Here is a 58,353-nt window from a genome sequence, read left to right as displayed (position 1 = left end):
TTTAATATACCTAATAAAGGTTGTTGTATTGTATTGAACATCTGGAGGGCCGCGAGTTTGACACCTATGTGTGTGTAGGTGTGTTAGCTGTGTGTTGGGGTGTTTAAGGAGTTTCTGCGTAGCACACGGTCAGACTGTTCTTTGATTTCTGTACATACTTTGTAAGTGCCTGCACCAAAGATAAAAAGCCTCGGTTGAAGTTAACTACTTCTGGCGTGGTCTGCTTATTTATCAAAGTATTCCGCCAGTGCAGCGGTGTGCTAAAGCTGCATTGCCTGCCAGTGTAACACAACTTCCCTTGAAAAAGGTCTACTCTGCATCAATTTGATTGGCTGAGCAGACTGAGTTTTTTCCCCAGTTCGTTTTGGCAGCAGCGGCGGCTACAGCACAAGCGCCATCCCTGTGGGGTTGGAGGTTAACAGTTTTGGGGCAGCCGTTTTGGGGGGTGTTGCCCACCACCCTGTGTCAAACTTCCAAAAGTGTCCCCAGGCTCACAACAGGCTGCAGACCCCTGTGTTAAAGGATAATGACAAAACTATCCCTGTACCCCTCGGTCCCTACATCCCCCTGGCCAGAGAGCTGTCTCCCGGAAATGATTCTGTGCTCTCTGAACCACCAAGGGAGATGGGGGGGGGGGTCTTCTGCTTCTTGCCACCCCTGAACGCCCCACCCTGCCCCACTCGCTTTCTTCCAACTGTCCATCAATAGATGCCCTAAGAACCGACCCGTCAAGGAGACGAAACGCTGCTGCCCTAAAAACCCTCATTTGGCCGTAAATCCTGTTGACATGACGAGGACTTCCAAGTAAAGCACTCTGACGTCGTGGTTACAGCTTTGGGCTACTAGGATCTGGGAGAACCGGGTTCAAATCACGACTCTGCCTTGGAAGCTCCCTGGGTGACCCCAGGCCATAGACTCCCAGCCTAGCCTCCTTTGCAGGGTTGTTGTGATGAGGATACAGAGACTCAAAGGGGCTTACAATCTCCTTGCCCTTCCCCCCTCACAACAAACACCCTGTGAGGTAGGTGGGGCTGAGAGAGCTCCGAGAAGCTGTGACTAGCCCAAGGTCACCCAGCTGGCGTGTGTGGGAGTGCCCAGGCTAATCTGAATTCCCCAGATAAGCCTCCACAGCTCCGGCGACAGAGCAGGGAATCAAACCCGGTTCCTCCAGATTAGATACACGAGCTCTTAACCTCCTACGCCACTGCTGCTCCTGGAGCTGTGGGTTTGGTCTTCAGTGAACTGCTGTCCAGTGGACAGGCCTTCCTGCATGAGACACGGAGTCCGGCCTCCTGCCCGCTCTGCCTGCTTCCTTCCTCTGCAGCCAGGCCAGTGACGGGCAGCCGTGCACCGAGGGCCACTTTGGACAGTCAGCACAATCTATTCTGCTTTCCCCATTTCTGCTCAGGAAATTCCTCCAGCCGCTGCCAGGCATTCATCTGCCCTGGTCTATTGTTCTGTGCGGAGGGAGGCCGGAGGGTGATCCTGCTGACACCGGGGCCACCCAGAGAGGCAGCTGGGTCTGGGGCGGGTGATGACAGCAGAGGAGGGGAAAGAAGGCCGGCTGCGGGGAGGGGACACGGGTGCTCTCCTCTTGCAAGTGCTGGATTGGGCCCTTGAGCTGTGTCCTGCTGCTGCTGCAGATCCTTTGTGCAGGAGAGGCTGGTGGGCCCTGGGACTTCCCACCTGCACGCCCAGAGCTCCCTTCTCCTTGGGCACGGAGCACCGACTGCATCCCACTGACGCCGTCTCTGGCACCCATGGAAGAAAGATCTCCCATTCACAAGGCAGTTGTCCATTCACAAGGCCACTTGGCACACTACCTGTATTGCTTAATAAACCCCGTTCAAAGGAGAGCCATAATGCTCGCCAGGTTTAATGTTATGCCTTCTGCCTTGTTGCATGGCAGATTTAATAAGCAAGAAAAGGCTAAAAGATTGTGCCCATGTAACGATGGCTCAGTTGAATCTCTGGCTCACCAATTACTACACTGTCTCAGATTCAAGGAAATCAAATCCAATGTGTGAATCTTACTCCTTTACATTTACCCCATCTCCCCGATTTAATTAGATTACACTACTTGTTGGACAACCCTGATCCTTCTCTCTGTATGATAGTGGCAGACTTTCTCCTGGAAATTACTAAACGCCAGTAGATTTCCTTCCACCTAACATTTATTTCCTGTATTGTATATGCTTTTTAATCCGTTTTTATTATTGTTGTACTGTTGTCTATGCCAATAAAGGCTTGCTTGCCATTCACAAGGCTGTTGCTTGCAGGGCATAATCGGGACCTGAACCATACCAAGGCTAGACAGACGGCAACCCCGAGACAGGGCCTTCTTCGTCCTGGCCCCCACGCTGTGTGTCTCTCTCCCCAGGGAGGTTTCTCTGTCTCCCTCTGTTGGTGTCTCCCATCAGTGGGTGAAGCTGTCATTTATTTGTCATCCTCCCCCAAAATAGTGACTGGCCCTCGTTCCCGGTTCTGGTTCGTTTGTGTGCTTTATGTTATTGTTTACTAATTTTAAATGTATTTATAATTGTTCAAATGTTTTAAAGTTTGTTTTTTTAAAGTTTGCCACCTTAGGAAGCCTGATGGGTTGGAAAGGTGGCATAAACGTGCCAGGAGCAGCAGTGGCGTAGGAGGTTAAGAGCTCGTGTATCTAATCTGGAGGAACCGGGTTTGATTCCCGGCTCTGCCGCCTGAGCTGTGGAGGCGTATCTGGGGAATTCAGATTAGCCTGGGCACTCCCACACACGCCAGCTGGGTGACCTTGGGCTAGTCACAGCTTCTCGGAGTTCTCTCAGCCCCACCCACCTCACAGGGTGTTTGTTGTGAGGGGGGAAGGGAGATTGTAAGCCCCTTTGAGTCTCCTGCAGGAGAGAAAGGGGGGATATAAATCCAAACTACTCCTCCTCCTCCTCCTCCTTCTTCTCCTCCTCCTCCTTCTTCTCCTCCTCCTCCTCCTCCTTCTCCTCCTCCTCCTTCTCCTCCTCCTCTTCCTCTTCCTCCTCCTCCTCCTCCTCTTCCTCCTTCTTCTCCTCCTCCTCTTCCTCCTCCTCCTCCTTCTTCTCCTCCTCCTCCTCCTCTTCCTCCTCCTCCTTCTTCTACTTCTTCTTCTTCTACTTCTTCTTCTCCTCCTCCTCTTCCTCCTCCTCCTCCTTCTTCTCCTCCTCCTCCTCCTCCTCCTCCTAAAATGAGGGTTCATCCTCCAGAATGAATGAAAAGGAGAGAGGGGGGCATGGTTCAGCAGGGGGGGCATCTGACTGGCATGCAAGAAGTCCTGACTTCAGTTCCCAGCATCCCAACTGGGCAGCAGGCAACGTGGAAGGCCTGTCCTCAGTCTAAGGTAGCAGCACCGTGTTCCCACGTGACTCCGAGCACGTGGACGGACAGCGCTGGAGGCCGGGAGTTTCTCTCTTCAGTGAAGCGTTGTTTATTTTTAACTGGTCCCCCAATTGGCACTTTGGCAGCCAGGACTTTGCCCGTCTCCTTCCAGCTCCCCGTTCGCGCCGGGTGGAAACATTCCCTTTCAAGAGCCTGCCAAGCCAAACAAGGCCAGGCCTCTGCCAAGGGGACAGCCATTCGGCTGCGCGTGGTGGGTGGGAATTTAGTGCCCAGGGAACAGTCACTGGTTCCCAAAGCAATGCCTGGAGGAGGGTGGGGGGCATCAGCTGCTGGTTTGGCAAAGATGGTAGTGGGAGGAAGCTAAGTGCCGTTTCCTCACCTCCTTTCCCTTTCCCAGGACAAATGAGAGAACAAAAGAATTTTCCAATCTGGAAAACTGTACAGAAATGCAGGGGTGTGGAAGGGGCTGAGGTATGGAGGGCTGGGGGGGGGGTTGTTCTTGAGAAGGGAGGGGGGGGGATAAGGAAGTGGCAAGGGATCAGTTAACCCCTTCGCTGAAACAAAACTTGGCAGCTGTGGGGAAAGGCAGAAGTCCTTCAAGACGGGCGCTGTAGGTGTTTCTAGCAGGTTAGAGCCGGGACTGGGGGGAGGCCAGAGCTTAACAGGGGGAATATCGGTTTTAGGGGAATTGTAGTGGGGGTGGGGGAGAAGAGACTGGAAACTTGGGCTCTCATTGTCCCGAACAGCATTCCCTGCTGTGTGTGCTAGTGGGGGTGGGGGTCTTGCAGCCCAAAGCTGTGCTTCCTACCTCCCCCCCCACCCCAAATCCATTTGCCAGTTCCTTGGGATTTTAAAGAACAGAGCAGAAAAAAGGTACATGGGGCCTGGAACTCACACAAAAGATGGCCAACAGATGAGGAACATCTGGGCAGACCTGTCAGCAGCAGCATCTCCTGGCTCAGCGACCAGCCCTGTGCCCACCCCCCCACCCCTCCACAGCTCCGACTCTCCCAGGCGCCAAACGGGAAGACCCTCAGCAGAGGCAAACGCCAGCCTGTGCCCACCCCACTGAGTCCAGGTGCCCTGTGGATCCCCCAACGCCTCCTTTATCCAAATAGAATCTGCTTGTGCGTTTCCCTGGTTGATTCTTTTCCTCTCTTTTTAACTCCCCCCCCCCCTCAAGTCCGGATACAGCCTCGAAATTTATCGGGGCACTGAGTGGGAGGGGGAGAACAGCCAGCCGGCGTAATTCAAAACAGGTTGGCTTTCTGAGAGCACTCCAACCAGCCAGAGAGACCCAGGTTGCCTGCCCAGCCAGGTCTGGAACCAATTTGTAGCTGGAGCTGCCAGGACCTGCAGTATCACTTCAGCGAAGGAGGCTGGGAGCTCAACTGGGGGTGGGGGGAGCACTGAAAACACACCCAGCCCCTCGGAGCTGGCAGGACACCTCTCCAAGGTTAGGCTGCCGGGTGGCGGGACATGGGGAGTGGCAGCGGGTGGGACTCCGTGCTGGAGCCTTGCAGGGTGAGGATCCCAGCGTGGGAGACTCATAGACTCACAGAGTTGGAAGAGACCCCCAAGGGCCATCCAGTCCAACCCCCTGCAACACACAATCAAAGGAGCAGCAGTGGCGTAGGAGGTTAAGAGCTAGTGTATCTAATCTGGAGGAACCGGGTTTGATCCCCTGCTCTGCCGCCTGAGCTGTGGAGGCTTATCTGGGGAATTCAGATTAGCCTGTGCACTCCCACACACGCCAGCTGGATGACCTTGGGCTAGTCACAGCTTCTCGGAGCTCTCTCAGCCCCGCCCACCTCACAGGGTGTTTGTTGTGAGGGGGGAAGGGCAAGGAGATTGTGAGCCCCTTTGAGTCTCCTACAGGAGAGAAAGGGGGGATATAAATCCAAACTCCTCCTCCTCCTCCTCCTCCTCCTCCTCCTCCTCCTCCTCCTCCTCTTCTTCTTCTTCTTCTTCTTCTTCTTCTTCTTCTTCTTCTTCTTCTTCTTCTTCTTCTTCTTCTTCTTCTTCTTCTTCTTCTTCTTCTTCTTCCCGACAGATGGCCATCCAGCCTCTCTTGAAAAACCACCACATTCCAAGGTGGTGCATTCCACTGTTAAACAGCCCTTAGTGTCAGGAGGTTTTTCCTGATGTTTAGGTGGAATCTCTTTTCCGGCACCTTGAACCCATTTCTCCTGGTCCTGGTCTCTGGAGCAGCAGAAAACAAGCTTGCTCCCTCACCAGCATGGCATCCCTTCAAATGCCTAAACATGGCTATCACGTCACCTCTTAACCTTCTCTTCCCCAATTGTCAATATCCTTGTCAATGGCTCATTCCACACATGCAGAATAATACACTTTCAAACTGCTTTCAGTGCTCTTTGAAGCTGTGCGGAATGGCAAAATCCACTTGCAAACAGTTGTGAAAGCGGTTTGAAAACACATTATTTTGCGTGTGCGGAAGGGGCCAATATCAGCTTGTCAATATCCTTCTTGAATTGCACACAATATTCCAGGTGAGGTCTAACTAATGCAGAATAGAGAGGTACAATTACATCCCTCGATCATGACACTCTACTCCTGTTGATAGAGCCCAGAATTGCATTGGCTTTCTTGGCTGCAGCGTCACACTGCTGACTCTTGCCAAAAGAGCCATCATGACGTGGTAGAAGGAGTGGGGGCACTAGAGCCCTGGGTGGGCTGGGCTCAAACCCCCACTTCTACCATGAAAACTCACTGGACGACCTGCGGCCCAGCACCATCTCTCAGTCTGGCCTACCTCACGGGTTGTTGTTGTGAGAGAACAGAGGAAGGCAGAACAGTGTTGTACGCTGCTTTGAGTCCCAGCAAAGGAGACAAGCTGGATGCAAATAAATTAATATGAAATGCATGCATTCGGGCCAACCTCCTTGTTCTTTCTGAGGAGAATCCGCCGAAGATGGTGGACAAGAGGCCAGTGGGAGGAGAAAGCTGGGTAGAACAGGGCAGGGGGCGGGGGAAGGCCTTCTGTGTAGGCTCAGAAGTGCTCTTGTCTTCCCTGTCCTGTCAAATAGACTAAGCTGTGCTTTGGCAACACATTCTGGGATGACTTCCTGCTTCCTTTCCCAGCCCTGCTCCATGTGCTGTGACATAACCGCTCTACGGTGTCACCTGATTAAAGCGATAAATAAGCACTTACTGAATATGTGGGGCGCTCGCCTGGCCCCAGATGTGACCTGCTGGTGCTGACTCCAGGCATCAGTGGGTCTGGTCCCCCCCCTCCCTTTGCCCCTGCCAAAGCATGTGAGCTTTGCCCCTTCTGTTTCCTGCCCCACGGCTGACCCGAAGAGGGGTGAGGTGCTTGTGATTGCAGCTGGCTGGGGAGATAACCCTAGAGGGGGAGAGGCAGGGTTAATAGCGGATGCCCCAATGGGGCAGTAGGGAGTTTTCCCAACTGGAATGGTGGTGGGGGGAAGCATCTGGGGGGGGGGGAAGAAACCAGAGATAATTATTGATCGCTGTTAAATAATGAAGCCGATGGCTTTGCTTAGCTCACAGGTGTCAAACTTACAGCCCTCCAGATTTTATGGACTACAGTTCCCATCATCCCCTGCCAGCATCATGCTGGCAGGGGATGATAAAGTGTAGATCCATGTATCTGAAGGAGCTCTGAACAACACCTATGGCTTAGCTCTTGAATCTGTGGAGTGTTGCTGAAGGCACGCATGCTTTGGAGCATGTGTAGAGTGCTGTCCAGTAATTTCCTTTTTTAAAATTAAGGATCTTTAGAGTGCAAAAGGAAAAAAAAGAAAATATGAAAGAGCACAATTAAAAAAAAAAGAACCACATCAAAGAAATTGTAATTTCGTCACATCATCTTTCTATATAAGAATAAAGAAAAATAAATATGAAATTACAATTCATTTAAGAAAAAAGTAAGAGAAAGGTACAAAGAGAAGAAAGGAGAATTTGTTGTTTTTGAATTTAGAAAGGAATCAATTTACCTATTTAATATATACTTAAATTTATCTAAATTCTTATAGTGATTTCCAGCTGTCCACAACATGAGTTCTATCTACGATATAGATGAAGAAGAAGAGTTTGGATTTATATCCCCCCTTTCTCTCCTGCAGGAGACTCAAAGGGGCTGACAATCTCCTTGCCCTTCCCCCCTCACAACAAACACCCTGGGAGGTAGGTGGGGCTGAGAGAGCTCCGAGAAGCTGTGACTAGCCCAAGGTCACCCAGCTGGCGTGTGTGGGAGTGCACAGGCTAATCTGAATTCCCCAGAGAAGCCTCCACAGCTCAGGCGGCAGAGCGGGGAATCAAACCCGGTTCCTCCAGATTAGATACACGAGCTCTTAACCTCCTACCTCCACTGCTGCTCCTTTTAAAAATATAATATACAGATTAATATACACATTAATTTACTCTAGCGATGATCAATAATAATACTTGTCTGATATTTTCTGTCTCTTAAACACAGTTACTAAAGAAACCTTTGGTTTATATATTTTCATTCTTACAATTTGCGCAAACAAAGGCTGCCCAGTCCTTTCTGAGGAGTGGCCACTCGTCATCTGTGAATAGCGGAGAAGGATTTCCAAATCAGAGGGTCCAAGCACACTGGCACACTGAAGACCCTTTCTCTTGATGCCCTGTGCTTAAAAGCTCGGCATGGAAGTTGTCGCCAGGGGGGGAAGCAAGCGCCTCGGCCTCCCCCCCCACCTTCACAGCCTGCTGGTAGCCACAGAAAAGGTGGCATCTGTGGCTGGCACTGAAAATTCCCAGGAAGCCAACTTGCTTATTTTTCCTGGGCTAGCTAGAGCTGCACAAAGAAACTCCGTCCATTCTCAGAGGCATTCCTACCTTTCCCCCTTTGGCATTTATTCAGTTAGTTCAGTCATATCTCACCTTTCTCTCCAGTGGGAACTCAATCTTCTTCACTGTATCCTCACAACAACCCTGTCAGGTAGGCTATCCTGAGAGGGTATGATTGGTCCAAGGCCACCCACTGAGTGGCTTCTAGGGCCATGGGGATTTGAACCATGTTCTCCGTGATCCTAGTGACCATCACTCTAACCACTAGGCCACGTTGGCTCTCATTTCCCATTCCCAGTGTGGCTTGTATTGGGAGCGGAGTGCCAAAATGCAGCCCTGGTGAACAAGGAGTGTATGGTATCGAACTCCAGTGCCTTTAATGCCATTCCTCGGCAGGCAGAAATCCAACAGGTGAAGCTTTTGTCATGCCCAGTGTCTCCTGGGGTGGTGAGTAGAATCTGGCATACTATAGGGTGGCACTCCAGATGTTCACGGACTACAATTCCCATCAGCCCCTGCCAGTATGGCCATGCTGGCAGGGGCTGATGGGAATTGTAGTCCATAACATCTGGAGTGCCAAAGGTTCGCCACCACTGCTATATAGGGTGGCCAACCTATGACACTCCAGATGTTCATGGACTACAATTCCCATCAGCCCCTGCCAGCATGGCCAATTGATGATGGGAATTGTAGTCCACGAACATCTGGAGTGCCACATAGGTTGGCCACCCCTAAGAGAGGTTGAAACCTGGCTGTGGGGGTCTGGAATGAGACTTCAGGAATCTGAGGCAGGGGTGTTGATGGCAGGGTGCGGTGGGGGGGGGTCCACAACTCCTGGCTTCTTGGAAAGGGGTGGGCAGGAGCCCCGGGGGCGCCAGGGGGAGGCCTAGAGGAGCCTGGATTCTGCGCCCGCTGCTCTGCCCCCAACCTCCTGTGCCCCTTGCCCGGAGGAGAGAGACGGTCTCTGCTTGCGCCCCCTCCTGCCAGCCAGGAGGGCTTTTCCGGCCTCCTCTTCTTCTTCCCCGGCCCGAAGGGGCAGCCGTGCCAGAGCGGAAAGGGCAGGGATAGTCTCATTCCGGATGGCTGGAGCCAGGCAGGAAACCCGCGGAGCTCGGCCTCTCCTGGGTCAGGGGCCGCCACCCCCCCATCTTCCTTTATGACCAGCTTTCTCAACTTGCTGGGGTGAACTGAGAACATGCAGAGGGGCTGTGAATGGTCGGTGGAGCAGCCCAGTGTGGCTCAGCTGATGGGGGGGGGGATGCCTTTGGTCAAGCGGCGTTGAGGTCTGCTGCCGCCCCCTCACTTTTTGGGGCATTTGGGACTGTGCAATCTTTTCCCGAGCTCCAAAAATGGGAGCAACACTCTCATTTGGGGAGGGGGCTAAGACTCTCTGCACTCCAACGTGCGGCTGGCTGGACTAATGGGTCTGGCTGGCCTAGCTGTAGCGCTAGACAAGTTCATGGAGGAAACTGGGCAGGTCTCTCCATGGTTGAAAGAGAGCCTCCATGTGCACAGGCAGTATACCTGCCAAACACCAGAGGCAGGTGTGGTCCCAAGGCATCCGTGTACCAACAAGTGGAATCAGGAGGAAAACAGATTCACAGAGTGGCGAGCACCCCACACATCTCCCCCCCCCCACCCGAGGCTTGCGAGCTCCTCCACGGCCAGTGAGTGGTTGGAGATGTCCAGTGCTTCGCCCCACCCCCACCCCCCGGCCACAGTTTTCAGGGGTAGCCGCCGCATCTCCTTCCCAGGCCCCGGGACGAGCGTCCACACGTGCTCGCGCCTGTCGCGCCTGCTTCGGGGGCGCTCCTGGGGCTCTGGAGGTGGCCCGCACCGGTCAGGCCCCCGAAACCTCGCGGCTGCTTTGTAGCCGGGGGTGGGGGGTGGGGATGAAGCTGGGCTCGTCGGGCCGCCAGTGGATGGGCGGGAGGAGCCCCCCCAGGTGGTTCGCAGGGCCCCCCAGTCGCCCCCGGCCTGTCCTTCTTCTGGGTCGGGGGCGACGCTCCAGGCTCTGGAAAGAGCGGGGGGGGGGGCGGCGTCTTCTGTTCGCACTCCGCGCTCTCCAGGGGGGCGATTTTGGCAACTAGTTCCTTGGGGGGGGGGGCGGTGTTTTTGCAAATGCGTCGCAGGCCTTTTTGTGGGAAGGGGGTCGCGCTTTGTTTCCCTTCCCAAAGATTTCTGTAACGCTTGTTTTTATTTGCGGGGGGGGGGGGTCACTTGTCTGCAGTTTTGTTCGTTGCAGAAGTCCGTGCAGGCTGGGGGGGGGGGGGCGGTCCTGTGGCGCGTGCAGCGCAGCCAGGAGGGGGAGTTTCGGCTGAGGTCCTTTTCCAGGCGCAGCTGGCGGGGGGGGGGGTTGGGAGCCCCCCCCCCCCCCCCTCCGGTCCCGCCCCGCGCGTGCAGCCCGGTCGGGCCGTCAGAAGCGCCACTTGGCCGCGTCGTCGCCCAACTTCCTAACCCGGATCCACTTCGCCGCCGCCCCCCCGCCCCGTGTGCTGCTCCCACCCAGCCCCGCTCGGCTCCCCCCCTCCGCCGCCCGCCCGCCCGCCCGCCCGCCCCCTCTCTTTGTCCGACGCGAGCGCCCAGCCGGCTGCCAGTCCGGACTTTCTGGTTCGCCGGGGAGCGGCGCCGTCGCTGCTGCTGCTGCTGCTTTTGTCTCCTGCCGGGCCGGGCCGGGGCGGGCCGAGGGGGGGCGGGGGGGCGCTGGCCGGGGCTCCGGAGTGGGACGGGCCGCTCCCCCCTCGCAGACGGGGCCGCCGCACTCCGCTTCGGACGGCCTTGGGCTTTGGGGCGCCCCCTCCCTCCCTCCCTCCCTCCGCCGAGCTCCTTCGACGGCAGCCGCCTCCCCCCCCCCCCGGCCCGCCGCCCGCCCAAACTTCTTCGAGTGCGGGGGGGCGGGCGCGCGGGATGGCGTCGGGGGCGCGAGCGGGCCGGCGTCGGGGGGGCTTCCCCGGGGCGTGAAGGGGCCGCCGGCGGGCCGACCCAGAAGAGGCGCCGCTCGCTCGCTCGCTCGCCCCGGGCCGGGGGCGCAACTCCGTCGGGGGGGGCGCGATGGAGCCGCGGCTTCTCTGGCTCTGCTTCTGCCTGGCCGCAGCCCTGGAAGGTGAGAGTCCCGCGCCGCGGACGGGGGGGAGGGGGGTGCAGTCAGTCCGGGCCGGGGTGGGGTGGGGTGGGGTGGGGGGCGCCCCGACGCGAGGGGGGGAGCAGAGGCGGCCTTGGCGCGCGTCACAGGTGGCCGCGGGGCGCCCCCCAGGTGTACTCCCCCCCCCAGTCTATTTTTAAAGCGCGGCTTCTGCGAGTCTTGAAAAGTCTGCATCGATCCGGGCTAAGGAGGCTCATCGATCCCTCTTCGGGCCCCCCCCCCCGCGCCCCCCCCGCCAACGATCTCCCCTGGCTGGCCTTTCATCTCCGCGCTCCTCTGCCTGCTTCCTCCCCCCCCACATTCCCTTCTGCCTCTGAGTTGCGCCTTGCCCACTTCTATCTGTTACCCCCCCACCCGAAAGTATCCCAAGAGGACCCCCCCCCCCCGCCTGCCTGCCTGCCCCCCCCTCCTCAGGAACTCCCCTCCCTTTTCCTGGCAAATCAGTTTCCCTTTCAAAATGCAGCTTTGCCAGGAAAGGTGCTCGGCTGGGGGGGGCATTTTTGGGGGGGGTTCTGTTGACGGTGGAGCCGGGGGCCCCAGTCCCTTGGAAGGCAGCAACCGAAGGGAGAGCTATGGGGCCTCTCCTGGGTGGGTTGGGGGCAAAGGGGGGGGGGAACCGTGTGGAACCCGGAGGGGGGGGGTTCTTGCAAAGGCATGGGGAGCAGCGGGATCTTTGCGGAATCTTCCTTGCTGTGGGAGAGGAGTGGGGTCCAGTGGTTAGAGGCAGGGTGCCCCTTGCTCAGCTGGCTGCTCTGAGGCTGGTTTTCATTTTTATGCTGGTGGAGGGTCCTCCTTTGAACAGCCCCCACCCCGCTCTTCTTCCAGAGGGCCCAAGGGACCCCCAGGCCTTGTCTGCAAAGCACCCCCCTAAACAGCCCCCCACAACAGCCTCTCTTGGGTCCTCAGAAAATGTCCTCCAGCTCAGGCCTTGGGGGAGAGCAGTCCTGGCACCCAGAACCTTCCCTCCCTTTAATCCTGCACCTCTCTCTCCCCCACACCTCTTCCTCCCTCTTTTCTCTCCCCCCCCCCTCGTTCATTCATCCCCGGCAGGGGCTGAAATCTCACTTGAAAAGGGATTACAGGGACAGACAGACCAGAGAAATGGCCGTTCTTAAGTTCCGTCAGTCTGCGCCCCCCCCCCCAAAAAAACTGAAGGAATTTGGGGGCTGCCGAACTTCAGCTGCAGCCCACTGAGAGCCAAGCTTCCTTTCTAAAATGCACAAAGAATTCCCCCTCCCATCCAGCTGTAAGGCCCCCCTCACTCTTTCCTTGGCCGTCTCCAGCTCCTTCCCCCCCCCCCCATCTGTGCTCTCCTCCTCCTCCTGGGTCAGGTCTGTCCCAGGGCTGTGTGGGGGCTCTGGAGCGTGTGATGCACTAATTGAATCCCCCTATTGTGGTCTTTCCGTCCAGCCCCACGTGGGCCATCCTGAAAGTCTTCGCCCACCCCAAGAGAGAGGAGACTTTGCTGCCTGCCTCTAAAGCTGCGGGCGGGGGGGGGGGCGCTACCTCCACCCCAGGGGCTTTTCTTTCAGATCACTCAGGTGTTTCTGCTCAGGGACTCCACCTGACTCCGTACCCTCCTGATGCGCTCTTGGTCCTAGCCAAACTCCCCCCTTCCCCCAGTAATTTTGGCTTAACTTGCACAGGTGTCAAACTTGTGGCCCTCCAGACGTAATGGACTACAGTTCCCATCATCCCCTGTAGTCCATAACATCTGGAGGAGCTCGCAGTTAACCCAACTACAAAGGAGTGTAAACTTGTAGCCCTCAGGCGTAAATGGACTACAGTTCCCATCATCCCCTGTAGTCCATAACATCTGGAGGGCTGCGAGTTTGGCTTAACTTGCAAAGGTGTCAAGCTTGTGGCCCTCCAGACGTAATGGACTACAGTTCCCATCATCCCCTGTAGTCCATCTGGAAGGAACTCAGAGTTAACCCAACACAGTGTCAAGCGGCCCTCAGGCGTAATGGACTACAGTTCCCATCATCCCCTGTAGTCCATAACATCTGGAGGGCTGCGAGTTTGGCTTAACACGAGGTGTCCAAGTGGCCCTGGGCTGTCAGACTACAGTTCCCATCATCCCCTGTAGTCCATAACATCTGGCGGGCTGCGAGTTTGACACCTATGCATGGGGGAAGGGTGCAGAGCCCTGGTAGATCTTGCTCCTAACTGTGCCCTGGGAGTCCCACCAGGCCTCTGTCCATAGGAGTAGAGAGTGCCCCCAGATGGTCTGGACGGCAAGTCAGAGGGTCCAGCCCAGGGCCGTGCACTCACCCTGGCAGTACCTTCCTGGGTCCCCCTGGTGGTTCTGGAACAATGTGGTCACCGTTTTGCCTGTGAGCTCGAATGCCTGCCATCCGCCACAGATCTGTGTCCTTTCTCAAGCTATCATTAGAGAGCCAGAGGAGGATTCGAACCCAGCGCCCTTTGGCACCCATTGGAGCCAGCTGCCCCCGTTGTAACCACAGAAAGGCCAGGTCTTTATTTATTTACTTTCTTTCTTTGTACTCTGCATTTCTCCTCAACGAGGATCCAAGTTGGCTCACGTCATCCTCCTGTCCTCCAGTTCATCCTCACAACAACCCTGTGAGGTGGGTTTAGCCAAGCGTGCGTGACTGGCGCAAGGTCACCCAGCAGGCTTCTGTGGCAGAGCGGAGATTTGAACCGGAGTCTCACCACTGCACCTGCTGACTCGTGGTGTTGTATTGTGGTGGAATGTAGCGTAGGGTGCACCTGGATCCTGCCTGGGTGCCCCAAAAGTGGTGAGGTTCACGTGGTGGTGATGCGGGGGGGAGGGGGGGGGGCTGCTCCTGAATTAGACCAGAGACAGTCTTGCCCACCGGGGTCTTTTGAGGTTCCGGAAGCCGTCAGAGCAGCAGCAGCAGCCGCCGCCGCCTGCCGATCCTGAGATTGCTCCTGTTTCTGCAGGGAGGGGCGGCAGCTTTCATCTCAGCGCCTGGCGTGGCTATCAAAGGCTCGGCTCCTACTTCTCCTCCTTCAGATCTGCCAAGGCCCGTAATCCCTTTGCTCCTCCGGGGGAGGCCGAGGCAGCTATCCAAAAGGAAGGTGGAATGTAGACCCCTCCCCTCCCACGCAGAAACACACACCCCGCCAGGTTCGGGACTTGCCTGCAAGTTTCCCAGCGCAAAATGGGCACCGGCGCCAAAACCTGAACCCGGCCTCCAGTGCCGACTTTGAGATGCAAAACAAAACTGGGGAACCGGGAGGGGGTGGAGTGTGCGCTGCAGTTGGTTGTGGTGGTCTTTCCGGGCCTCGTGGCCGTGGTCTGGTAGATCTTGTTCCTAACGTTTTCGTCTGCATCTGTGGCGGGAAAGTTAGGAGCAAGATCTACCAGACCATAACCGCAACCTGTAAGCCCGCAACTCAGTTAGTCCCGACAGTAGAAAGCCTTCAACAACACAGTGTGCTGCAGTGTCTTTTTGGGGGTGGGGGGTTTGCTGAGTTGAACCCTGTGTGGGCCTCCTGGCCCAAACATTGAGGGGCTCCCCAGATGCTGTGGATAAACGAAAAGCTCCGGCTTCCCTTCTGCCTCAATTTTTGGCGTGTGTCTCTATAACTGCTATGAGAGCATTGACAGTGGCATGGCAGACACAAACACAGTGGTGTGTAACGTACAAGAGTAGAGGCAAAACAATTGCGTCACACACCGGCATAGGCTATAACTCTTACAGTATCAAATATATTTAGTCACAGTCAGTGAGTGGGACGTTGCCTGTCCAGGCATGAAAGCTGCGGCCCGCTGTCTCGATTGGGGGCTGGAGATAGACTGCTTCTGAACATGGCAGTTCTATGTTTCGTTATCATATCAAGTTTGTCCAGTTTTTATGAATGAACTGGATTCTTTTTTTAAAAAAATCTATTTAGAAAAGTTTATTTTCAATTGCAAAGTTACAAAGAATTGGCTATTAGATAACATTTAAAATTACCAAAAACGTTATCAAAAGGATAGGAGGTTAAGAGCTCGTGTATCTAATCTGGAGGAACCGGGTTTGATTCCCAGCTCTGCTGCCTGAGCTGTGGAGGCTTATCTGGGGAATTCAGAGTAGCCTGTACTCTCCCACACGCGCCAGCTGGGTGACCTTGGGCTAGTCACAGCTTCTTGGAGCTCTCTCAGCCCCACCCACCTCACAGGGTGTTTGTTGTGAGGAGGGAAAGGCAAGGAGATTGTCAGCCCCTTTGAGTCTCCTGCAGGAGGGAAAGGAGGATATAACTCCAAACTCCTCCTCCTCCTCTGCTGCTGCTGCTGCTGCTGCTGCTGCTTCTTCTTCTTCTTCTTCTTCTTCTTCTTCTTCTTCTTCTTCTTCTTCTTCTTCTTCTTCTTCTTCTTCTTCTTCTTCTTCTTCTTCTTCTTCTTCTTCTTCTTCTTCTTCTTCTTCTTCTTCTTCTTCTTCTTCTTCTTCAACCATCTGCACTGCTGGCTGCAAAATCCGCTCAGGGTCTGTGTCTGGCCTTGACCTCCTGGATTTCAAGAGCAGGAAACCTTCATGCCTGTTTATTCTCTCTGGACTGTTTCTAATCATTAACCCCTGCTGCTGATCTCCCCCTTTTGCCTCTTGCTCTCCGGAGCCAAAACATTCAGGACCTTTTCTTTCTGCTCCGGCCTCTTGGATGTCCCCCATGCTTTTCTTTAGACTGTTTCCTGCTCATATGCCTTACCTTGCAGTTCTGACAACAGCCCTGCACGTAGGTCAGTGACTTAAGCATGACGTTGTCAGAGGCAAAGAATTCCCCTGTGGAGCTTTGCCTGCTGTCCGTCCAAAGCCCGCTTTGACCAGACTGCCTGGTCTCTGCAGAGAATGTTTTGGCCACATTTTAAAACCAGGCCTGGACTCTCTACAGTGGGCAGCCAGGGACATGTTTAAATCAGGACATTTGCCCCATACAGAGGAAGGCAGAGGCTGAGCTTGCCGTGACCAGAGAGCTGGAATTTTAGCTCGCCTTTCTAGCTCACACTGGGGACTGCGCCGTGCCAGTTGCATGGACTCTTGCGAAGAACCCAAAGCGGAGTGAATTTGGTTCTGATCCAGAGAGGCACTTAATGTTCGTAGGCACAGTATCAATCCAGACAGATCCCAACTGTTAAGAGATCCAGAGCAGACCCTCTTCCCTTGCAAACGTCACACACATAGCGAGCTATTGTTTGTTTTATTTACATATTTGATTTATTTGGGCTATCTATAGACTGCCTTTCTCACTGAGTCTGAAGGGGGGGAAGTCACAGGGTGTAAGTCATTGCAGTCAACAAGTTGAAACATCCCATAAGCAATGTTAGTAGGACCAAGAATGGTAGAAATCTGGAACAGGCAGAAATGTGAAGTGAATTGCAAGTGTGAACGGGATATATTAAATCAGTGGTGGCGAACCTATGGCACGCGTGCCAGAGGTGGCACTCAGAGCCCTCTCTGTGGGCAGCGCTGGGGAGTTCGTCATGTAGGGGGAGTTGAAAATCACCCCACCCCACCCCCTCCACACACAGATCTAGGCCGGCCTTGCTTCTGAGTAAACCCTCTTAGGGTTGTGATTCACCCATTTGAAGCGTTGCACGGTTGCTTCACCAAGCTTACTCCCAAGTAACATGTGCCTTGGAGCCAACTGTTTTTTCTAAACTAGAACCTCAGTATTCAGGTTAAATTGCCATGTTGGCACTTTGCGATAAATAAGTGGGTTTGGGGCTGCAATTTGGGCACTCGGCCTCGAAAAGGTTCGCCATCACTGTATTAAATGATGCAGAAATTGCATAAGAGAGTAATATGTGCAGCAACAGATAATGCTCAGTATACACAGGGGCACGATCCACAGCCCCTCCCCCTTCATTAAAGCAACTTTCGGAACCACTTTGTTATAGTGCAGCCCTTCGCTCTGACAATGGCAAAGTTTGGGAATTGTTAAAAGCGCCACGAAAACCGATCTGGTGGATAATCAATCTAGATGCGAGACGGCAAAGCGGAGGTCTTTTCTCCATCCTGCTGTAGAGATCGCGGCCCGACAGCGCTGCCGGTGTAACGATTTCAGTTCTTGGATTTTATTTTATTGAAACGGTCTGAAGTATATCATGTAGTGGTTTTGAACTGGTTTTAAGATTTATTGTGTAAAATCGCTTTGTAAACATCTGTGTATGAGGCGCAGAAGCGCAGGAGAAACAAATAAGCGCCCAGCCCTGTTACCCTGTGGCGTCCAGGCCCTTCGAGTCGCACGCAGATTGCGGGGAGTGAAACAGCAGCCCGTTGGTAGGAGCCTTCCCTGACCTCTGCTACGCCAGTCTGGTGTGAGTGCAGGCGGAAATGAGGCCCATGTCTGGGACCCTGAGGGTCCTTCCAAGGATCTGGTGTGAGCGGCACAGAAAGGAGAGGGATGTTCAGTTTTACGAGCTCCCATAAAAGCCGGAGCTGCAACGGATGCGTGGAAAGGGCAGGGGGCCCCCTCAGGATCTAGGCCTGGCAGCTTGGCCAATCCCAAAGAGCCCCCCGAATGGGGGTGTTGCACGGTGGGGCCTTTCTCCTTCCTTGGGGGGCGGGGGGCAATTAATGGAGCATTTAGAGGCCCGGCAGACAGCCGGTCGGTCCCTCTCTACACGCCGGGGCAGGACGCAGCTGCCTGCAGTGAAGTCAGAAGCAACGCCCTGGGAACCTGGGAACCGTGCCCTGACTTTAATTAAAAAGGCTCTAGCAGGTACAGGGTGTGGCCTTTTCTCTGGGGCCAGGTTTTCGGGAGGGGGGGGAGGAGGGAGGCGGGAAATCCTCGGAACTCCCCCTGGAAAGCTGTTGGTTAGGGAAGGCCAAGATAGGAGCCCTTTGCCCGCTGCCCCCCCTCCCTCCCCAAGAACCCCCAAAGGCGAGTCCTGGCCCCTGACCCCCCCCCCCCAGCTCTGGCCAGCTGCCTCCTCAGGGTCCTCACTCAGCCCCCCCCCTTTCAGACTGGCAGCCCCTCCACCGGCAAAGCCTCGCACATCTGGGATGGATTTAGGCAGGAATGGCAGGTGTGAGAGGTGATGGGTGTTAGAGAACGCAGGAGGCCTGGGGGGGGTGGGATGGAGAGAAGTGAGGCTAGAAATAGACCGAGTGAAGGGTGGAGTTTGCTGGGAACGGGGGCTTGGAGGGGGAGAGGGGCAGCCGGGTGGGTGCCCAGAAGCAAGAGTGGGTGGGGCAAAGGGGCATCTCCCCAAACTTACTAGAAAGTTTCTGCCTCTCATCACCCTCCACATCCAGAGTTCCCCCATTCACACACACATCCCCGCCCTCCAGGCAATCCCTGCCATGTGGGCTCTCCTGATGGAAAGTTCTTGCTGCTGGACTTCCTCTCTGCCTCCTCTTCTTGCCTGGGTGGGGCAGGAGGTGGGGGCAGCCAGCACTCGACTGGGGGGCGGAGAGGGGGACATCACACCTAAGCAGGGAGCTCCATTGCTTGGGCAGGAGTGGGGAGGCACACGCTGGGGCCATTGGCCAGGTTGCCAACTCCAGGTTGGGACATTCCTGCAGATTTGGGGGTGGCGGGAACATGATGCCACAGAGCCCCCCCCCCGAGCCAACCGTTTTCTTCTGTGAAGCCTGTCTCTGTAGTTTGTCAGTCTCTAGACCAGTGGTGGCGAACCTTTGGCACTCCAGATGTTATGGACTACAATTCCCATCAGCCCCTGCCAGCATGGCCAATGGCGGTTTCATGGCCAATGGCCCTGCTGGCAGGGGCTGATGGGAAGTATCAGTCCACTGTATCCTGGAGATGCAAAAAAATTTACCACTACGACTGGAGACCTCCCTGTGGGTTAGCCTGTCCATCTCTGCTTCTTTGCCATGCATGGGAGTGGGGGGGGGGAGCCGATGCCACAGACAGCTCGAGGGAGGGGGGGGCTCGCATGAGATGCCCCCTTGCCTGACAGCTGTCTCTTATCGCTTTGGCATGTGAAATTTTGCAAATTACTGGACAGTTTGGTGGTACCTGCTACAGCCGCCCTGCTGAGTAGGCCTGTCTTTGCCCCCTGCCCGTGCAGTCACAAGGTTTGACAAGGACACACAACTGGTCAGGGGAGGCCCGGACAGAATGGGCAGGCCCTTTTTGTGGCCCCTGGGGGGGTGGGGGCAGCTTGCACCTTGTGAGGGTGCCCCGGCTGCTTCTTTCAAGAAGCGCAGAGTTCTGGTTCCCAGGATCCTCCGCTGAAACCTGCCGTTTCTCCAACCTGGTTCAACAAGGGTCCTTTGTTTTGCCAGGAGCCTCGCCAGCAAAGAGGGGCGGTTTCATGTATCACTCGTGCCACCACCACCACCGTGTACCAGGGCAGGAGGGGGGTGACGGCTTTCAAAAAAGGGGTGCTAGAAGAATTGAGGGCAGGGGGTGGAGAAGGAGGGAGCAGCCTGGAGCTGAGACGTGGACGAGTGTTCCGTGCCGTGGACCGAAGCAGGATCCACGAGATTGCAGGAGCTGGTTTCCTGGGCAGGGTGGCGGCCGCTGTTTGGGGAAATGACGCGAGTCCGGCTTTTATAAATATTTCTCCGCCAGCCTGCCCACCTTTGACCCTCTGGGAGCCCGTCCTACTCCCGAAATTGCACGCCACAGAGGTGACCGGCCAGCTCGTGTATCTAATCTGGAGGAACCTGGTTTGATTCCCCGCTCTGCCGCCTGAGCTGTGGAGGCTTATCTCAGAATTCAGGTGCTAGCTTGTGCACTCCCACACCGCGCCAGCTGGGTGACCTTGGGCTAGTCACAGCTTCTCAGGAGCTCTCTCAGCCCCACCTACCTCACAGGGTGCTTGTTGTGAGGGGAAGAGACAGGCCATCAGCCCTTTGGAGTCTCCTGCAGGAGGAGAAGGGGGATAGAAATCCAGAAACTCCTCCTCCTCCTCCTCCTCCTCCTCCTCCTCCTCCTCCTCCTCCTCCTCCTCCTCCTTCTTCTTCTTCTTCTTCTTCTAAATCAGGTTTAAAAGCACTCAGTTGGGGTCCCAGTGTGGTACTTGTGGGTTCCCCGGTGCCTGTTGACACCCTTCCTGACATCCCCATGAGTTTTAAAAAGTGGGTGAAGCCAAAACCTCCTCCCCCCCCCCAGTGAGTAAATGACCACAGCCTAAAGACATTTGACCCCATGTGTCCTCACAGGTGGTACGCCCCTGCTGTGTGCAATGGTAGCTGCTGCCATACAGAAGAGATGACGTGGCCGTTGATGGGCCGCAAGGGGCTGCTCTGTGGGTATACCTGAACATGCTGTTGGACAGTCTAAAGCACCAGTGTCAAACTCATGGCCCTCCAGATGTTATGGACTACAGTTCCCATTATCCCCTGCCAGATTATGGGAACTGTAGTCCCATAACTATCTGGAGAATTTGGTTGTTTTACCGAAACAAGGAGTTCCATATCACTGAATTCAGGGTTTTTTTATATCAGTTTTAAAATCTACTGCAAAAGCTTGTCTGTGGGGTGGGGGGAAGAATTGTTGGTTTTCATCCTTCCTGCATATGGGACCTCACCTCCCCACCACCACCTGGGGTCATGACCCGGCTGCATTTCCCTCTGTCTCAGCCTTGGGCTGTCCGAAGGGCTTTCTAGCTCTGACCCTTTGACAAGCCCGGGGTTTCCTATCTGTCTTTCAGAGAGCCTCATGAACACCAAGCTAGAGACGGCTGATCTTCAGTGGACAACGTACCCCCCTGTGGACGGCCAGGTGAGGGGGTCACTGCCCTCGGAGGGGGGCTGCCTGGGATGGTCTCCCCTCCTGCATCCCTCTTTGGGAAGGACAAAGGCTGATGTTTCCTGAGATTTTTGAGCAGGGAGAATTAGAGGCTGAAATGGAGCAGCCTTCTCGTGACAGAGGAAAACACGTCTAGCTCAGCAGAGGAGACAGGAAACCCAGAAAGACCAGCCAGACTCATTCCAGGGAAGAGAGGAGGAAACGAATGCCTTCTGAATCCCATTACAAGAAATTGCAGTGGGTGCTAGAATTTATAATGAAGGCAAGAATGCCTCTGTTCATGCACAGAATGGTTTTCCTCCATACAGCTTGCCTTTCAGGACATGTTATATAAGGCAGTGGTGCGACCGCACTTGGAGTCCTGTGTCCAGTTCTGGTCGCCGCATCTCAAAAAGGATATTGAGGAAATAGAAAAAGTGCAGAGAAGGGCAACAAGGATGATTGAGGGACTGGAGCACCTTCCCTATGAGGAGAGGCTGCAGCGTTTGGGACTCTTTAGTTTGGAGGAGGAAGTGACTGAGGGATAGAGGATTAGAAGTCTATAAAATTATGCATGGGGTAGAAAATGTTGACAGAGAGAAATTTTTCTCTCTTTCTCACAATACTAGAACCAGGGGGCATTCATTGAAAATGCTGGGGGGAAGAATTAGGACTAATAAAAGAAAACACTTCTTCACGCAACATGTGATTGGTGTTTGGAATATGCAGCCACAGGAGGTGGTGATGGCCACTAACTTGGATAGCTTTAAAAGGGGCTTGGACAGATTTATGGAGGAGAAGTCGATCTATGGCTCCCAATCTTGATCCTCTTTGATCTGAGATTACAAATGCCTTAGCAGACCAGGTTAACAAATTAACTTGGCATAGAAGGCTGTTGCTTTCTGCACCTCCTGCACATGAGCTCCCAAAAAGGCACCTGGTAGAGCCCTCATGCAGTGTGAGAGCTGGACTAGATGGACTCTGGTCTGATCCAGCTGGCTTGTTCCTTATGTTCTTATGTTCTTATAATGAAGGCAAGAATGCCTCTGTGCATGCACAGAATGGTTTTCCTCCATACAGCTTGCCTTTCAGGGCATGTTTTCCAAAGACGGGGGGGCTCTGCTTCCTGGCGGACCTCAACACCCCAGCCCCAGTTCCAGAAGTGAACCAGTGGGTGTGGCTTGGGTAGGGAGAAATTCAGACCAGCCTCTGTGGAGTTCATGGGTAGGACCAAACTCCCTCTGAGCTCCTGATCCATCTTGTGGACTGATAGTTCCGCGTCCCTTTCTGGAGTGAAGCCCATTTACGAATTTACAGAGGCAGCGATAAGTGTAGTTCTGGCTATTAGGCATGATATCTCAACGAAGCTTCCATGCTCAGAGGCAGTATACCTAAAGAGTATCAGTTCTTGTGGTGGACTTTTGGCCCCTTTGCCAACTGACAAGGCCGTGTTGTTAGAATGCCGGACTGGGCAGGCGTTTGGCCTGCTCTGTCCAACCACGTCCCGTGGACGGCTACGCCCGTGCCTCTCTCCTCTTTTGTCAGTACGGGCAGGGTTGAGAAATAAGCGGGGCTTTCTTTCCGTGCGTTCTGCCTCCGGCACTGACAAACTCTCTCCCTCTCGTCCCTGCCAGTGGGAAGAGCTGAGCGGGATGGACGAGGAACAGAACAGCGTCCGCACCTTCGAGGTGTGCGCCGTCCACCTCCCCAACCAGAACAACTGGCTGAGGACCACATTCGGTCCCAGCTAGGAAGCCACCCATCTCGCAGAGCTCCAGCTTCCCGCGATGGTGGAGTGCTTTTTCCATCCCTTGGGTCGCACCGGCTCTTGCAAAGGAGGCGTTCCAGCGTCAGCTACTCTTACGAGAAACCCAGCGCCCGGCGTGGCCACGGACACTCCCGGCGTGGATGGAGGAACCCGTGCGTCAAAGGTGGACACGGTGGCTTGTGAGCACTTCACCCGAGGCGGGCGGGATGGGAGAGCCTCCCGGGGAAAGTGAAGCGATGAAGGCGCTCAAAATCGGGCCTCTCACCGGCGGGCGGGGGTTCTGCCAGCCTTCCAGGACCAAGGGGGGGCCTGCATGGCGATCCCCTCTCGGATCCGCCTCTTCTACAGAAATGCCCTCCTCGTCACTGTCAACTTCACTGCCTTTAGAACCAAGACGGTGCCCAGGGAGCTGGTCACTGCCCGTCCTGCCGGTCAGTGCGTGGCCAGCGCCCGTCCAAGAGTGGAAGCTCCCGGCCCCTCAGCATGTACTGCGGGAGGGGCGAGGGCAGTGGGCGGAGAAACAGACCATCGCGGACTGCGCTTGCACGGCTGGCTCACAGGCTTCAGAAGGAACACCAAATGTCGAGGGTAAGAAGGCATTATAGGCAGACAGCTTCACCTGGGTGGGAGGGAGGCAGAGCGGCGCAGAGTGTTCCGGGCCTGGCCCGGGACAAAGAGGCTCCTTTAGGGCAACCAGAGGTCTGGATCAGTGGTGGGATCCAAAAATTTTAGTAACAGATTCCCATGGTGGTGGGATTCAAACTGTGGCATTAAGCCAATGGGAGACTGGGCTGAAGGGCATAGCCAGAGGTGTGGCGGGGCATTCTGGGAAGTGAGGGCATTCCTGGCGGGGCTGTGGCAAGGGCGCGCTGTGCTGAGAATCACTTAGGCGGGGAAAGCGAATGCATGCAGGCGCGGGCTGCCTTGCGCCTTGATTGCACCTCCTGCTTTCGACTGCTTCAGAAGTTCTGTGTGCTACTGCTTTACAGGGAGGAGAGCAACTAAAGGCCAAATCACATGGCAAAAATCTTAATTAGTCACCCCCCCTCGGCACACACAAATAATTAGTAACCTACTCTCAGGAACCTGTGAGAACCTGCTGGATCCCACCTCTGGTCTGGATCCCTGGATTCTTTTGGAATAGTTCAGGTTTAGATTCAGAGGCCAGAGCAGAGGGCTTTGGGAAAGGGCTGTGACGTCCAGTAGGTGGAATCTGGTACAGAAGAACTGGGGAAATGGGCAATTGTTTCCGAGAACAGCGGAGGGGGTCTGCAGTAGCTCCGTTCTGGTCCAGGAGCACCTTAGAAACCAGCAGGAGTTTCGGGCAGGAGCTTTTGAGGTTCTGCCGAAGGGAACTTTGACTTGCAAAGACTCCCAAAAACCTTCAGTTGCGCCTGGACTTGAATCCAGCTGAGAACCTTGGGGTTTCTTATGGGAAGAAACCAGGAAACTTTGGGAGGGTATGTTTTGGGATACCCAAGGAGCAGCATCCCTCCCTCTTTGGGGTGGGGGTCACTGGTTGGGGGGAGAGGGTGGAATGGGGATTGGGAAGCCCATTTTCCATGGGTGAAGAGCGGAGGGCACGGAGCTGCAAGTCCCGGCTTCAAGGCAATTAGAGAGACCGATCTGGCAGCGGAACCCCCTGTGTTGGGCTTGGACAGATTTATGAAGTCGATCTATGGCTCCCAATCTTGATCTGAGATTGCAAATGCCTTAGCAGACCAGGTGCTTGGGAGCAGCAGCAGCAGCAGAAGGCCCTTGCTTTCACCTCCTGCACGTGAGCTCCCAAAGGCACCTGGTGGGCCACTGCGAGTAGCAGAGTGCTGGACTAGATGGACTCTGGTCTGATCCAGCAGGCTCCTTATGTTCTTATGTTGTCTTCCGGGCTCGGGGGACCAGAGGAGACCAGGAATCCTGGGCTTGGGGGGGGGGCAAGGATGCCCATCCCCTTGGCAGGGGGCGATCGCAACAATTGAGGGCCCCGTGCCCAATTGTTATAGAGGACGGAAGGGCCAGGAGGCAGGTTAACGTTTTGTGAACTCCAGGCCAGCCTGCCTGCCGGCCCACCAAGTCCCTCTGCCAGATCCCTGCTCCCTGGGAAGGGGGGCTTGGGGCTTCCAGAGCGGCTTGTTTTCCAGGCAGCCCCCGCCCCCCAGGGGGACCCTGCAGCTGCTCTCCGTCTCTGCCCTTGTCTCTGCTTTGGACAGGCAGTGGCTGGGAAAATAAGCTGACTTTTAAGACTGCCGGCTGGCTGTGTCCTGGCTTAAAGAGGCAAAGGGAATGCCAGGCATTTGAAGTCCCGCGGGTAGAGAGAGAGCAAGCAGGTGGGGGTGGGGGGAGACATCTTTAATCAAGGCCTTGGTATCAGATGGGAGATTTGGGGGGGGGGGCTTTGCTGGCCATTACTGGGGGGGTAGTCTTGGGAGGGTCTATGGTGAGGCATGCCTTTGTTTTGAAAGCATTTAGAAAAATCCCTTCCCCCCCCCCCCCAGTTCCTCAAGTGATGACTGAAGTTGTTGTCTGTGCATTGTCGAAGGCTTTCACAGCCGGAATCACTAGGGTGTTGTGGGTTTTCTGGGTTGTATGGCCGTGTTCCAGTAGCATTTTCTCCTGACGTTTCACCTGCATCTGTGGCTGCCAGCCACAGAAGCGATCGAAGCCCAGCTCATGAGAACTATCTGAAGTGGCCCGAAACGTCAGGAGAAAATGTTACTGGAACACTACAACCCGGAAAACCCACAACGCCCTAGTTGTTGCCTGTGTTTGTCTGAGCACAGGACAAGCCCACGGGTGAGGGTCAGTCCAGGAGCACCTTACAGACCCACAACATTGTCTGGGTCTGAACTTTCAAAGGGAGATCAGTCCCTATCTAGCACAGGCAGCTCAGACTTTCGAAAGCTCCTGCCCCCAAAATAATGCTGGTCTCTGAGGTGCTCCTGGGCTCGGTCCTAGCTGTTGTGTGGCAGATCGACACAGCTGCCCTCTGGCCCTGTCTTCGTGGAGGACGAGCAGATGTGCATCCCCAGGGTGATGGTTGGGTCTGCCTCCGTCTCTCTCCGGATTGCCCCCTCTGCAGAGAAATCTGTCCATCATTCCTGCCCTCCTCCCCCGCCTTACAAGGAGAATCGAACCCCTCGGTGCCATGAGAAGGCCCTGTTCAATTTCCTCTGTAGAGCAATAGAGAACTTTGCCCCTGGGACAGACCCAGGCAAAGGTGGGATCCAGCAGGTTCTCACCAGTTCCCAAGAGTGGGCTACTAATTATTGGTGTGTGCCGAGAGGGGGTCACTAATTGGGTCTGCTTTTCCGTTAGAAATTCCATTAGGTCCACAAATAATAAAGTCCTGTTGTTTCCTATGCTTGGCTGGTTAAGCTGAAGGGTAGAAAGCGGGATAATTCTCCCTGTTGGGCTGTTTTAAAAACATGTTGTTTTAGAAATCTGGTGAAGTTCCTTGTTTTAAGGAAAGTATCCTTCTTTTGTTCCTAGAAACAAAATTAAGTATTTGAAAGTATTAAGAGTATTTGACAGGCAGCCAATTAGAGGAGAAGTGAGTTAATGTCTCTGTTGGCAGCTTAGTGATAGGACTTGCTAGAATGAGTTTAAATTATGGACAGAAAGATACCAGCTGGAAGTAGGAACTTTTTTTTACAATAGGAGTTTTTTACAGTAACAGAGAAATTATTAATGCCCCGCCTCCGGAATGCCCGGCCACACCCCCATCATGCCCCGCCCAGCCCCATTGGCGCTACGCCACTGTTTAAATCCCACCACCATGGGAACCTGCTACTAAAATTTTTGGATCCCACCACTGGACCCAGGTGGTGGAATTTGGGGAGTCTCAGTGGAGAAGATCACTCATGGGGGGGGGGGGGTATGAAGTGGAGTTTGTCCTCTTGTTCCTGGTTCACTGTATGTCTCCACTGGAGGTGAGGGTGTTATACACACAACCTTCAAGGGCTATTTTTGCCCCCACGGTGCTGTCTGCTGACCCCTGCATGTTTGTCAGGGTAGACTGGCCGTGGAGAAAGGGGGGTTGCCCCAGCCCACCCAAGACACTCTCCATGTTTCTCCCCTCCTCCAGCCTGCGCCCCAGATTAGATTCAAAATTAAGAGCCGAGGGCAGTGCTTGCGTGCACCCGTGCGTCCTACAGTAACGCCGCGTCTGCCTGCCTGAAACCAGCCCGAATGTTCCTGCCGTATGGCGGATTCTTCCGGACTCGGATGACCCTCCGGCCAGAAGTTAGATTACGTGCAGTGGCGGAGTCGCCTTTGGGCAAAGGTCCCTGTGGCCGGGGGGTTCCAGTGGGCAGGGCTCCCCTCTTAACCACCTCCGCCTTTCTCCTCCGCTCAGCCACGCCATCTGCACCCCGCAGCATCGAGGCCAAGATCAACGGCTCGGTGGCCGTGTTGGAGTGGAGCGAACCCTTGGAAAACGGTGGCCGAGATGACGTGGCTTAGCGTCACTTTGCCGGAGTGCCTGGAGAGGCAGTCCCTGCAGCCTCTGCACCACGCCTGGTTTAAGCGCCCCAGGGCCAGGGGCTCATTAGTTGGACGCCGCGGTCACCATAGGGGAGCTCCAGCCGTACATCAGTACTCGCTTCCAGATCCAGGCCGTCCAGCGGCGTTTCCGGCATGAGCCACAACCCACCCCAAGTCGAATCCATCAATATCACCACCAATAAAGATGGTAGGTTGGGTCTTGACATAGAGAGTTCTGAGCTAGGGCCTAGCAGGGTTGTTGTTCACATGGCTGCTCTGCCATGGAGATCCCTGGTTAGACTTTGGCCAGTCACTCTCTTCCACTGCTCTACCTCACAAGGTGGTTGTGAGGAAAAGGTGAACAAATAATATCTGTGCTGAACTGTGGCTCAGCCAGAACCCTTCTGGGGGAGCTGGCTATCTCAGCTGGGAAAGCTAGCCACACCTGTGTGTTTTAGTTTGAGCAAAACAGAGGGCGGCAGTTCAGGACAAAACGTGCTGTGTGGGAGAGCACAATATGAGGGGAGGATGGAGCTCAGCCCCGCTTACTCAGCCACCTGCTCCTGAGTCTAATTTTTGGCGCCAGCACTCAGTGCTGGAATTTTGGAAGAGAAGCTGATGCCGCTGAGCGTGTCTCTATTACCTTTTGTCTCCCTCCTTGTGCGGCTGTGGCTTCTCCCTCCGCAGCGCTGCTGAGAAAGCCCACGAAATGGCCTTCTGGTAATCAGAACATATTGTAAGTCGCCTTGACCCACAAAGAAATGCGGCCTACAGATGTTGCAATGAATATACCGATGACTCGAGCCTACTCGGACAGCGGTTCCAGCCCTTGGCCCATTCCCGTTCTTCTCAGCCATGAGAATGTTACACGGAGCACACTGTTTTTTGGGGGGAGGGGGCTGTTGCACAGGGGAGGGGGCTGCATCAGTCCCGGAAGCTGTTCCTACCGGGGTCTTCATGTCTGCCCTACTCTCCCCAGTCCCCCAGCCCGTTTCTGAGATCCAGCCGACAGCCGTCTCGCCCACCGGGATGACCCTGGCTTGGCCCTCCGTCCCGCCCCCAACGGGAAATATCTTGGATTATGAAGTCAAGTATTACGAGAAGGTGAGTGAAGAGGGGCACGGGCTGCCTGGTGCTCTGTAGTGCCCTGTAATCGCCCCTTTGTGCCAGTGGCCAGACTGGAAAATGGCTGGACTTGGACTTACTGGAGAATGTGGCTTCCAGTCCTCATGAAAACAAGGCAGAGTCTGGGGGCACCTTAAAGGTTGAGCCGTGTGTTGAGGCAGAAATGTGTGCAAGCTGGAGATCAGTTCACATGACTCTCCGGTGGCAGATAATATCTGCTGTGGGGGAGGACAGAATGGTCATATTGTGTACAGTTCTGAGCATCACAATTCAAGAAGTATATTGACAATCTGGAACGGGTCTAGAGGAGGGCAACCAAAATGGTAAAAGGTCTGGAGTCCATGCCCTATGAGGAGAGACTGATGGAGCTGGGGATGTTTAGTTTGGTGAAGAGAAGGTTAAGAGGTGACATGATAGCCATGTTTGGATATTGGAAGGGATGTCATGTGGGTGAGGGAGCAAGCTTGTTTTCTGCTGCTCCAGAGACCAGGACCAGGAGTCATGGGTTCAACCGCCCTGAGCCCCTCGGGGGAGGGTGGTATATAAGTGGAACAAATAAATTAAATAAATAAAGGTGAAGGAAAATAGATTCCACTTAAACATTAGAAAGAACTTCCTGACCATCAGGGCTGTTGGACAGTGGAATTCCCTGCCTCGGAGTGTGGTGGAGTCTCCTTCTCTGGAGGCTTTTAAAGAGAGGCTGGATGGCCATCTGTCAGGAGTGCTTTGATTGTGTGTTCCTGCATTGCAGGGGGTTGGACTTGATGGCCTTTGGGGGTCTCTTCCAACTCTATGATTCTATGGTTACAGCAGAGGGGTCAAAAGCCTTTATTCTTGGTGTAGTAAATGGAAGCAGGCTGTGACCCTCCTCTTCCTCCTCCTCCTCCAGGGTGTCGGAGGCCCCATGTTCGTGAAGACCCCTGAAAACCGAGTGACTTTGACCGGCTTGCATCGGGGGGCTGTGTATGGAGTTCAAGTCCGTGCCCGCTCCGAGGCTGGTTATGGTGGCTTTGGACCTGAGAGAGCCTTCCAGACTCAAGGGGGTGGTGAGTACGAAGTCCTTTGGACCCTGGACGGGGTGTGACACAGCCCACTTGCAAGCAGTTTGGGCCCAAAATGCTGTACGCATTTTCTGATATGGCTGTTTTTCATCCAATGTTTTTGCATTCTGGCACGTTCCCAGCATTTAGGCCGTCCTCCGTCCTGTCCCTGGGGTTTGGCTTCCAGTATATCTGGCACAGCCGCCCCCTGCTTCCTCCCCCGCGCTTGTTGACAGTTGATGTCTTCACAGATAGGACTTTTGTTTGCCACATAGTCAAAAAGGTTGCCTAGCCCTGGTTCAGGATCGGGTTTTTTTGTGTGTGCCAGAAGCTCTCAACAATCCGGGGCAAAAACAACCAATTTTTATAAACAAGCATTAAATTAGCATAAGCATTTTATTGTCAGTGTGCACGCACAACGAAATTTACAGCAGCCTTCCTCGATGCACACAATTCCAGACTCATACCCCATCCTCACTTTCCCCTTCCTCCACCCATCCCTACACAGCCCCCAACACATCAACACGAAGCCGTGGAGTTCAGCATCGCCACAGCTCTAGAGTGGAAGCTGTCTCTAAGCCTCTTTGTCCTAGTTTCGATGGACCTGTATCGTCGGCCGGATGGCAACAGTTCAAAAAGAGAGTGTGCTGGATGAGACGGGTCTCTCGGAATATTTGGGGCTTTCTTTAGGCTTCGGGAATTATAGAGTTCTTCCAAGGAGGGGAGAGGGTTAGAGAGGAATTCATTGATTAAAGAGTGAGCTCGTTTCAGGCTTATTAACAGATAACGAGGAATAGAAATTTTAATAAAGATTATTTTAAAGTTTATGGCTAAACGATCAATATGCCAAAAATGCTTGAAGATACAGGAGGGCAAAGTCACCTTCTTTTGCTGGCTGAGAGAAACGGTTTGGTGAAAAGGTGGCCACAGTCTCCGCGTTGACTTGACTGGGTCTCTTTTAAGCTTAAAAAGAATATGAAAAATAGACCCGTGCCCTGGCACAGACAGACAGACAGATTGAAAGGGAGGGGAAGCTTATCATGAAGGAGATACATCTCTGCTTATGTTTTCCTGTGAAGAAGAAGAAGAAGAGTTTGGGTTTATATCCCCCCTTTCTCTCCTGCATGAGACTCAAAGGGGCTGACAATCTCCTTGCCCTTTACCCCTCACCACAAACACCCTGTGAGGTGGGTGGGGCTGAGAGTGCTCCAAAGAACTGTGACTAGCCCAAGGTCACCCAGCTGGTGTGTGTGGGAGTGCACAGGCTAATCTGAATCCCCCAGAGAAGCCTCCACAGCTCAGGCGGCAGAGCGGGGAATCAAACCCGGTTCCTCCAGATTAGATACACGAGCTCTTAACCTCCTACGCCACTGCTGAAGGAGGGCTTGGCTTGAGTCTACCAGCGTCTTAGAGACTAACAAGATTTTTGTCATATGAGCCTCTGAGAGTCAGAGCTCCCTTCGTCGGATATGAGAGGGGTTCCCGATGTATCCCACAAAGGGAACTTTGACTGTCAACGACCTGCACCCTGGAATCAGGTTCTTCCACTGCTGAGTGAAACCTCCTTCGCTTGGAAGATGTCCTGTTTACTTTCCCTTCCCTCCCATCAGCCCTGATCCCGTCCATCATTTCGTGCTCTTTTCTCCCTCCTCCCTGCAGAGTCGGAGAGCAGCACAGAACAGCTGGCCCTCATCGCTGGCACCGTGGCCTTGGGAGTCCTGCTGGTCCTCGCCGTGGTCGTGGTGGCCGTCGTCTGCCTCCGGTGAGATGCCGTCTCCCAAGTGGAGGGTCTGGGAGAAACTCCGCCTGCTCAGGGCCGGAGAGGGAGGAACCCCAGGAAGAGCAGGAGGAGCTCAGATGGCCGTGTGTGTGTGTGTGTGTGTGTGTGTGTGTGTGTGTGTGTGTGTGTGTGTGTGTGTGTGTGTGTGTGTGTGTGTGTGTCTTGCTTGAGTGTGTGGGAAAAAGCAAGGGGGGGGGGATAAAAATGTGAAAGGAAGAATGTTAGAGTAACAAGCCTTTATTGGCATAAAATAAACATACGAAATGAGCATACAAAATTTGCCCATTATTGCTCACAGTTATAGACCCTGGTACTAAAATATATACATGGTCCTTCTATAACTATAGAACCTTCCTTCAACTAAGTTGACTCACTTGAACGTCATCGGATACTGACAGAAGCTAGAAAAATTACTGCTGGCTATATCCGGTCATAATACATATACATTGATTAGTATCCATCTAGACCAGTGGTGGCGAACCTTTGGCACTCCAGATGTTATGGACTACAATTCCCATCAGCCCCCTGCCAGCATGGCCAATTGGCAAGGGCTGATGGGAATTGTAGTCCATAACATCTGGAGTGCCAAAGGTTCGCCACCACGGATCTAGACTTACGTCTGTTATCTTTAGCAGAAATTTTGCTACATTCTCGCACACTGTGGGATCCATGTTGTTCAAAAGCATAGGTATCTTAAGAGCATCAGTTAGATTGTTATACAGAAATGGGATAAGTGCAAATTGCGACATTCTGGTTTTTTGCAAACCTTACACAATGAAAAAGAGTATGATCGAGTGTCTCCACCTGACCCATATTGCATGGACATAGCCTCCTCTGTTTGTCAATTTGTTGATATCTGCCATAAAGCAGCATAGAAGGCATTAGATTGAATCTGGCCAGTGTTAAGGCTCTTCTTAGTTTAGGGTTGGTGATCCAATATAAAGGAAGAATGTGATGAGGATAAAATGGCAGCGGAAGCATTCGGGGAGGACCTAAGAAGGTTAGGGTGGAGTCAGGAATCCATCCGGCACATGGTTGTGGCTGAGAGGATGCTGGGGGCAAAGATGCTGCGGATGGGCGTGGCTAAAGACAGCAGCGGGCGGGGCTGAGAAGAGACCCCCTCTTGGCTTTAGAGTCAGCCTCTTTCCCCCTTTTCCACAGGCGCCAGGGTTCCACGGGGTCACGGGAGCCCGAATACTCGGACAAGCCCGGGCAATACCTGATTGGACACGGTGAGTGTGGGGCGGACGAGGCGTTGGTGGGAGCAGCTTCGGGGAATGCGGGGGGCGAGCAAGGGGGCGTGTGGGGGCAGCACACAGTGATGTGGCCAGAGGGCCCCTCGGTAGACGGGCTCAGGTTTTCCACCTCCTTTACTTGCCTCGAATGGCTGCTCCCCTCTCCGCTCCTGTAGGCACCAAGGTCTACATCGACCCTTTCACCTACGAGGACCCCAACGAAGCTGTGCGTGAATTCGCCAAAGAAATCGATGTCTCTTACGTCAAAATTGAGGAGGTCATTGGGGCAGGTGAGAGCGGATACCTGGCAGACCCTTTGCGCTGAGGGCTGCTCTTATGATGATGAGAAATTGGGAGGGGGGGCGGTATCGGATCGTTCATTTGCCCGCCTTTTTCACTGCGCTCAAGGTGGATTACATAATACATCACGTAAGTCTAGTGGTGGGATCAAAAAATTTTAGTAACAGGTTCCCATGGTGGTGGGATTCAAACAGTGGTATAGTGCCAGTGGGGCTGGGGGAGCGGAAGGAGAGACACTGACAGGCGATGGCGGGCATTCAGCGGGGCATTAATAATTTCTCTGTTACTGTAAAAAACTCTTACTGTAAAAAAAAGTTCCTAATTTCCAGCTGGTATCTTTCTGTCCATAATTTAAACTCATTATAGCAAGTCCTATCGTCTCCTGCCAACAGAAACAACTACTTCTCCTCTAATTGACTGCCTGTCAAATACTTAATATTTTCAAATACTTAATTTTGTTTCTAGAAATCAAAAGAAGGATACTTTCATTAAACAAGGAACTTTACCATATTTCTAAAACATGTTTTTAAAACAGCCCAACAGGGAGAATTATCCCGTTTTCTACTTTCGCTAACCAGCCACATAGGAAACAACAGGACTTTATGATTTTTGGACCTAATGGAATTTCTAATGGAAAAGCAGACCCAATTAGTCACCCCCTCTCGGCACACACAAATAATTAGTCACCCACTCTCGGGAACTGGTGAGAACCTGCTGGATCCCACCTCTGCGTAAGTCACTACAATCAGGAGGATGATAAACGTAATAATAAACAACCTAATAAGACTTGCATTACAGAAATCTGAAATGTGGCATCAGTTAAATGGAGCAAGAAATCGTATTTAAAAAGCAGAAATGTCCCGCAGTGAGAGCGAGATAGAAACATACAGCAATAGACCATATCTATAGGTAGTTTAGTCCTCAGTTGCCTTCCCTCTGCTGAAACGTCTTCCTGAATCATTCTATCATAGTGCAGTCGGATTCCTTTATAAAAATGCCCCTCTCCGTGAGCAATGGTGTTTTACCCAGTTTGCAGAGTGGCAGTTGACGGGGGGCTTTCCCCACCTACTCTGGCAGGCCGGTCCATGGTGTGTGTTTGCTGCTTGAGGCATTACAGAGAAGGCAGCTGTGGATCTTGCCCATTGGCACATTGGCACCAGAAGAAAGCCCTGTTCAACCGAGCACGGTTGTTGTAGTGAGACAGAAGAGGAGGGTTCAAGGCCCTGAGATACTTTACAAGTGAAGGCTTGAATTAAACCCAGTACCGCCGGCACACGTTTGGCAGGCGGCTAGTTCAACTGGCTAGTCAGGAAGTCTCCAGGCCTTGCTGCCAAGAGCGCTGTCCAGTGGGAGCTGAGTTCTGCTTGCGCAAAATGGCTCTGTTGAAAGTGCCCAGACGCACCTCAGAATCACATCCAGTATTTTTCAAATGCAGAATTCGTGTGTGTGTGTGTGTGTGTGTGTGTGTCTTGGCCTGCTCATTTGGTAGGTTTTCCGGTGCTTTTCCTCTGGAGGGTCACATCACGTGGTCCCTGTTGCTGAAGTCTCCTGTGTTGTGGGTCCCCTTAATTCCTTGCAAGCCATTGTAGATTGCCCTCCATACATGCACAAGAAACGTCTGCCAAAGAGGAAAGGGTTGCTGTTGGTCTTTTACCTTTCTAAATGAGGGAAATGTGTGCATGGGGGAGAGTCTTCCCTTTGGAGCAGCCTGCCCCGTCCCTGTGGGGCATATCCAAACCACAAGCTTATCAGCAAATCGTCAGACTGGTTAGACTGTTCTGACTTTTCCAAGAGAGCTCTTCCCTCCCGGAGCCGAGATTCTCGGAAGCTGTCTTACCACAGAGCTGTGATTCCCAGAGCTCTTTGGAAGAAGGTTAAAAGTCATGAAGTTTGCAATGTAGAAAGTTCCCGTAAAGAAAGGGATTCTGCATTGGAGCTTGGCTGGGCCTCAGTCTGTTTTAAAAATCCTTCGGGCAGGGTTAATGAATGTGATCCAGGGCCAAGTGTCCTGGGTCTTGTTGCAGAGGGGTAGCCGTGTTGGTCAGCAGGAGAAGAGCTGGATTCGAGTCCAGTAGCACTGCAGAGACCAAGAAGATTTTCAGGGTATCAGCTTTCAAGCTTCGGGACCCCAACCTTCGAGACCGCATTACCCCATATGTCCCAACTCGACCTCTGCGCTCAGCAGAGGCCAATTTACTGGAGGTCCCCGGCCCCTCAATGATGGAGCTGGCCTCCACTCAAGCCAGGGCCTTCACGGCTCTGGCCCCTGCCTGGTGGAACCAACTTTCTTCCCTCCAGCCTGGTCCGGGAGAAAGCCTCTCTGGTGTGCCAGGGGATTTCGCTTGGAGGCCTATAAGACCGAGTTGTTCCACCGGGCCTTTGGAGAGACCGGCCGCTGAGGGTGCCCCTGCCCCCTCCTCTTTACCCCCATGGGCCCTAATACCATCAGGACCCATTATTTCGCATTAGGAGGGTTTCGTAAGGGTGCGGGCGATGTTTTAAGATGTGACTGTTGTTTTAATTATATGTTTGTTTTTAGCTGATGTTTTATCTGTACACCACCCTGAGCCCTTCGGGGATAGGGCGGTATACTAAAATCAATCAATCAATCAATCAATCAATCAATCAATCAATCAATCAATCAATCAATATAATAATAATAATAATAATAATAATAATAATAATAATAATAATAATAATAATAATAATAATAATAATAATAATAATAATAATAATAATAATAATAATAATAATAATAATAATAAAAGCCTCAAAGCTCCCTTTGCCAGACACCAGAAACCTGCTACTGGGGAAAGGGAACTTTGGCTTTCGAAAGCTCACCCCCCCCAAAAAAAACCCCTTGTTGGTCACTAAGGGGCTACTCAGTCCCTTGCGATAAACATCTGGCTCAGATGCAATACTTTCCCATCGGCCATTACAAAGGGTCGCTACCTATCTATCCCTCTCCAGGATCGGGTCTGTCCACACTGTAAAAACCAAGTGGAGACTCTTGCTCACATTATACTTGACTGTCCGAGATATGTGGGTACTACCGGTAGGAATTTCTCTCCTGGGCTGGTCTTTAGACAAACCTGAAAGAGACTCTGACAACTCTGTTGTGGAGCTTTTGTTAAATAACACAGAGGCCGTGCTCTTGGAAAAAGTAGCAAAATTTCTTTTACAAGTGACAGAATTCTCTAAATAATGTCCAATGCAGTTTATCTGTCTGTGTTTTGAATGTACTTTTGATTTGTACTTCAGAAATGCCTGTAATGCTCTGGAGCCTATTTTAATATGCCTAATAAAGGTTGTTGTATTGTATTGTAAACATCTGGCTCTTCTTGCTGCTGGTCTCTTGCAGGCGAGTTCGGAGAGGTCTGCCGCGGCCTCCTGAAAGTGCCCGGGAAGAAGGAGATCTATGTGGCCATCAAGACGCTCAAAGGGGGCTACACGGAGAAGCAGCGGCGCGAATTCCTCAGCGAGGCCAGCATCATGGGCCAGTTTGAGCATCCCAACATCATCCGCCTGGACGGCGTCATCACCAGCAGCGTCCCGGTCATGATCATCACCGAGTTCATGGAGAACGGGGCCCTGGACTCTTTCCTCCGGGTACGGGGATTCCTTCTTGGCGGTGGCTGGAAAGGGGGCCTGAGGCAGAGGCCAGCTTGGACTCTTTTAGCCATTCTGGCAGGGGCTGATGGGAATTGTAGTTTATTAACATCTGGAGAGCCACAGGTTGCAGACCCCTTCTTTAGAATGACAGGCAAACCCTTTTCAGAGTCACGTTGGCGCTTTCTGGGCACTGGAATCTGTTCCTTAAGCATTACCAAAATAATGTTACGTTTTATGATTCCATGCTTATTGTTATTTATAATGTTATATTTTTGATGCTGTGTTTTGGTGTTATGATGTTATGCCTATGATGTTACGATGCTATGTTTACTGATCCTTGTTTATAGATATTATGTTTTTGATGTTTGTAGTATGATGTTCTGATGACTGATATTGTTGTTATATTGTTGTCCACCCCCCTGAGCCTTTCGGGGGAGGGCGGTATATAAATTAAATATACGATACGATACCAAAATGGCTTCCTCTGTTGCCCGCCTGCAGTCGAACGACGGCCAGTTCACGCCCATCCAGCTGGTGGGCATGCTGCGGGGGATCGCCTCCGGGATGCGCTACCTCTCCGACATGAGCTACGTGCATCGGGATTTGGCCGCCCGGAACATCCTAGTCAACAGCAACCTGGTCTGCAAAGTGTCTGACTTTGGCCTCTCCCGGTTCCTGGAGGAGAACTCGTCTGACCCCACCTACACTAGCACTTTGGTACGCAGCGCTGAGGCTAACTTCCGGGTGAACATCTCGGCGCCCTGTTCTCTGCCCTCCTCGTGTGCTTTCAGCCCTGCCAGGTTTTGAAATGCCCAGTTCAGCAGTGAGTTTTAAGACAGGGGACCTCAAAACCGTCCCTGCGGGCTCCACGGCACACGCCAACACCTTTCCTGATTCCTGCCAGGTGTTTTTATAAAGTGCCCGGCAGGGTCGGATGGGAATTGTGTCCAACAAGCCTTGATTAGCTGTGCACTTCTTTTATAAAGTTGCTTGGGCCGCAGGGGCCACCACAATACAAGGGCCCTTTCCCTACTTACCTTAAGCCCCGCGCTACTCTCCGCAAGTAGTGCGGGGTCCCACTGCACTCCCCACGTCAGGGGCGGCAACAGTGCAACCGCCCTGACGCTGCTGCTCTTGCGCCCGCTCAGCGCGCGGCATCCCTGGTGCTGGCGAAAACGGGGGGACGCCTGGACGCGTGCTCAGAGCAGGCGGCAGCAGGAGAAGTGGGGAAAGGCCCAGAGACTGACCGTGGTGGCCATTTTGTGGCTATGGCCACCACACTGTGTCAGGATTATGGAGATGCCCATAGGCTCAAAAATGGTTGGGATGTGTGTGTATGGTTTAGGACAACCAAAACATGGGCACTTGGGCAAAAGCTGGAGAGATGAATAGAGTAAGTGCGCCGCAAACAGCATTCACCAAATACAGACCAAAAAAATCACGTGACGTACATGTGCTGCACAGTGGCTTGTGTATATTCCAAATATTTTTTAGTGTGTAAACATACATAAAATGCAATTGCTATTAACAAATCTTTATGCAAACATAACAATATTGCATCCGTTCACGAAAATGGTGATCGTGTTTACACCTGAAAGAAAATAATTCATGAATTTAAGGACAATTATTCAGTCACTGATTTGAAGTGTAACATCTATGAAAGGAGACAACAGATGAGGTTATAAGCCTTTATTGAGGTGAACTGTGTTGATAACATTGAAGGAGGTTGTTTGACTGCATCGGTGTTACTGAAGTTCTCCCATCGGAGATATCTGTAATGAGAGTAAAGATTTGTTAATAGCAATTGCATTTTATGTATGTTTATACACTGTAAAAAAATATTTGTAATATACACAAGCCACTGTGCAGCACACGTGTCGCGTGATTTTTTGTTCCATATTTGGCAAAAGCTGGAGTGACCCAAGAGAGGGCCACCAAGTTCTCTGGGTGAAGAGTGGAGTCTTGTGATTAAATCAGGGGATTCTAGAAGAAGGAAGGGGAAACCAGAATGTAGGTGTCTGTGATGAGCATATTGGGACGGAAACTGGAGCAGTGCCTGGGCACCCGGACCTCTGGCTCTCTGGAGAGGGGAGGATGTAGCCCCCAAAGAATTTGGGCAGGTGGAGGTGGAAGAAGGGATTCTCCAGTGTTGTGGGTTTGCTGCCTCAACTGAACGTTCCCACACTCTCTCTCTCAGGGCGGGAAGATCCCCATCCGGTGGACGGCCCCCGAAGCCATCGCCTTCCGCAAGTTCACCTCGGCCAGCGACGTCTGGAGTTACGGCATCGTGATGTGGGAAGTGATGTCGTTTGGGGAGAGGCCGTACTGGGACATGTCCAATCAGGACGTGAGTGAGACCCACGGGCCCTTCGGGATGGGGGTGGGGGTCTCAACTGGAGGCCACCCACCGAAATCGACCTGAGGAGGCCTCTGCCTCTTTCCCCCCCACAAGATTCTCCCCCTGCCTCAAGGTGGGCCACGCCACATCCAAAGGGCAGCTGGTTTCTCTTGTCTTTCCTTTCAAAGATAGTCCGAGGGTAAGGGGTACTACCCCCCGCCGTGATCCAGTTCTCTAGAGCATAGGTGTCAAACTCGCAGCCCTCCAGATGTTATGGACTACAGTTCCCATCATCCCCTGCCAGCATGATCCTGGCAGGGGATGATGGGAACCGTAGTCCATAACATCTGGAAGGCCGCGAGTGACACCTATGCTCTCCTAGAAGGAAAGGGGTTTCCTCTCCCTTGCTCATGAGTAGCTGAGCCTGGTCTTCCCCCCCACCCCACCCCAGGTAATCAACGCCATCGAGCAGGACTACCGGCTGCCGCCCCCCACCGACTGCCCCACCTCCCTGCACCAGCTAATGCTGGATTGCTGGCAGAAGGACCGGAATTCCCGGCCCCGCTTTGCGCAGATCGTCAACTCCTTGGACAAGCTGATCCGGAACCCGGCCAGCCTCAAGATCGTCTCGCGGGGCAACGGCGGGTGAGTAAGGTCCTGCTCCCCAATGGAAATGCCGCCTCCCCCCCATACTTGCTCATTCAACTGGCTGAGCATTGCTGGGAAAATCCACAGCTCCGCCTCGTCTCAGGGATTCCCGGGGCTCTGATAGTTGAGCTGCTTCGCATTTTGGAATTGAAATGGGTGCAAAACCACATTCCGTGGCAAAAGTGGGGGTTTGAGCCCAAGGCGGCCAGGGCCCTAGTCCGCCCTTCTACCTGCTGCAGTGGCGTAGGAGGTTAAGAGCTCGTGTATCTAATCTGGAGGAACCGGGTTTGATTCCCAGCTCTGCCGCCTGAGCTGTGGAGGCTTCTCTGGGGAATTCAGGTTAGCCTGTGCACTCCCACACACGCCAGCTGGGTGACCTTGGGCTAGTCACAGTTCTTCGGAGCTCTCTCAGCCCCACCTACCTCCCAGGGTGTTTGTTGTGAGGGGGGAAGGGCAAGGAGATTGTCAGCCCCTTTGAGTCTCCTGCAGGAGAGAAAGGGGGGATATAAATCCAAAACTCCTCCTCCTCCTCCTCCTCCTCCTCCTCCTCCTCTTCTTCTTCTTCTTCTTCTTCTTCTTCTTCTTCTTCTTCTTCTTCTTCTTCTTCTTCTTCTTCTTCTTCTTCTTCACCACCACCACCACCACCACCACCACCACCACACGGGTGCTTGATGTTTACGTAGTAAGGAGAGGACTCAGTTGAGGCTTGGGTCTTCAGCTCATTGGACCCAGTTGGCCTCTGGGGCTAGGAAAGGGAGCGTTCTGCCTGCCGCCAGTCTGAGCCAGCGGTGGACTGTGAGGGACTCCCTCCCTCCCCAGGTGCCCCAGACTCCTCGCTGCTCTCTCTGACTCCCCCCCGGTGCTCACGGTCGCGCTCCCCTCCCTCGCAGGCCGTCTCACCCGCTTCTGGACCAGCGCCTGCCCCACTACTCGTCCTTCGGCTCCGTGGGCGACTGGCTCCGGGCCATCAAAATGGGCCGCTACGAGGAGAACTTTGCGACGGCCGGCTTCACCTCCTTTGAACTGGTCAGCCAGCTCTCGACCGAGTGAGTGGACAATACTAGAACCAGGGGGCATTCATTGAACCAGGGGGCATCCATTGAAAATGCTGGGGAGAAGAATTAGGACTAATAAAAGGAAACACTTCTTCACGCAACGTGTGATTGGTGTTTGGAATATGCTGCCACAGGAGGTGGTGATGGCCACTCACCTGGATAGCTTTCAAAGGGGCTTGGACAGATTTATGGAGGAGAAGTCAATCTATGGCTACCAATCTTGATCCTCCTTGCAAATGCCTTAGGAGACCAGGTGCTCGGGAGCAGCAGCAGCTGAAGGCCATTGCTTTCATCTCCTGCACATGAGCTCCCAAAGGCACCTGGTGGGCCACTGCGAGTAGCAGAGAGCTGGACTAGATGGACTCTGGTCTGATCCAGCTGGCTCGTTCTTATGTTCTTATGTTCTTACGTGGCTGGTGCGCGGGTGGGGGCGGGGCTGCTGAGGGGGCGAGGAGGTCGAGTGGGGAGGGGTGAGTTGCCCCCACTGACTTCTGCTCTGTTCTGGCCTCTCCTCCCCAGAGATCTGCTCCGAGTCGGGGTGACACTGGCCGGCCACCAGAAGAAGATTCTGTCCAGCATCCAGAACATGCACGTCCAGAGCAAACCCGGTCCATCCGTGGGGACCAAAACGGGACATTACTGACCTGGGTCAAAAATCCGGTCTGATCAGGCGCTCTGGGTCCCTCCAGCGAACAGGATTCCGGCAGTGAGGCTGGGGTCCCTGATTTGGGGGGCCAGCTGTCTCCAGCCCCACCCTTCTCTCCCTTTGCCTTTGGAACAGGAGGGTCACTGAGCAATCGACCCCTTCCTCCTTTGCAGCAAATTCTCTCTCCATTTCTTTACCTTTAAAAAACCCCTGCACTCTGGGGCTGTGAAGATGGTCAAGTCTTTTCTCCTCCCCCAGTCAAGTTATGAATTGGTCACATCTGGATTGGGGGGGATCCATGGAGGCGGCAGCTGGTTCCCCCGTCCCTTCCGCCCCCGGCCGGGTCTCCCTCGTGGCCAATGAAACTCCCCAGCCCTCAGTGCCTTGATCTAATTATCCTCCGTTCCGACTCTTCAGAATGGTCAGGGGGGGATTCCAAAGGTGCCCCCATATCGATCCTAATTTCCCAGAATGCACTTGTGTGAAAAGCGGCACTCCTCTCCGAAGCGGCGGCTCCTCCCGCGAGCTGCCAAGATGGCCACCTTGAGGATGGCGTCCCAAGCGGGCGCCTGCGCCGAGACGCCCCTGAGGGGTGAAGTTCTTTGCGAGGTGTCCAAAATGGAGAATCTTGACTTGCTGTTCTGTTCTGACCCGTTCTGTCTGGTTCTCAACTCTTTCTTGCCTTGCTGTCATGGAGGATCCCTGTTGGGGAAATCACCAGAGGCCTTCAAAACCCGTGGGCGATGGGAGCACCGTTGCCTGTGATCTTCAGGCTTCCCAAAATGGGGGAGTCTTACTTGAAACCAAATTGGCTCCTTCATCAGCCTGAGAAAGGAAATGTGAGGGGAGGTGTGACATACAGTGCCCCCCCTTCCATGGCCTGAATGCCAAAGAATGGTTCGTATTGGCAGTGTTGCCTGTATGAAAGTGGTACTTTTCGGCGATGTCATATCTATGCCGCGCTGTGTGACGACATCATCAGGAGCAAGGATGACATCATCGCCTCTGCGTCATGATGTGGAAACGAGAAACTTCCGTTGGGAAACTCGCCGCAGGTGGAACGAACCCTTGTGGTGATGCGACCATTTGACAATCAGAAAACTCTGCACTGTCCGACGGGTGTCATGGTGGTGACATCACAGGAGAACAAAAGCGAAGCTCTGAATTCTGGAGGATCTAACAGTGGTCATGCGAGACGAAGGGGAGCTTGGAGACTTCCAAGAACGCGGGCCCCGGACTGTGATATCCGCACGGGGCAGCTGCGAACCTGGTGGTGGTGAAGCCGCTCCGTGTGACTGTGGAATGCCGAAAGCCGGGGAAGGGCTTGCCGGTTGCGCTCTTGACGACATCGATATAATGTGCCTCTGGACCAAGCTTGGGCGCTGGCGGATGATGTCACGAGAGCCAGCCTGTGAGATCATAGCCAAGCGCTCTTCTTTTTGTATCCGTTCTTTAAACCTTCATATTGAAGGTGGTGGTGATGCTGATTTTTATTAAAAAATTGTATCTTGTAAACCAAAATTAAGGGAAAGTTTTAGGGGTGGGGGGGAGCCGAATGGAAGAGGAAGATTCATAGGTGGGGGGAAGATTTTGATGTTAAAATTGTCCCTGCCCTCCGTGTCTGTACAGATGCTGAAGCATCCCGGTTCCTGCACCAGGCCCTAGAGGCAGTGGCGTAGTGGCCAGGGGGCGGAGGGGGATTCTTGCACTGGGCGCATGCCGGTGCGGGGGCGTGGCGGGGTGCAGGGCACACACGTGCCCCGGGCGCAGTTCCCCCTCGCTACGGGCAGGGATCTGCAACCTGTGGCTCTCCAGATGTTCATGGACTGGCAGGGGCTGATGGGAATTGTAGTCCATGAACATCTGGAGAGCCGCAGGTTGCAGACCCCTGAGGGTGTGTCCAGTTCTTTCTGGGACCGGGAATCTTTTTAGCTTCGTAGAAAGAGGGCCTGAGTGCTGGTTGACTGATCTAAGCTCTGGACACGATCCATCGAGGACTGGAGCCATACATTCCTTACCAGTCCCTTGGAAAACTGGTTCTTCTTCGGGAGACCTTATTGGGAGATCTTCCTGCTGCATCTGAAACAGAATGGGGGAGGGGTTTTTCGAGCCTCGTCCTGCTCTGCAGTTATAACTGACCTGCCCGGAGACGGGAAGTTAGTGGCAGAACCTCTGAATGGGCCAGAGTCTGGTGGGGCATCGAGACAAGGAAGGGAGGAACGCCTGAAAGCCCCGCCCCCCACCCTACAAAAACGCTAATTTAAAATGTAATTATCCTTTTTGTTTGTTTAATAAAAGGTTGTCTTTTTAAAAGATGGGCATAAGACATTTGCCATGGGCATGAAGAGGCCAGTGGTGAAAGCTGGGGTTTAAAGAGTGGGGGGGGGGGGCTGCCCCAATCGCTCTTGAGTTCCCTGGGAGAGAAGCAAAGTCTCTTGGGCTAGCAGCAGAGGTGGGATCCAGCAGGTTCTCACAGGTTCCCGAGAGTAGGTTACTAATGATTTATGTGTGCCAAGAGGGGGTTACTAATTGTGATTTTTGCCTTAGTTACGCCCCTCCTCTCAGCAGTAGCACACAGAACTTGAAGCAGTCTAGCAGGAGGTGCACCAGTGTGCATGGCAGCCTGCGTCTGCGTGCATTCGTTTCCCGCCCAAGGACCGGCGCAGCGGCTGCGTCCTTGCCACAGCCCCGCCCAGGAATGCAAGGGAAACCCCAGAGCAAACAGGTTCAGGGGACTACGGCTGATGGTGCGAACCTGCCGGCAATTCAGCCCTCTGGGATCAAGGCTTTGCCGTTAACAAGAGAAGCAGCCTACCTAACCACGCTGCCAAGGTGCGTTGGGAAGGACTTTGCCTCTGCAACTCTCAGTCTGCCAACGACAAGGGAGTCCCTCCGCCCACATTGGTGCCCAGTTGGTAGATATGGGAAGAGAACGGGGCAGCCAAACCATCTCCGCACCGTTAAGTCAAGTGGCTAGTCCTCATGACAACAGAACAGTTTTCCTTTCCAAGCGGCCACAGGGCAGCTTGAGAAATCGCCTTTGCCCGCATGCGTGGAATGCGTTGTGAGTGGCAGACGCCCTAGTGGGGGTGGGCTGGGTGGGCGATGGGCTGGCATTGAATAAATGGGGGGGGGGGTTTGGAAACTACCCTGTTTCCCCAAATATAAGACATCCCCAGCAAATAAGACGTAGTAGAAGTGCGAAGTGCGAAATATAAGGCATCCCCCAAAAGTAAGACGTAGCAAAGTTTTTGTTTGGAAGCATGCCTGACGAACAGAATACAGAAATATAAGACACCCCCTGAAAATAAGACATAGCGCATCTTTGGGAGCAAAAATTAATATAAGACACTGTCTTATTTTCGGGGAAACACGGTAGTACGCAGGCATGCTACTCCAGAGGTCACGCCATCCGTTTGGATGGTTTTTAAATGGGACTAGAACCAGGGGTCTGCAACCTGCGGCTCTCCAGATGTTCATGGACTACAATTCCCATCAGCCCCTGCCAGCCTGGCCAATTGATGGGAATTGTAGCCCATGAACACCTGGAGAGCCACAGGTTGCAGACCCCCTGGACTAGACAAATCCATGAAAAAGGAGAAGTTGTCAGTGATTGAAAAGGAGAAGTTGTCGGTGATTGTTAGCCAGTAGCTAAACGGGGTCTCCCTGGTCGGAGTCGGGGTACAGCTGGTTCTGGGTTCAGCCGCCAGGGAGGGTTTTTCTGCCCCATTGTGGACTTCCCGAGGAGGGTCGTCCCGCAATAGAAACTGAATGCCAGGGCCAGAGGGTCTTTGTGAGAAGTAACTGACCAGCCGCTCTGGAGTCGGAATTCCTTGGCTTAACTGCACGACGAGGGGGGTGGGGGAGAGAAGGAAGGGAGGGCGGGTAGTCTGGGTCCCCACCCGAGGCAGGAAGCTGGAAGGGAAACTGGCTGAGCTAAAACTCATTAGGGAGAAGAATCTTTTTCAGGGAGGGGAAGCTGGAGGTCAGATTCTTTGTCCAGACACAATAGGGGAGAGGATGGGGTTAACGGCCCCCTCCTCTGATTTATGGGCCCACCCGCTGGGCTCCTCGCCCTCCGGCTCCATGGACGGTGTTCCTGCTTTTGAGCTAGCCTGGTAGTAAACAGCTTCTTCCTGTATGGAAAAGACGACAGGCCTTTTGGCCACGGTCCTGCAGACCTGGGTGCGAATTCGTGTCCCAGCCCCTTGATCCAAAACAAAAAGTGATCCCAACAATTCCTTGCTTTTAATTTAAAATTTGCGGTTTTGGTGGTTGCTTAGAAGAAGAAAAAGCACCTCAGTCCTCCCCGATGAATATTATGGTACTGATAGAGCCCCAAATTGACTCCCTGGTTTGCACCTGGTTCTTTGGTCAAAGAAAGAACAGAGCGGTTTGGATTGCTGCAAATAGTTTGCAAAGCATTCCCTCCCACTCGACTTGGTTTTTTCCTCTAGCTCTGCTCTGTACCTCATCAGCCTCACAAAACTAGAATTGTCAGGGCTGTTTTTTTTTTGGGGGGGGTCATATTTAGTAATTCTGCAGCAGACTCGAGTGTCTAAAGCATAAGCATAAGCATTTATTGTCATTGTGCACGCACAACGAAATTTACAGCAGCATTCCTTGATGCACACGATGTCAGACTCATACCCCCTCCTTGCTTTCCCCTTCCTCCACCCACAGCTCTAGAGTAGAAGCTGTCTCTAAGCCTCTTTGTCCTAGTTTTGATAGGCTGGTATCGTCTGCCGGACGGTCACAGTTCAAAAAGAGAGTGTGCTGGAGGAGACGGGTCTCTCGGAATATTTGGGGCTTTCTTTAGGCTTCGGGAATTATAGAGTTCTTCCAAGGAGGGGAGAGGGCAGCCGATAATCCCCTGGCTAGCGATGCTGAGTCCAACTGTGGCAAACGTGTCCATGTTACTCGTGGCTCCTGCCGCTGGAGCAGGGGTAGGGAACCTGCGGCTCTCCAGATGTTCAGGAACTACAATTCCCATCAGCCCCTACCAGCATGGCCAATTGGCCATGCTGACGAAACTGATGAGATGGAGTTCCTGGTATCTGGAGAAAACCTGGGTCCCTTCAGAGCTGGAAGCCTACAACTCAGCCGTGGCCACAGACAGTTCCAGGTACTTTGTCCCCGTTAGCAAGGGCAGGCCCTCGCTTCCTGGGCCCGGCAGTGCCATTGTGTGGGCCTTGGACCTGCGTGGAGGGTGCCACAGGTGGCTGGCAGAGTCCTGAGGGTCTGGTACCCTGACACCCACCTCCGTGTGCAGCCAAAGGAGTTGCTCGCGCGCTGCCTGCCTGTTGCTCTTGAGACTCCTAAGCATGTTCCACACAAGCACGGGCATGTGGAGTCCCCTGCAGGCTGGGAAGTGGGCGTGTTGGGTTCATCTCTGCACCAGGAGACTTCTTAGAGGCACGCCTGGGCAATTGGCCAGGGTGCCCTGAGCAGCCCTGTTGCCACCCTGCCCAAGAGATCAGGGTCTGTTGTGGTAAGTAGTGCCGAGCCCACTTTGGCAAGGGTTTGGCCCCTTCCCCCCCCCCCCTCTGCAGGGGAAACAGGGCCCTTTCCCAAGGCACTTTTGGCCTCCCCATTGCCCTGTTGGGAGGTCTGGCACCACTTCACACCACTGTCCTGGGCATGAAGGGGGTGGCAAATTCCTTCACCACAGGCGCCAAAACTCCAGGGGCAAACTCCATTTAGAGGGGTGGATTTCTCCCTCTCTCCCTTCTTTTGCCCCCCCCCCCCCCGTTGGGCCCTCCCACACTTTGATTTCTACCCTTCCTTCAATTTCCCTATATATAAACACATAAGCACACACACACACACACACACATATTCTGAGGAATTCAGATTAGCCTGTGCACTCCCACACACGCCAGCTGGGTGACCTTGGGCTAGTCACAGCTTCTCAGAGCTCTCTCAGCCCCACCCACCTCACAGGGTGTTTGTTGTGAGGACGGGGGAAGGGCAAGGAGATTGTAAACCCCTTTGAGTCTCCTGCAGGAGAGAAAGGGGGGATAGAAATCCAAACTCTTCTTCTTCTTAATGGGTGGAGGCAGATGTTTGGGGACTAGCCAATTCCCACTATCCGTCTGAGCCCAGAGGCAGCTGGAATTTTCCTGGACGTTTTTATAGGGTCTCCTTGCCGACTTCACCACCCTAGACGAGGCCTTTAGTGTTGCCTGTTGCCCATCTCCGCTTTGAACATGTGCAGATGTTTACTTCATGCTGCCAGCCTTCCTCAAAGCTGGAGGGGCGGGCCAGGGGGGGGTGCACTCCGACATGGAGACGGACTAAGACAAACAGAGGAAAAGGGAGAAAGTTTTCTCCACTAATCCTCAGGCATGCAGTGACACCCTGTGGCCACGGCTCAAAAAACCTCACTGCTCACGTGGCCACAGCTCAAATGGCTTCACCTCCGCCATCTGTTTCGCATACTAGCACTGAGCTAAATGGGCCAGGGGAACCAAGAACAGTGCCCCTGGGCACGTGCAGCATTTCTTTTCCTAAGCAGTGGCTGGTTTGTAAAAAGTGAGGGCTAAATATTCTGTGTCTACTCCACAGGCAAGGGAATGCACTCTGCATATGCTTGGAGGTATTGTCTTAAATGGACTAAGCCGAAGTACTGAAAATGTGTTCCAAGGTTGGGGGCAGAGGTGGGATCCAGCAGGTTCTCACAGGTTCCCGAGAGTAGATTACTAATTATTTGTGTGTGCCGAGAGGGGGTTACTAATGGGTGATTTTGCCCCGTGATTTTTGCCTTAGTTACGTCCCTCCTCTCAGCAGTAGCACACAGAACTTGAAGCAGTCTAGCAGGAGGTGCACCGGCGTGCGTGGCAGCCTGCGCCTGTGTGCATTCGTTTCCCGCCCAAGGACCGGCGCAGCGGCTGCGTCCTTGCCACAGCCCCGCCCAGGAATGCCCCGCCCCCGGAATGCCTGGCCACGTCCCCGTCATGCCCCGCCCAGCCCCATTGGCGCTATGCCACAGTTTGAATCCCACCACCATGGGAACCTATTACTAAAATTTTTGGATCCCACCACTGGCTGGGGGGCCAGGACTTGCTCTACAGGAGGGGGGAGGCCACGAGGTGAGGGTCCGTGGTTTAGTGGCAGAGCATCTTCTTGGCACGCAGAAAGTCCTGGGTTCCGTTCCAGGCAGCATCTCCAGTTAAAAAAGGACCAGGCAGGAGGCAACGTCAGAGACCTCTGTTGGGGGCCCAAGACAGCGACTGCCAGTCTGAGCAGGCAATGCTGACCCTGATAGACCAAGGACAGACTCTGTTGGAGGCAGCTCTCTGGCATCCAGTTCCCAAACTGGAACTCATTTGTTGTGGGGCGGTGGGGGGTGCACAACAAGTTGAAATGGGGGGGGGAGAGAAATCTTTATTTCTTTACAAATTAAAATCTTTTCCAATTGGTTACAAGGGGCAGCCGCAACGGAACCGAATGGCCGCGTGCAGTGTAGCTGACCCTGGGCTTTGCCTGGAGAGAGGTGGGCCAGGTCGGGCCATGCCAGGGAACGGCATCGGGTTATGCAGAGTGGCAGGCAGAGCAGGGGGTCGCGAGCACAGCGGTGCTTTTGTCGGGCTGGGGGGCTGTTCCGCCCTGTCCGGGCTTCGTCACGGGCATGAAACCTGCGGAAAGAGGCACAAAGGAGGTGGGGCCATCAGTCGCAATCCCAAACATTTCCTGGGATGTCAGACCCCTGCTCCTCCCCCTCCCCCATCTCTCAATGAATGGGTAGCCAACCTCCAGGTGAGTCCTGGAGAGATCCAAGCATTACAACTGATTTCCAGAGATCAGTTCCCCCGGAGAGAACGGCTGCTCTAGAGGGCACGTTCTATGGGAGGGGGTCCCAACCTTTTTTCGAAGAGAGTTGGGAAGCCCAAGTTCCAGGGAGCCCCCTCCCCCTCCCCCCCACTGCTAGACATCTCTCCCTGTTTATTCAGTTCATTTACACCCCACCATTCTCTCAAATGGGGACCCGACAAGTCTCACGTTGTTCTCCTTTCCCACAACAGCCATGTGAGGTAGGCCAGGCTGAGACTACGACTGCCCCAAGGCTGCCCAGCCAGCTCCCAAGGCAGACTGAAAATTCAAACCTGGGTCTGCCAGATCTCAGGCTCAACACTCGAGTCCCTTCCCCGCCCTGGCTCATGTTAATAATGACATCATCATCATCATCATCATCATCATCATCATCAATAATAATAATAATAATAATAATAATAATAATAATAATAATAATAATAATAATAATAATAATAATAATAATAATAAAATTGAAGTTGAACGGTTGTGGCAAAAAAGTACAACAGTAATCCCACTAGTAGTCGGTGCTCTAGGAGGAATCCCAAGAAATCTTGAAAAACATCTGGAAAGCCTAAACTTGGACAGAACATCAGTCCACCTGCTGCAGAAAGCAGCACTTCTAGGAACTGCACACATTCTACGCAAATACCTCTAATATCCTAGGTCCTTGGGAAGGACTCGATATTCAGAGATGAATTCCAGACACTTGTGCTGTGTTGTTATGTGTATTATAATAATAATAATAATAATAATAATAATAATAATAATAATAATAATAATACCTGGTCAAAATAAAAGCTTTATTCGTTGAGGACAGACATTGTCAAAAGTGCAGTGGCGTAGGAGGTTAAGAGCTCGTGTATCTAATCTGGAGGAACCGGGTTTGATTCCCAGCTCTGCCGCCTGAGCTGCGGAGGGTTATCTGGGGAATTCAGATTAGCCTGGGCACTCCCACACACGCCAGCTGGGTGACCTTGGGCTAGTCACAGCTTCTGGGAGCTCTCTCAGCCCCACCCACCTATCAGGGTGTTTGTGGGCAGGGGGGGGGGTGGAAGGGCAAGGAGGTTGTAAGCCCTTTGAGTCTCCTACAGGAGAGAAAGGGGGGATATAAATGGAACTCTTCTTCTTCTTCTTCTTCTTCCCACCCCCTCCCTGTCCCCAGCCCCCCCCCCCGTATGCCCCCTCCCTAGCCTTTCTTGGCATTCCCTCTGAAGAAACAGGGTCTCCAAAAGCGGAGGGAGACCCTGCAGACCCTGCCCCCTTCTTCAGCCGGGTGAGTCCCCTTCCAATGGGGTGTGGGGAGTTTTGGGCATAGAACCCCCAGTGAATGCACATGTGCTTGGGTTTTTTAAAAAGGGGAATTGAATTGATGGAGAAAAGATGGTTTGGGGCATGAGAGCCAAACAGAGCATCCCTGCTCAGAGGCAGCTGTGGAGGGGATAACTGATGGAAATGACTTCTGCCATGAAGCTGCCCTTGAGCCAATTTCTCAGCCTCGCCTACCTTGCAGGGCTGTCGCCAGGGGGAAAAGGGACGAGGGGAGAACACTCACACCCACTTGGGGCTCCTCAGAGGTAGGAAGAGGAGGCATAGCCGCACTCACCATTAGCACCCGAGGCCGCTGAGGGTCCCGATCCGGTCGAGCTTGATCCCAAAGCACCCTTGCTGGGCCATTTTCTTGGTGCGCCCCCGAAAGTTCTTTTGGGTGTTCACAAAGTCTCTGAAGAGGCGAAGCCAGGCCTGCTCCGGCGAGGCGCCAGGGGGGTCCTGGAGGGGGTGCCGCCTGCTCAAGAGCTGGTCAAAGGAACCGTGGGGGACCGAGGGGGGGCCCCGCTCATTGTTGGACAGGAGAGCAGCCAGGTCCTCCCCCAAGAGATCCAGCAAGGCCTGGAAAGGGGGAGAGAAGGCGGCTGTTTCTGTTGCAGACGGAGGTCTCCCCAACACAGCTGCATCTGCCCCACAGCTGTGAGCCCCCCAGCACTCTGCCCCTTCCCGTCTCCTATTCCCACCTCTTCCCTCTCTCCCAAGAGGTTTGCTAAGGCACTGAGCTTTCCCAAATCCCCAGGGAGGGGTCTCAGCAGGAACTGAAGGCCACAGAGCCCCCCCCCCCTCCAAAGCTGCCAGATCTCTGTAATCTGGGGGTCATTTGTTGTAATTCCGGGAGATTTCCGGGTGACCCCGAAGCACGGCCTTGTCTGGCTGGTCCTCTGCAGCAGAGGCAGGTGCCCCCCCCCCCCGTTGCCCAAGCGCTCCAGTGCCCGGGAGCCCCCCAGCCGGCCGGGAGCCCCCCAGAAACGGCAGGAGTGTCCCTGGTCCACCCAGAAGGGATGGCCTCCATGGCTCTGGGGCCGGCTGGGGGGAATCCCCAAGGGAAGCCGTGCCTAGTGAGCAGGGGGGCTGGCCGAGAGGGCCCCACACTCCTGGTTCTCTGCGTACCTGGGGCGAGTGAACCGGGCTCGGGGAGATCAGAGGCAGGACGGTCAAGAAGAGGAGGCAAAGGAAGGCTTTCATGTTCGTCCAAGGAAGTTTCTTTGGGGGATCCAGACAGGGGTGGGTGCCAGGGGGGTGGGGGGGTTGCGACTGGCCGTCCCTGAGCCCCAGCCGGGACCTTTATAAGGGTGCTTGGCACCCCCCCCCCACCATCTCCCCAGGCAACAGGAGCCACCCCCTGCTGGCACAGAAGAGGGCTAGGGAGTCCTCGTGGGGGGGGGGTGTTGGTCCCCCAATGAAAGGCAGGCTGGGGCCAAGCGTTGCCGGGGAGATGAGTTACAGGAAGGGGGGGACAAAGGAAAGGGGGGGCTGAGCAACGTGCCAAGCTGGAGAGAAAAGAAGGCATGCCAGCTGGAAGTGGGCGGGGTGGCGAGGGTGCCAGGGAGGGGAGGAAGAGACGCTGGAGAAATTCCTTGCAGCTATGAGGCCCCCATGGGTGCTGTCCTGGCTCCAGTGGGCCCAGGGGTGGGTCTGACCCCCCTCCCCCACAGCTTGCCTGACTACCTCAGGGTCTCTTCTCCATTCCTTCTTGCCCATGCCACCTGGAGCCCCTTCTGAACCCTGTTTCCTGGTGCCAGGCATGCCCCTCCCACCACCTTATCCAAGGGCACCTGATTTTCCTGACTCGGTGACCTTTTCCCCAACCCCAGCCCCGCCAGCCACCCCCCCCCCCTAGCTTCCCAGCGCATGTCCCCTTTCCGAAGCCCATCACAAGGGGAAACCCGGAGGTGCCACCCAAACATCTTGGGCAAAGAAAAGGCCCCGCCGATGCCTTCTCTTCTCCAGGGAGGTTTCCCCAGAGACGGTCAAGAGTCGCCCCGGGATTGCAGCCTTTCCATTCTCCTCTCTGTCATTTGATTAAGGAGGGGGTGGGGGTGGGAAGGGGGGGGTACATCTGGGAGGCCTTTCCCCATAGGGGGCGCCACGCTCAAGAGGCTCCGTGGGGCAGGGCTGTGGGGGCCCTTTGGGGTTGCAAACACCTGGCGGCGAAGGGCTGGGGAGACCGACCGGGCCATCGGGCACTGCAGGGGCGGCGGGGAAGAGAGCGGGTTTTTGAAGCTGCCCGTTGAACCTGCAATGCCAACAGGATTGTGTTGAATGACGCCATCTCTAGTGAGACAGACCCCAGGACTTCTGGGAAATGATCCGTTGGGACTTTGCTGAACTTTTAGGGGACAGAATGAGGGTGCTCGACTGCGATGTAACCTAGGTGCCTTCCAAATTCTGCAGAACAAAATAAAACGAAGTAGGATTGGGGGTGGGGGTGGGGGTGGGGGTCTACTCCTGCACATCCATTATTTTTGATCCCCAGATCTGTGGTCCATCCAGGTCATTTGTGCACCAAGGGCCAGAGGGCATTTTGGGACACTTGCAATCTCTTTCGTGTTCTGCTCTTGTGGTGCTGCTGTGTTTTTACACTAAATCCAGGCAATATCTTTATTATTATTATTATTATTATTATTGATACAAAAACAGTTACACACAGCAAACAAGATCAATATGCTGGATTTTGTATTACATCACACGTCGGACACTTCCCAAGCATCTAGGACTGTGTGATGTATCGACGAATAATGCGTGCAGAGCCGAGTAGGGTGGCCTTTTGCAGCTGACATGTGGTGATCTTGTCAGCGCCGATGGTTTTTAAGTGCCGTCCTAGGTCTTTAGGCACTGCACCCAGTGTGCCGATCACCACTGGGACCACCTTTACTGGTTTGTGCCAGAGTCTTTGTAGTTCAGTCCTTAAATCCTCGTATCGTGTAAGTTTTTCCAGTTGCTTCTCATCCAATTCTGCCTTGTCTTGCCAGGAATTGCACAGCATGGAAGCCTATCCACACTTTCTTTTTTTATTATTATTATTATTATTATTATTATTATTATTATTATTATTATTATTATTATTATTATTATCATCATCATCATTATCATTATCATTATCATTATTATTAATTTATTAATTAAATTTATAGGCCGCCTCATCCCCGAAGGGCTCGAGGCGGCTCACAACATGACTGTTTCCAGAACAGTAAATCAACATAACATAAAATCTAACTTATTAAAATTCAGCAGCAATTAAAACAATAAATACAAATTAAACAACAAAGGTTGTGTAAAAACACACACACAGGCGCCCAGTCTAAAGGCCAAAGGAGAAGGTATATTAAAGGTATATTAAAAAGCTCATCATGCAGGGCAATAATACCCACATGCAATTCTAAACTTACAGCTGATCTCCAGATGACAAGGGGCGTTTCCTCTGGAGCAAGAGTCTGCAACCTGCGGCTCTCCAGATGTTCATGGACTACAATTCCCATCAGCCCCTGCCACCATGGCCAATTGTAGTCCATGAACATCTGGAGAGCCGCAGGTTGCAGACTCTTGCTCCAGAGGAAGTGGCATCTTTGGAGTGGAAACTATTGAGCTCCCTTCACCCTTTCTGGGCTGGTCCGTTGAGGCATGTTCAGAGCTGGAGTTGGCAACGCCACCCACAATATTCTGGGGAAACGTCTTTGACCGTTGAAGTGAGAAACTGGCATTGGCAGAACGGCCAAAAGACCAGAACCACGTGAAAGCCAAGGAGGAAGGTGGATTTCCCAAGAAAGTACAGGGTGTATGTTTGTGTGTGTTCTGTTGCACAAACCCCATGGGAATGGATGAGAGTTTATGGAAGAGCAGAGCCACAATTTCTCAGGTGACAGGTGTGGGCCCTCAGCCCCTCCCCCCCAGAAGCCCAAACCTGGAGATCTGTTCTAGAACAACAAACCAGCTGAGCTGAGGACCTCCCCCACTCAACACCACCCCCCCATCCACTTGCACCATGCATGCAGGTTCCATGGCTGTGCTGCGGCTAAAGTTAGCCCCCTTCCTTTCCCCAGATACCCAGATTCCTCTTGCAGATCAAGGGCCAGTGGGCGAGAGACTCAAGGGCTCCTCTGGGCCCAGACAAGACGGGAGGGCATCTCTCTCCAAAGATGTTGTTCCATTTCCACTGCTGGGTCCCTTAATTAAGAAGAAGAAGAAGAGTTTGGATTCATATCCCCCCTTTCTCTCCTGCAGGAGACTCAAAGGGGCTTACCATCTCCTTGCCCTCCCCCCCTCACAACAAACACCCTGTGAGGTAGGTGGGGCTGAGCGAGCTCCGAGAAGCTGTGACTAGCCCAAGGTCACCCAACTGGTGCGTGTGGGACTGCACAGACTAATCTGAATTCCCCAGATGAGCCTCCACAGCTCAGGCGGCAGAGCTGGGAATCAAACCCGGTTCCTCCAGATTAGATACACGAGTTCTTAACCTCCTACGCCACTGCTGCTCCTAAGGGCACCAAATCCATTTGGGGTTAAAGGGTATGGGAAGAGCCAATCAGCAAGGGGACTCAGGGGAACCCTGCAGTGCACAGAGAGAGACTCCACCTGCCTATGACCCCTTGGCCTTTCCTGTCCGACACCCCATGGAGGCCCCTCCCATGCATTCCTCCTTCCACTCGGGAGACTAGCTGAGCAAACGGCCATTCCTGATTTTGATAACATGGGAGCCCTGGAAACCAACCTCAAAGGACCAGGGCTCCAGGCTGACGGGGAGGGCGGGCCTTCACCTGACGTCAATATATTCAATAAATTTATTTATATATATATTATAATTGTCCAGTTACTGAATCCAATGATTGTACATCCAATTTTTTTAAAAACGGATATATTTTTTCCAACCATAAAAGTTCATTTTTGAGATATATCATCCATATCTTCAATATCTATTGAACAAAAATAGTTCATTTTTTTCAATATCTTTAGGATAATTATATTCCATATAGAAAGTACTTCCCAAACGACTCGCGCGTCTATAAGTATGTTTTCACTGTAGTCTTCCTCAGGAGAAGCAATTCTTTCAGGAGAAATTATTCATTCATTTGCCATGCACAGGTCTTTTTGTCTCTCAACAGAGCTGACACATATTTTTCTTTCTTTCTTTCTTTCTTTCTTTCTTTCTTTCTTTCTTTCTTTCTTTCTTTCTTTCTTTCTTTCTTTCTTTCTTTCTTTCTTTCTTTTTCTTTCTTCAATTTAATATACCGCCCTATCCCCGGGGGGCTCATATTTGTTTTCAACAGAGCTGACACATATTTCTCTCTCTCTCTCTCTCTCTCTCTCTCTCTCTCTTTCTTTCTTTCTTTCTTTCTTTGTTCAATTTAATATACCGCCCTATCCCCGGGGGGCTCATATTTGTTTTCAACAGAGCTGACACATATTTTTCTCTCTCTTTCTTTCTTTCTTTCTTTCTTTCTTTCTTTCTTTCTTTCTTTCTTTCTTTCTTTCTTTCTTTCTTTCTTTCTTTCTTTCTTTCTTTCTTTCTTTCTTTCTTTCTTTCTTCAATTTAATATACCGCCCTATCCCCGGGGGGCTCATATTCGTTTTCAACAGAGCTGACACATATTTCTCTCTCTCTCTCTCTCTCTCTCTCTCTCTCTCTCTCTCTCTTTCTTTCTTTGTTCAATTTAATATACCGCCCTATCCCCGGGGGGCTCATATTTGTTTTCAACAGAGCTGACACATATTTTTCTCTTTCTTTCTTTCTTTCTTTCTTTCTTTCTTTCTTTCTTTCTTTCTTTCTTTCTTTCTTTCTTTCTTTCTTTCTTTCTTTCTTTCTTTCTTTCTTTCTTTCTTTCTTTCTTCAATTTAATATACCACCCTATCCCCGGGGGGCTCATATTTGTTTTCAACAGAGCTGACACATATTTTTCTCTTTCTTTCTTTCTTTCTTTCTTTCTTTCTTTCTTTCTTTCTTTGTTTCTTTTTTTATTTTTTTTTTTCTTTTTTCTTTCCTTCTTTCTTTCCTTCTTTTTTTTCTTCTTTTTTTTCTTTCTTTTTTTCTTCTTTCTTCTCAATTTAATATAATTCCCACTTATCCCCTGGCTCATTCGCTTTCAACAGAGCTGATTACCACATTTCTCTCTCTCTCTCTCTCTCTCTCTCTCTCTTTCTTTCTTTTGTTCAATTTAATATAATCATCCCCCGGTCTATATTTGTTTCACCACAGAGTTTCGACACATTCTCTTCTTTCTTTCTTCTTTCTTTCTTTCTTCTTCTTCTTTCCTCTTTCTTTCTTTCTTTCTTTCTTTCTTTCTTTCTTTCTTTCTTTCTTTCTTTCTTTCTTTCTTCAATTTAATATACCGCCCTATCCTCGGGGGGCTCATATTTGTTTTCAACAGAGCTCGACATTTTCTCTCTCTTCTTCTTCTCTTTCTCTCTCTTTCCTTTTCTTCTTCTTTTCCTCTTTCTTCTTTCTTTCTTTCTCTTCTTTCTTTCTCTTTCTTTCTTCTTCTCTTCTCTCTCTCTCTCTCTCTTTCTTCTTTTCTTCTTTCTTTTCTTCTTTCTTTCTTTTCTTTTCTTTCTTTTTCTTCAATTTAATATAATCACCCCTATCCCTCGCCTGCATTTGTTTTCAATTGGTGAGCTGATTACTATAATTGTTTTTCAAAAAATTGGATGTACAATCACTGGATTCAGTAACTGGACAATTATAATACATATATAAATACATTTATCGAATACATTGATCCTCCGTCTTCAGTGTGTGGCGCGCTGTTTTGTTCCTCTGTCATATACGTTACACACAATTTGGCTTGTCTTCACCTGAGGTGACCACATTTCCCGTGGCTGGGCTTTTCCGTGGCTGGGCAGCAGGAAGGCAGACCGTGCTCATTTACTAGGGTTTGTGCAGAGACGCCTTTCCTATACCTCGTTCTTGGTAGACCACACCTGGCTCTCTTCTACCTTTTGTGGGAGCTGTGCAGTGCTAGAGCAGAGGTCCCTAACTTGGTGACTTTGGGCCCCGTGGCACCCCTCTGCCCTTTTTGCTGCACTTCCCAAGCATCTTTAGAAAGGAGGAGGAGCTATGTGGTTGCACACAAAACAGAACTTCTGAGTTTGAAAGAACCCTAAGCTCTTTCCAAGCCAGCCGGCCAGACAAAGAAAAGCTGGAGATGACGTGGGCTCCACTATAGGGTGTCTCAGGGACACGACCCCCCCCTCCCCCGGCTCCATGCCTCCCACTAAACGGCTAAAAATAAATATCTTGACCCTGGGCATTCACAACCCCTCCGCTTGGCATGGGTGACGGCAGCGGCCAGCAGTGAATGGGCATCTTCGCAAAAAGGGCCCCGGAGGCACAACGGCGGGCGCATTCCTGGCACTGGCCCGGAGGTCTCCCCTGCCGACGGTGGCATTGAGATCTCTCTGGGCTGATGTCACACAAGGCTCCGGTCCACATGGGAGCGGAGGGTAAAAAGCCTTTCCTCTCCCACTCCTCCCACGTCAGGATTCATGGGAGACCCCCAAATCAAACAAATATGCATAGAAAATGCTCCGGCAGTTTGGCTTGTGAACTTCATACGGCAGGCGGGCCGGCAGCCGGCTTTGTTCCATCGTTGGAAATTACCATATATACTCGTGTATAAGTCGACTTTTCCAGCACATTTTTTGTACTGAAAAAGCCCTCCTTGACTTATATGTGAGCCACTCAATGCTGCCACTGTCGCCCATTGTCCCTTTCACTCACTCACTCACCCACTCATCTTTTCCTTTCCCCGCAGGGTGTCTCTATGATTCCTTTCCCCGCAGGGTGTCTCTATGATTCCTTTCCCCGTAGGGTGTCTCTATGATTTTCTTAAAAGGGCAAATCTCCAAAGATTGCTTAAGCCTGCTTTGGAGTTACCACCTTAGACTTATACACGAGTCAATACGTTTCCCCAGTTTTTGGTGTTAAAATTAGGTGCCTTGACTTATACACGGGTCGACTTATACACGAGTATATACGGTATTCCTGTGCCACGGCGATGGGCTCTGGCACATCAACATCAGTTTCTGGTGACGGAACAATCCAGGTGGTAAGGCGGGGCAGAGATACGAGGAGGCCAAAAGGTGGGGAAACCAAACTTCTATCAACATCCAGACACGTAGGAACAGCCTATCCTGAGAAAAGGAGGCGGGGGGATCTAAGCTGCCGGTAACCAATAAGCAGCTCCGCTCCAATATTCCGGCTAATTTGAAACCATACTTTTTTTTTGAAAACGTCCAT

The 58,353-nt window shown here is 52.9% G+C and overlaps 3 protein-coding genes and 1 pseudogene across 3 annotated transcripts; 3 read left to right on the top strand and 1 right to left on the bottom strand.

The window, feature by feature from the left end:
- The first annotated feature begins 11,096 nt into the window (after window positions 1–11,096).
- Window positions 11,097–26,812, top strand: LOC125444437 (annotated as a pseudogene).
- Window positions 26,813–26,855: 43 nt separating this feature from the next.
- LOC125444524 (ephrin type-B receptor 3-like) lies at window positions 26,856–27,182 on the top strand. Its single transcript, XM_048516994.1, has one exon. The coding sequence runs from the start codon at window positions 26,910–26,912 to the stop codon at window positions 27,180–27,182; it is 273 nt and encodes a 90-aa protein (XP_048372951.1). The 5' UTR covers window positions 26,856–26,909.
- Window positions 27,082–42,503, top strand: LOC125444509 (ephrin type-B receptor 4-like). Its single transcript, XM_048516967.1, has 12 exons — window positions 27,082–27,411; window positions 28,183–28,307; window positions 29,218–29,374; window positions 31,028–31,130; window positions 32,310–32,380; window positions 32,560–32,673; window positions 36,045–36,292; window positions 36,797–37,012; window positions 38,493–38,642; window positions 39,085–39,278; window positions 40,172–40,327; window positions 40,856–42,503. Exons 1-12 carry the CDS (start codon window positions 27,357–27,359, stop codon window positions 40,977–40,979), a joined length of 1,713 nt encoding a protein of 570 aa, XP_048372924.1. The 5' UTR covers window positions 27,082–27,356; the 3' UTR covers window positions 40,980–42,503.
- Window positions 42,504–48,358: 5,855 nt separating this feature from the next.
- LOC125444522 (C-type natriuretic peptide-like) lies at window positions 48,359–51,452 on the bottom strand. The gene is made up of 3 exons (XM_048516991.1): window positions 51,234–51,452; window positions 50,401–50,684; window positions 48,359–48,619 (listed from the first exon to the last, which is right to left on the bottom strand). The coding sequence occupies exons 1-2, from the start codon at window positions 51,306–51,308 to the stop codon at window positions 50,403–50,405; spliced, it is 357 nt and encodes a 118-aa protein (XP_048372948.1). The 5' UTR covers window positions 51,309–51,452; the 3' UTR covers window positions 48,359–48,619; window positions 50,401–50,402.
- Window positions 51,453–58,353: the final 6,901 nt, after the last annotated feature.

This window comes from Sphaerodactylus townsendi, linkage group LG15, assembly GCF_021028975.2.
Source record: "Sphaerodactylus townsendi isolate TG3544 linkage group LG15, MPM_Stown_v2.3, whole genome shotgun sequence".
In the NCBI taxonomy this organism is placed as follows: domain Eukaryota; kingdom Metazoa; phylum Chordata; class Lepidosauria; order Squamata; family Sphaerodactylidae; genus Sphaerodactylus; species Sphaerodactylus townsendi.
This window is presented reverse-complemented; position numbering and strand designations above follow the sequence as displayed.

Bases quoted from the DNA above. Each gene is read 5' to 3' on its own strand.
- LOC125444524 (XM_048516994.1), top strand. From the start codon at position 26,910: ATGTTCCTGCCGTATGGCGGATTCTTCCGGACTCGGATGACCCTCCGG.
- LOC125444509 (XM_048516967.1), top strand. From the start codon at position 27,357: ATGAGCCACAACCCACCCCAAGTCGAATCCATCAATATCACCACCAAT. The intron at 32,381-32,559 runs GTGAGTGTGGGG...CCGCTCCTGTAG, and splicing joins GCAATACCTGATTGGACACG to GCACCAAGGTCTACATCGAC. The intron at 38,643-39,084 runs GTGAGTGAGACC...ACCCCACCCCAG, and splicing joins GGGACATGTCCAATCAGGAC to GTAATCAACGCCATCGAGCA.
- LOC125444522 (XM_048516991.1), bottom strand. From the start codon at position 51,308: ATGAAAGCCTTCCTTTGCCTCCTCTTCTTGACCGTCCTGCCTCTGATC. The intron at 50,685-51,233 runs GTACGCAGAGAA...CCCCCTTTCCAG, and splicing joins GCCCGGTTCACTCGCCCCAG to GCCTTGCTGGATCTCTTGGG.